At 38.8% G+C, this 72,089-nt stretch overlaps 5 protein-coding genes across 6 annotated transcripts in view; 2 read left to right on the top strand and 3 right to left on the bottom strand.

Annotated features, from left to right (window-relative positions):
- Positions 1 to 5,200, top strand: part of LOC122055619 (UDP-glucose:glycoprotein glucosyltransferase-like) — a 17,586-nt gene extending 12,386 nt beyond the window's left edge. Inside the window, exons 12-19 of the mRNA XM_042617141.1 lie at positions 403 to 467; positions 1,777 to 1,879; positions 2,000 to 2,158; positions 2,269 to 2,409; positions 2,528 to 2,571; positions 2,662 to 2,776; positions 4,503 to 4,655; positions 4,729 to 5,200. Coding sequence (XP_042473075.1) covers positions 403 to 467; positions 1,777 to 1,879; positions 2,000 to 2,158; positions 2,269 to 2,409; positions 2,528 to 2,571; positions 2,662 to 2,776; positions 4,503 to 4,655; positions 4,729 to 4,890 — 942 coding nt within the window. The 3' untranslated portion in view covers positions 4,891 to 5,200. The remainder of the gene's footprint in view (positions 1 to 402; positions 468 to 1,776; positions 1,880 to 1,999; positions 2,159 to 2,268; positions 2,410 to 2,527; positions 2,572 to 2,661; positions 2,777 to 4,502; positions 4,656 to 4,728) is intronic.
- Positions 5,201 to 12,996: 7,796 nt separating this feature from the next.
- LOC122055618 (tryptophan aminotransferase-related protein 1-like) lies at positions 12,997 to 16,683 on the top strand. 2 transcript variants are annotated; one of them, XM_042617138.1, is made up of 6 exons: positions 12,997 to 13,526; positions 14,045 to 14,348; positions 15,221 to 15,501; positions 15,576 to 15,877; positions 16,113 to 16,217; positions 16,425 to 16,683. In XM_042617138.1, exons 1-6 carry the CDS (start codon positions 13,060 to 13,062, stop codon positions 16,577 to 16,579), a joined length of 1,614 nt encoding a protein of 537 aa, XP_042473072.1. In that variant the 5' UTR covers positions 12,997 to 13,059; the 3' UTR covers positions 16,580 to 16,683. The 2 variants fall into 2 exon arrangements, with proteins under 2 accessions (XP_042473072.1, XP_042473074.1); XM_042617140.1 differs by lacking the exon at positions 16,425 to 16,683 and having other exon boundaries at positions 16,113 to 16,402.
- A 3,349-nt stretch (positions 16,684 to 20,032) lies between these two features.
- LOC121967978 (bZIP transcription factor 11-like) lies at positions 20,033 to 20,533 on the bottom strand. The gene has a single exon (XM_042518507.1). It carries the CDS (start codon positions 20,531 to 20,533, stop codon positions 20,033 to 20,035), a length of 501 nt encoding a protein of 166 aa, XP_042374441.1.
- A 4,464-nt stretch (positions 20,534 to 24,997) lies between these two features.
- On the bottom strand, positions 24,998 to 31,151 carry LOC122055617 (peroxisomal membrane protein PEX14-like). Its single transcript, XM_042617137.1, has 10 exons — positions 30,898 to 31,151; positions 30,047 to 30,270; positions 29,858 to 29,906; positions 29,135 to 29,325; positions 28,812 to 28,995; positions 28,573 to 28,731; positions 27,459 to 27,490; positions 27,254 to 27,296; positions 27,090 to 27,157; positions 24,998 to 25,719 (listed from the first exon to the last, which is right to left on the bottom strand). Exons 1-10 carry the CDS (start codon positions 30,974 to 30,976, stop codon positions 25,216 to 25,218), a joined length of 1,533 nt encoding a protein of 510 aa, XP_042473071.1. The 5' UTR covers positions 30,977 to 31,151; the 3' UTR covers positions 24,998 to 25,215.
- A 22,791-nt stretch (positions 31,152 to 53,942) lies between these two features.
- On the bottom strand, positions 53,943 to 54,473 carry LOC121967977 (pollen-specific leucine-rich repeat extensin-like protein 3). The gene has a single exon (XM_042518506.1). It carries the CDS (start codon positions 54,471 to 54,473, stop codon positions 53,943 to 53,945), a length of 531 nt encoding a protein of 176 aa, XP_042374440.1.
- Positions 54,474 to 72,089: the final 17,616 nt, after the last annotated feature.

Genomic DNA, 72,089 nt, shown 5'->3' with positions numbered 1-72,089 from the left:
CTTTTTTCTTTTTGAGCTTCACTGAGCTTCTTCAGTGAACCTGTTTGAGTTGCGCACTCATATAAAGAATTATGATTGAAGATAAAATGAAAACCTAGTCTCCTACTGCTAATCTTAAGAGTTTCCTCCAATGATGTCATTACTGGATAAATTTAACTTTTTGAATGAGTACCGACTAGTATCTTTGTTCAACCATCAATATAGACAATGCCCAACAATTTAAATCTGCAGAGATGATGCTTCATGATCACTGTTTCTCTAATTTTTTTGTTTTATGTATCTCCTCTACCTGATACTTTCTTATAAGCCTGTGGCTTTGTTGAGTTCACTGGTTTTAGTATAAATTCTATTTCCACCACCCAAGTAATAAGCAATAAGTTCATAACCCTTGAATTTTCTCAGGATCACAAGCATGGTGGAAGACAAGGAGAAACAATCAATATATTCTCAGTTGCTTCAGGACATCTGTGAGTAATGCCTCTGTTGTTCCATTATCGTTGAAAAGAAAAATGTTTTGTCAAACTGTGTCTTACTATTATGGTCTGTCAGTTGCTCTTGCAGATTTTAGCTACTCCTTAATGTTTCTGCTAGTTTATTTCTTTTCTAAAACACATCTTTTGATATCAGCTCTCTACTGGGTTTATGAGATATTGTTTCCATGCTTCCATGTAGATTGAGTTTATTATTAAAATAATTGATGCTGATCATGGAAGAAACTTTAAAAGACTGTCTTAATCATTATCTTTGTTCAAGTTTAATTGCCAAATTTAGTATTTAGTTTGATTGTTTTAATGAACTAAACTGAAATATTTGAAAACCACAAATCCGTGCATGCTAGTATTCTGTTAGATTCTCTATTTTTTCTATGTTATTGACATCTCATTAATAACTATGTTGAGGTATCATTTATTGTCGTTGACATGTCAAAAATTCAATCTTAATTATATCTAACTGGACTCAAAATCCACTGGTTGTCCATCAAGAATCATTAGCAAAGAATCTATTCAAAATGGAGCTTACGTTTAATTAGCTTCTGAATGTTTGACACACGTGCATGTGGTTTTGCCGCACGATAATTTATGCCTTTTCTGAAATAAATAGCTATGTATTAGAGGACTACTGGCATGCATGACATGATTATTGCCTTGTGGTTCTTCCTTGCAATTTGTCCTTAACATGCTCTACTTGAAACCCTTCTTTCTTGTGACTGCATCGGCACGATGAGTTCTTTGCCATTCTTGTGATAACTTCCTCCACACAATACTTTAAACCCTTCTTCGGCATGCAACTATTCTATCCAGATAAGCACTGAAACATTTGCCAAAATGGCACACAACTGTTTCGTCCAGCTGGGGACTGAAGCCTTGTCTCAGAATGAGATTTTTAAACCTTGGTTACTAGTATACTTCCTATTTGACTATTGCAATTTCTGTCCTTCCTAGTGCTTGTTCTACTTTCTTTTGTAACAACTAGATTGTGTGATTATTGAGTGCCATCCAAGAGCTTTAAGCAAATATTTCTTTCTGAAGTATACTGTCTCTTTGTCATTAGAAAATTCTTTCTGAATGTAAATGAGCTCTCTTTTTTTGTTACTTTCACTAAGCATCTAAAGACTTGTTTGTCAGTGGTTCATGCCAAGCTGCATAAGGTCGATAAAGATTAGCAATGTTACATTTCTTACCCTTTGGCAAATCCCTTCTATTTGGAAGAAGCTTTGCTAGTTACTTGAGATAAAAGAATCTATTATAGTAGCCTAAAAATATCACCTTTTTGTAGGTATGAGCGCTTCCTGAAGATTATGATATTGAGTGTTCTCAAGAACACTCAAAGACCAGTAAAATTTTGGTTTATTAAAAACTATCTTTCTCCTCAATTTAAGGTATGTTTGTACTGTTTTCTTTTTTTGTTTCTTTTTTTTCTAACTTCTACCCTTCTGACCTTATAGAGCCTTGCATAATTGAATCTTCTATACTGATAATTAATATCATTTCTTATACAGGATGTCATACCTCACATGGCTCAAGAGTATGGGTTCCAATATGAACTCATCACGTACAAGTGGCCAACATGGCTGCATAAACAGAAAGAGAAGCAACGGATTATCTGGGCCTACAAAATCTTATTTCTTGATGTTATTTTTCCACTTTCACTTAAAAAGGTACTTGTATAAGTCATGGTATCTACAATATTGACTCAAGTTGTGCTTATATTCGTAGGGAATAATCCCACTCTAAGTAAACTTCATCTTCCTATGGTATTTCCATCCAGGTAATTTTTGTGGATGCAGATCAAGTTGTAAGAGCAGATATGGGAGATCTCTATGACATGGATCTAAAAGGAAGACCTCTTGCATATACACCATTTTGTGACAATAACAAAGAGATGGATGGCTATCGCTTCTGGAGACAAGTTCGTTCTTTTATTTTATTTGCCTAGCTGTTTATATCTCAAACAGTGTTCTTGCTAGATTATTTTCTTAGGGATGCACAACATCTAACTTTTTATTTTTAAAAATTTTGTTGTTAAGGGTTTTTGGAGGGACCATTTACGTGGAAAACCTTATCATATTAGGTAAAGTAATTTTTTATGGCCTTTGCCAATGAATCCTGCTGTGAGAATCCTACTTATTCTATTTTTCTTTGATTAATGATGTTCCAACAGTGCTTTATATGTTGTTGATTTGATGAAATTGCGACAAACTGCTGCTGGAGATACCCTAAGGGTTTACTATGAAACTCTTAGCAAAGATCCAAACAGTCTTTCTAATCTTGACCAGGTAATCATTTATGTTATCTTTTCATTTATTAGATTTGAGCCTTGGTTTTATGTAAAATAGAAAGTTGTCATATTGGCATCAAATTTGTTTTGACCTGTCACTTTGTCCATTCTCCAATTCTTTTCTAAAGCATCTTAGTCTTTTCAGTAATGCATTGAGGAGGCTAAATTTTACAGTTCCTATTTATGTTTTTCGTGCCACTACAACATTAGATTTAGTCACCTCCAGTTTCCCTACTCATCTTCCGAGAACAGTGCTAGAGACCGACTGTCATTACATTAAAGTAGATAGAACAAAGAACATGGTAGATGTGTAAAATCATGGTAAATTTAACTCAATCATCCTAAGTTGTTTGGAAATATGACAACCAATTGGTTGGTAAAATTTAAGACTTTTATTGTAAAACCAAATTTTCATGATAATCAACAAGTTAGATCATTTATTCTGACTATTTGAACTTATCTGATTCCACCATTGGGTCTACTGGGGATGATACTAACAAATAAACTTGGCAAAGTGAACCTTTCAAACCCCACTTCATTTTCCTGATGATTTCTTCATATATCTTCCTCTATCTATCATTCCATCAGTAATTTAAACTTGTTTCATGATTCTGTTTTTGCTTGTGCATCTTTACTAGAATGACCTATACTTGCCTGGTGCTATATTTAAATTTCATTTTTTCGTAAATTTAGCATTTTCCTTCTTTCTCCATAACACCAATTGGACTTTGTTTCCCACCACACTTGCAATATAAAGAAATTATCCAAACCCTTGTTAAATTTCCAAATCAGGCCTTTTTCCCGGTATTACCATGTCAGACCCTTCCATTTTTGTTGGACCGAAATTCTCATCACTGTATATGGAATTGTTTTACTGAACAACTTGACTACTGCAATAATTCATTTTTAAAAATTAACATAAATATTTATTTAATTATTTGCTATTTTCCTTTTTAAAAGAAATAAATTGAAGCTGAATATTTACAATTTCATTCGATGAATCTGTTCTACCAAACATCTTGATAAAAGAAAATTAGCTAATTTTTATGTTCTAAAATTAAAATAAATTACCTATAAAATTAAATGGAAAATTTTCTCTTTTTTGTTATTTTGTTGTATTATTTCAGTTCATTAATTGTTTCTTCAAACAACTTGAGAGTGTCACTCTATTTGTCAAGTTGTAAGATAAAACAACTTATTTGGATGGAATACTCCAAGTTCAGTCCATCAAGCTATTTGACCAAATTGCTTGATGGAATGGAAATAGTTAACTTGCCTTTTTAAAGTTGAAAAAAACATACCTTTAAAATTATGACCGTTTGCCTTTTTTACATATGCTATTGTGAACTTCTTCAAGTTTTTTAGCGAAACAGTGGATGCCATTTTAAGTTTAAGAAATGGGAGGAACTTGATTTGGGCATTTCAGAATGGCTTGATTTATGCAATTCTCAACATTAGTGACTTGATTTGGGTAATTGCTCTACAATAGATATTAGCCTTGTGTCACTTTCTCAAGTGATTGGTTCGTAAATCATAGCCGTGCATTTTACTTTAGTATCCTCTTATTCAATTATGCATATTCTAGTTAGAAATTTATATTTCATAATTTTAGATCTGGAAAATCTGAATACGACATGTGCCACGAGTTTTATATTTTTCTTGTTTGTATGTTTGATGTCATAATAATTTAACTGCCAACTAAGCATCACTTACTGGCAATTCAGGATCTTCCAAACTATGCCCAGCACACTGTGCCTATATTTTCTCTTCCCCAAGAATGGCTTTGGTGTGAATCTTGGTGCGGAAATTCAACTAAGGCAAGAGCAAAGACCATCGACCTCTGTAATAATCCAATGACCAAAGAGCCAAAGCTACAGGTTAGAAATGTTCCGAACTTTAAACTTTTCAGGTCCAACTCATTTTTCATTTATAAATCTTCATCACCTACAGGGAGCTAAGAGGATTGTTCCCGAGTGGGTTGATTTGGATGCGGAGGCGAGACTTGTGACTGCAAGAATTTTAGGTGAAGAAGTTGAGTCAAGTGAAACCGTTACCCCGCCGTCGTCATTGCCTGATACTTCACAGAGCAATCATCAAAAAGATGAGTTGTAATTGGGTTGGTAATGCTCTGTGATTTGATAGGATAACCAGCAGGGGAACATGCCCATGAATGAAGCAATAGTATTGAGATCAACTAGAGTTGGAAACTGCAAGAACTAGTACTCGTCTCCTGCCATTGATTTACCACTCTGATATATCTCGTATTTAATTATTCTGTAGCTAATTAATCACATCAGAAACTGTCCATTAAGCCATCATAAAAATTTTGACATTGCCTTCAACCTCAAAGTCGAGGATATTGTAAAAGGTTGGTATTCAAATGAGATTATATATATATATATATATTTTGCATTTTCAACAATTGGTTGATAGATATCATGTGTGATTTTCAACAATTGGGATTCATTCGTATAAATTGGCCTCACATTCACAAACTTCTGGAGGAAGTTCATTATCGAAACTCACCATTTAAAAAGTAAATTGTGCTGTATATGAAACAATTTATAGTACTAAAATGAACACTAAACGATCATAGCAGTGATTATCCATGGATCAAAATTACTACTGGTATCACTAGACTGATGTCAATGAGCCTATCCCATCCATTTCGCTAATACAAAAGAACAGCAAATAATAGATCAGGATCTTGATCAAAGGCAAGGGAGCTATTGATACACAGAATGAAGAGAGAAGGTTCACCAAAGGTATGGTTTATGCAACAAGTTATCGTTTTGAAGATGTAAATTTTCACTTATTTTTGTTTTACATTACTTTCCTTTTCATGCTCGGTTATGCCTATATGTCGTTAAGAGCTCTATCGTCGAAGGTGAACCATAACCAACTTCCCAAAATGTCCTAAATTGATTCTAATTGCGTACGCTCCACCAGCCAACTTTATTCCATGTTTGGAGATCAGATCCTCTGGTGACTCCAAATTTCCAGAACTGTCAATGTTAGATGCTCCATTCACTAATTAAAACTATCACTGGTCACTTTGATTAAGTGCCTGCAGAATAACATTCTGAACGGGAATCCATTAATTCTTTGACCCCTTAAACTAGTTAATTATCTTCAACCTTTCGGCCCCATTAATTGCTACTCATCCCCGAATCACTTGGCTCAGAAGCCTCTCCATTACAAGAGAGGCCAAGTGATATTTAAAAGAAGATGATTCTTATTATCGAACAATATTTTACCTTAATGAAGCTTACCTTACAATCTAAATATTAAATTCATACAAGATTAGGTACGAGGGAACAAATTCATAGTGGAGTGTTTGGCTAAGAACAATGGCGATGGTGAAACCTGATTAGATTTTTTAAAATAATAATAATAATAATAATAATAATAATAATAATAATTATAATAATAATGAAGCGGGATTCAAGTAAACATGTTGCCAATTAGTGATGCGTGGAGCCTACGAGAAAGGTGAAATAAAACTGATTAATGTGTCTCCTCATTTCTGTTGCTTTTTGTGTTGCGCCGCAATTTCGGTACGACGGTAAACGAATCAAATGTCTAGAAGTTTGGTGTTTTAGTAAGAGCTTGACTATATTAAATTTAATAACTAATTAAATAAATTTAAAATTATAAAATTTTAAATAACCAAACTAATGGTATAACAGTTATTAAATATTTAAGAGTCAAATTATAATTGTGGTATATTGTAGAAATTTTTTCGGCAATTTATCAAAAGGCGCACTTAAAAATCTGAATTTATCAAAAGACGTACACTACTTTGGTATTTACCAAAGAGCACACTTTTTTAAAAGCATTTCCTATTTTACCCTCCTGATAATTTGACTTTTCCTATTGTTTTTCTTTTCTTCATTATATTTCTCTCACTTCTCTCTCCTCTGTCGGCAGAATATAGGAATAGCATTAGTCAATCTTTAATCACATTTTAATACATTTGAAAGCTGTGGACACATTTTAGAATCAGAATCGAATGGGGCATCGAGCTTTAGTCGATGGGTTTGGCCAAACCCACCGATGGACCCAGAGCCCGATTGCACCCATTTCAGTTCCTGTGGATTTCTAAAATTGCAAGGAGTCCAAATATGGTGTCCATTATTTTTTGACTTTTTTAGATGTTACAAGCAAAATCAAAGAATCGGCATAAAACCACGTTGGGCCCGATATGGAATCATATCAGCCCAACGTGGGCCTGATATCATTCCATATCAGCCCAACGTGGGTGTTATGATTCCATATCAGGCCCAATGTGGGTTTTGCCGATTCTTTGATTTTACTGTTAACATCTATAAAAGCCAAAATAAATAATCCTTGCAATTTTAGAAATCCATAGAAATTGAAATGGGTGCAATCGGAGAGCTCTAGGTCCATCAGTCGGTTTTGACCGAAACCCACTGATCGATATAGAAAGCTCCGATTGCACCCATTTTAGTTTCTATGAATTTCTAAAATTACAAGGAGTGAAAATATGGTGTCCATTATTATTTTTGGCACTCTAGTGGTGGACCAGAGGTTTTGAAAAACCCTAAATCTCTCTTTCTTTTTTTTTTCCTTTTTTTTTGTTTAGGCTTGATATGAAGAGATATCATGCCCACGTTGGGCCTGATATCTCTTCATATCAGGCCCAATGTGGGCCTGATATGGGAGATATCAGGCCTAGATACAACAAAAAATAAAAAAATAAAAAAAAAGAAATAAAGAGAGATTTAGGATTTTCAAAACCTCTGGTCCACCACTAAGAGTGCCAAAAATAATAATGGACACCATATTTTCACTCCTTGTAATTTTAGAAATTCATAGAAACTAAAATGAGTGCAATCGGAGCTCTCTAGGTCCATCAGTGGGTTTTGATCAAAACCCACTGATGGACCTAGAGAGCTCCGATTGCACCCATTTCAGTTCCTATGGATATATGATGTTGCAAGGAGTGAAAATATGGTGTTTATTATTTATTTTGACTTTTTATAGATGTTTATACATAAAATCAAAGAATCGACAAAAACAACCCATGTTGGGCCTGATATGGTCATATCAGGCCCACGTTGGGCCTGATATGACTCCATATCAGGCCCAACATGGGTTGTTTTTGCCGATTTTTTGATTTTATGTATAAACATCTATAAAAAGTCAAAATAAATAATGAACACCATATTTTCACTCCTTGTAATTTTAGAAATTCATAGAAACTGAAATGGGTGCAATCGGAGCTCTCTAGGTCCATCAGTGGGTTTTGGTCAAAACCCACTGATGGACCTAGAGAGCTCCGATTGCACCCATTTCAGTTCCTTTGGATTTCTGATGTTGCAAGGAGTTCAAATATGGTGTTCATTATGTATTTTGGCTTTTTATAGATGTTTATACATAAAATCAAAGAATCATCAAAAAAACTCATGTTGAACCTGATATGGAATTATTTTAATACATATGTTGCATTTCTTTGATTTGTATGTATCCTTGAATCAGTAATAGTTACATTCATAATACTGAATACATAAACTTATAGTAACTCCATTTGAGATAGTGATAATGAATGTTGTGCTGGACTGAAGGGAGATCAATTGGGATAGGGACACAGCTCCAAACCTGACCAATTGAACAAGTTATTCACAACCTCAGAGTCCAACCGAGCTTGATTTAGTCATGCAAAATTCCATTCATCATGCAGTTTTCACTACGAAGGAGCATTCCCATTCATCACCTACTGATCCATTTGTTGCAACTCAACATTCCGAATTAATACTTTTTGCAAGGAAACACACGAGAAATGGAATTGTGCAACCGAAATAGAGAGGAATAATTTATTGATCTAGGCATAGATTCAGGCAAAGAATGTATTAGAGAATCACTGAGAGTCCTGTTGGACCTGATATGCTTTCATATCAGGTCCAAGTTGGGCCTGATATGGAATCATATCAGGCCCAACATGGGTTGTTTTTGTCGATTCTTTGATTTTATGTATAAACATCTATAAAAAGTCAAAATAAATAATAAACACCATATTTTCACTCCTTGCAACATCATAAATCCATAGGAACTGAAATGGGTGCAATCGGGGCTTTCTAGGTCCATCAGCGGGTTTTGATCAAAACCCACTGATGGACCTAGAGAGCTCCGATGGCACCCATTTTAGTTTCTATGAATTTCTAAAATTACAAGGAGTGAAAATATGGTGTCCATTATTATTTTTGGCACTCTTAGTGGTGGACCAGAGGTTTTGAAAATCCTAAATCTCTCTTTATTTCTTTTTTTTTATTTTTTTATTTTTTGTTGTATCTAGGCCTGATATCTCCCATATCAGGCCCACATTGGGCCTGATATGGGGAGATATCAGGCCCACATTGGGCCTGATATGAAGAGATATCAGGCCCAACGTGGGCATGATATCTCTTCATATCAAGCCTAAACAAAAAAAAGGGAAAAAAAAGAAAGAGAGATTTAGGGTTTTTCAAAACCTCTGGTCCACCACTAGAGTGCCAAAAATAATTCCTTGTAATTTTAGAAATTCATAGAAACTAAAATGGGTGCAATCGGAGCTTTTTATATCGATCAGTGGGTTTCGGTCAAAACCGACTGATGGACCTAGAGATCTCCGATTGCACCCATTTCAATTTCTATGGATTTCTAAAATTGCAAGGAGTTCAAATATGGTGTCCATTATTTATTTTGGCTTTTTATAGATGTTAACAAGTAAAATCAAAGAATCGGCAAAAAACCCACATTGGGCCTGATATGGAATGATATCAGGCCCACGTTGGGCCTGATATGATTCCATATCAGGCCCAACGTGGGCTTTTATGCCGATTATTTGATTTTGCTTGTTAACATCTATAAAAAGCCAAAAAAAATATAATTTTAGAAATCCACAGGAACTGAAATGGGTGCAATCAGAGCTCTCTAGGTCCATCAGTAGGTTTTGACCGAAACCCACTGATCGACCTAGAAAGCTCCGATTGCACCCATTTCAGTTCCTGTGGATTTTTAAAATTGCAAGGAGTCCAAATATGGTGTCCAATATTTTTTTTGGCTTCTTCAAATTGTTAGAGTGTATACTAAAAGCCTAGCTTTTGGTATAAATATTTATCTAGAAATAAGAATCACATTGGTCAAATGTCTACATTTATGATAAATGTAGTTGTTCAATTAATTTATATTGTAGATAACATGGTGTGTGGTGTCACACACAGAGGATCATGTTATCAGTATCTTATAAATTATAAACAGTAGCTCACGACCATAATGGAAAGAAACAAACCATTGGAAGGTCGTAGTGTAATTAGGTATTAGTTTATCTTAACTATATAATTACACTAGTACACTTAGAGTGTATTGAGTAGGACCATTAGAGGTCGTTTTTTTTATACTGACTTTATAAAGAAACAAAGACCTCAGTTATTATGGAAGTGTGTGCACATATATTTGATATTTATTTCTTTAATTTATCAATGGGTGAGATTTAGTTCGATGAATCAATAAGCCCGATAAGTTGGGAAATGATATCACTTATAGTGTGTGTTGTTGATTATAGAAGGAAACTGTGTCCTAGTGATCTAGGTTGAGAATGTCCCCAAGAGGAGCTCATAAGGATTGTCATGTTAAACCCTGCAGGTGGACTTAGTCCGACATGACGATGAAGTTGAGTGGTACTACTCTTGGAGCTAGATATTAATTAAGTGAGTTGTCAGTAACTTACTTAATTAGTGGACATTTGTTATCTTAAACACAGGGAGACTAACACACTCATAATAAGAAGGAGCCCAAAATGTAATTTGGGATTGGTGCGGTAGTTCAATAATAGTTCTCTAGTGGAATGAATTATTATTGATAAAATTAAGTTGTGTGTTCGGGGCGAACACGGGATGCTTAATTTTATCGGGAGACCAAAATCAATTCCTCCTCTCGGTCTCTATCGTAGCCTCTAGTATATAGAGATTTATACCCACCGCATACCCACCTTCTTACCCATCAAAGGCTGCCAAGCTAGCTTGGAACCCAAGCTAGGGCCGGCCAAGACCAAGTGGATGAGCCATGAAGGTGGCCGGCCAAAGCTTGGGTCCCAAGCTTAGGTGGCCGGCCACTAGAATATTAAAAAGGATTTTTATTAAAATTATTTCTTATGTGGATATCATGATTTTAAAAGAGAGTTAAAAAATTAAAAATTTCCTTTTATAACTTTCTATAAAAGATTAAGAGAAGAGATTAATCTCTTTCCTTATTTGTAGTTTAAAAGGATGGCTTTAATTTTTGGTAAAAACTTTCCTTATTTGTAAATTATCTACATGATTAAAAGAGAGTTTAAAATTTGAAATCTTTCCTTATTTGTTGATTAAAGGAGGATTTTAAATTTTAAGAAAACTTTCCTTTTTAAACATGTTCATGATTTAAAAGAGAGTTTAAAAATTAAATATTCTCTTTTATAAGTTTCTACAAAAGATTAAGAAAAGATTTGATATCTTTCCTTATTTGTAGATTGAAAGAGATTTTAATTTTAAAGATAACTTTCTTTTATCCACATGTTTAAAAGAAAGATTTTAATTTATTAAATTTCCTTTTATAAACCAATCATGAAGGGATAAAATTATTGGAGAAATTTTATAAATTTCTGGAAACAAATTAGGAAGTTTTAATTCTTGTTTAATTAAAACTCTCCTTGATTTGAGGAAATAAGTGGCCGGCCATGTTTTAGTGAGAAGAAAAATTATTTTAATTAAAATAAATTTTTCCTTTTCATGGCAAAAGAATTAAGGAAGTTTTTTATTAAAATTTCCTTATTTGCCAAGACCAAGGATTATAAAAGAGGAGGTAGAGGAGCCTTCATGGGTGAACAACCTCTATTATTTTCTCCCTCTTTTCTTCCTTGGTGTGGCCGGCCTCCTTCCTTTCTCTTCTCTCCATCTTGTGGCCGGACCTCTCTTCCTCCTTGAAGATCAAGTGGTGGCCGGATTTTAGCTTGGAGAAGAAGGAGAGAAAGCTTACATCCCTTGGAGCTTGATTGATGGAAAAAGATCTTCATCTCTTGGAAGCATAGTGCTTGGCCGAAACTTGAAGAAAGGAGAAGAAGGTGCTTTGGTGGTTTCTCATCTCGGAAGATCGTTGCCCACACAACGTCCGAGGTTAGAAGAGGAATATGGTAGAAGATCAAGAGGTTTTTCTACAAGGTATAACTAGTAATTTTTCTTTCCGCATCATACTAGTTATTTATGGAAATAATACCAAATACAAGAGGCTTATGTTCTAGAATTTCGAATATGTTTTTCGATGTTGTGTTCTTTTGTTTTATTTTTCCTTGTGATTTGATTGTTCTTTTCGGTTAACCTAAAGTTATTTTAGGAAATTAAATGTTAGGTTTCTATAAAAGGTTTTGTCTAGTCGGTGGTGGTTGCTCCCATATCCAAGAAGGCCGTGTGCCTCGCCACGTCAGTACTGGGAACCAATTATGGAAATTAATATTTAATGGAATTAATAACTTAAGGTGATTTGGGTCGAACGTGTAAAGTTCCGCAGGAGATCCAAGTCAAAACCTAAAAGAACAAATAGATTAAGTTTTGGATCAAACGTGTTAAGTTCCGCAGGCGATCCAAAATTTAATTTAAAAGAACACATGGTAGCTAGGAAAAGGTTCAGACCTTTGTACAAAATTTTTGTACAGTGGAACCTCTAGGTTTTCCGAGTAGCAACCAACACAAATGTATTAAAATGTGATTAAAGATTGACTAATGTTATTCCTATATTCTGCCGACAGAGGAGAGAGAGAAGTGAGAGAAATATAATGAAGAAAAGAAAAACAATAGGAAAAGTCAAATTATCAGGAGGGTAAAATAGGAAATGCTTTTAAAAAAGTACGCTCTTTGGTAAATACTAAAGTAGTGTATGCCTTTTGATAAATTCAGATTTTTAAGTGCACCTTTTGTTAAATTACCGAAATTTTTTCAATGAAATAATTTATTCTATCTATGTACTTCCTTGTTAAGATTTATCTTCTCCGTTTGATTTTTTTTAATCATTATGATTTATCTTTTTCATCATTATGATTCGGGGACGGATTGATAACGGCCTGACAACAAATCGCTTTTTTTGTTTTTTTTTTTGCCACTTAGATAAATCGGCAGAAAAAAAAGTGAAGGGCGGTTACTGAAAAGTGAAGTGGATGACAGTGAGTTATACGTTTATATACAGCGCTTGGCAAGGAGTTTGTGGCATAGCGTGTGCATCTCTTCCGCGGTTTTACCAAATCGGAGACGTATAATGGACTCGCCCTCTCCGGACGCCGCCGCCGCCGGCCGCCGGCATTACTTCGCCTTCCTCCCTTCCCTACCTCTCCGCCTCAGGAAGGCCGACGAACCCCTTTCCGCGGCCGTAACTCCTCGCTCCAACCACCGCCTACAGGCTCCGGTGGCCAAGGCTTCCGAAAAGGTACCGACGCGAAGCAAGCCGTCGCGCCGAGGGAGTTTGATCGGCTTCGCGGGCCTCTCTTGGGAGCTCCTCATTGTCGGATCCCTCGCATTGAATCTGGTAGCCATCTCTTTGTTCGCCTCGCCCTCGCTGGACGAGGACGGCGCGCCTCCTCTGGATTTCGACGCCGAAGCCTCCGTGGCGGCTTCTGCGGCCCTCGTCGGGTCGCCGCATTCAGAGGGCCGGGACGAGGAGATCAGCGTGTCTTCCACCTCCGGCTCCCGCCCCACCTCCAAGGATGCCGTGATTAATCTTGACCAGTGAGTGTTCTCATCGCCGCTCCTACTTTTCTCGATCAATTATTCGAATCCAATCGCCCGATGAAAGATAAGAAATGCTGCCGATCTTTCCCCCTTTGCTCCTTTCCGTTCCATCAAAATCTCTCTAGCACGAATTGTTTTGCCGTACATGAATCTAAATGATTACAAATCTAAACGATAAAAAACGATAAAAGCAATAAAAGATTATGAATCAAGATTCATCGTCATCTTCTGATCACAGTCGCTGGAAGAGCATGACTCGAAGTTCAAAAAGAAGAAGCGCAGCGGGACTTGACTTCCGCGAAATTAGAACGATGGTGGTCGTATTGAATCGTACAGAGATGACAGCAATATTTCAATCAGTCGCTTTTCCGACCCATCCGATGCTATGATTAGATAGATAAACTAACTAACTCCTTATTTCCTTGTACATAATCTTAACTTCAAATAGCTGTAAAAATCTTCACTTTTCTTCTGCTATATTTACTCTGCTGTTTTACTGAGGAATGATTCCTCAGCGGAGATCCAACCATGTACAAATCTTTCTGGAAGAGGATGGGCCACCGGGGGGACATCACCATCGCTGGGTGGCAGGGCATCAGCTATTTCTCAGACGTTACCAACTTGTGCTGGTTCCTCGAACCAGAGTTTGATCATGAGATTCGTCGCCTCCATCGCCTCGTAGGCAACGCTGTTGCTGATGGCCACTTCGTAGTCGTTGGGACAGGTTCAACGCAGCTCTTTCAAGCTGCCCTGTATGCTTTATCTCCTCCTGATACTCCACATCCACTTAGTGTTGTTTCTGCAGCTCCATACTACTCAGTAAGTTCCATTACATGCAATGCATCAAGCCAATTCTCAAGCTTTCTAGACCCTGTTTGAAAATAACTTAAGTCATGGAATTGAATTGAATTCCATTATGAATTGAATTCCATAAGGAATTGAATTCAATTCTCATGTTTGGAATGAATTGCAACTTAAGTTATGGAATTCTTATGTTTTACCATTTTATCCTTCTCTCTTTTTTCTTTTCTTTTTTTACAAAGAAGAGAGAATGAGGGCACAATGAATATAATATGGAGAATTGAATTCCCTATCTAAATCACACATAAAGAGGTGTGATTTACTTTTGCCTTGTTTGATGGAATTAGAATTGAATTCCATATCAATTCTTCGCTAAAAAATCATTCCAAAGCATGGAATTCAATTCCAATTTTAAAAGGAATTGAATTCCATATCATTCCAAACAGGCTGAATGGGTCAATGTCTCCATCAATTAATTCCTTGGTATTGACTAATTAGATAGTGGTCCCTTAGAAGCAGACATCTTTAATTATTGATTGCATGTGATGTTTAGTGTTGTAGACTATTCATGCATCTGTTGCAACTCTGTTTTCAGTTGGTGCCCCATGTTGTCTCATATCTCTTCGATTATGTATCTGTCAGATTTTATCTCTCTTGAAGGTGACCAACTTTTATAGTGCATATTGGACTTTTATGCTTCACATAGTTAAGTTTTATTTGGGATTGTAATCAAATTGACATATTGCCACTGAATCTACATAGTAAGACCTCTGTCAATTTATTCAATACATATACATTATGAGTTATCTTCAGTTGTTTCAGTTATTCTACTAATTTTAAGGAGCATTGATTGGCTCCGGATATGTTGTAAGCGACGATGATAATTGCAGTCGTATCCAGCCGTCACGGACTACCTTAGGTCAGGGCTTTATCGGTGGGCTGGTGATGCATCAGCATTCAAAGGCAATAATATTTACATAGAGTTAGTATGCTCCCCTAACAACCCTGATGGCTCCATTAGAGAAGCAGTTCTGAAGTCTGAGAATGGAACGATAATTCATGACTTGGCATACTATTGGCCACAGTACACCCCCATAACTCATGCAGAAGACCATGATATCATGCTATTTACTGTCTCAAAAACAACAGGCCATGCTGGAAGTCGACTTGGGTAAACTTCTTTCCTTCAGCTTGTCTCTCTTACACTATAAGTTGATTAATAAAGGTTTGAGCAATGATTGTCAGGTGGGCTTTAGTGAAAGACAAGGATGTTGCTAAGAGAATGATCAAGTTTGTTGAGCTGAATAGCATTGGAGTTTCAAAGGATTCACAATTTCGGGCAGCTAAGATACTCAAGGCCATCTCAGATGGTTATGAACTTCCAAATCCAAAGAACAAGTACAAACTCTTCGATTTTGGTCATCTACTTATGTCCGTGAGATGGAAGAGGTTGCGAGAAGCTGTGAAGGTCTCAGGCATCTTTAGTTTACCTGAGTTCCAGTCATCCTATTGTACTTTCACAGGGAAGAGGGCTGAAACATATCCAGGTAATCCTAGTGCTAAACATGATTATTTCTAGAGATTTTTACACATGAGCCATAGGGATGGATATCTGTCCACTTAGAGTGTTTGAGTTCTAGTACGAAGGAGTTAGCTGAAGAGGTCAACTTTCAGAGAGCTGAAGTAGGATTCCTGCTTAATATACTGACTTGTTAACTATTTATATCTTAATCATACTTTTTCATTCATTTCATGTTATTGAAATTCACCTCATTGTTGTAGCTTTTGCCTGGCTCAAATGTGAAAAGGAAGGAGTAGAAGACTGTGAGAGCTTCTTAAGGAGTCACAAAATCCTGTCTCGGAACGGCAAGCATTTTGGTGCAGCCCGTAAGTATGTTAGGATTAGCATGTTGGATCGTGATGAAACATTTGAACTCTTCATAGAACGGCTTTCTTCTCTCACTTAAGGGATCATTTCATATAAATAAGATTTCTGCTCTTTTTCCAACTTTGCTTTTTGATTGATGAAAAAAAAACTTCCTTTATATTCAGTAGTTGAATTTATTGTAATCTTACACTACTGGTGACCCACAGTTGACCTAAGAACAAAGATTCCCCAAACTTGCTGTCATCCAAGTGCTCCAATTTGTGGGATCCTGATCAAAGATTCTGTCATTCTAACATTCAAGTCAATCATTCACAATGATCAATCATCCACTTCTGCACTGGTCTATGATCATCCCATTTAGTTGTCCATTTCAGTAATGATTAAAGAGGGTAGCAACAAGAGGATATGGACGCTGGAAGGTATGGGCATTAGCAAATGGCTGCTATGGCTGGTTGAGGACCACCCTAACTTTCTCAAGATTGTAAGATTGAACGATCCTATAATCTGGAAACATAAATTGATCTTAGATAGTACAAAATTGATTTTTATAGTAGAATCAGAGTAGAATCGATAGGATTAATAAGATGGAAATAGAATAAGTAGGAGATCCGTGGAAATTTTAAGAGATCATAACTTTTAACTCGGGTTGAACTATGAGACTTATAATATATCAAATCGAAGCTCGTTAAAAAAGATTGATAATTAATTACAAGGTTTACCCTTAATTGTTCAGTTTCATGCCTAAAAATAACTTTTTAAAAAAGATAGATTCTCTACCTTAGCGGTCCCCTAATGTTGGTCCCACGGATATGGACTAAAACAACTTTTAAAAAGAGACTCAAAAGATTTTTAATCTTTTTTTATTATCTTTTTTCATCCCTTGGAGGAGAGGAGATCCTCTGGATGCTCCCTTACCATGCATTGGTGGGGATGCATGGTCCCCACCTATTTTACATATGGGGACCATACATCCCCACCAATACATGGTAAGGGAGCATCCTCTGGACCACAAAAGTGGTCCAGAGGATCCGGCCTGCCCTTGGAGAGTTAGGGTTAGAATTTTGAGACTATTTAAACATTTGTTTAGTTATTTTTAGTTAGTTTTTAATCAATAATATTTTATTGTTTCTTGTCTAAGGATGGCAACGGGTAAGATTTGGGTAGGATTTTACATCCTTTGTACTCATACTCATTTATTATATCTATCCTCATACCTATTGGATATTTAACTTTCATACTCATTCCCATACCCGTCGGAGGTTCGGGTATCTATATCCTACCCATCATCCTATTACTCCCTACCATTTTCATTTTTTTAAAAAAAAAATTATTTCAATGTACTTATCTGCTCTTCCTCATCTCGCGCTCCTTCTATCGGGTGAACATTTCTCGTGGAAAAGAAGATGAAATACGTATTAACGACGGGATAAAGAGGCAAACTAAGTCTTTGTTTCCGAGACTGAAAGTGGGCTAAAGTTTTTTTATATCCCAATTCAATATATATATAATTGGGTATCGGGTAGGGTATTGGGTAGGATTTTACGACATCCACCTCCATATCCATACCTGAATATCCATTTACTATAATCAGTTATAAAAATTCCCTCAATATCCTCTTCTATTCGGATCAGATGTCGGATTACCCATCAGATTCGGGTGAAATTTCCATCCTGATTTTTCCCCTCAAAATAATGAGTTTTTGGATGTCTATTGTATAGTATTATGCAAAAACAATGGATATTTATAAAATTATTTTCGATATTCATGTTCAAATCAAGAGAATCAATAACTTTTGCTATGTTAACTATTTTGTCGGGCCTTTAAATTCTATTATCTCATAAGCCAATTATTATTATTATTATTATTATTATTATTTTTTGTTGTTGGTGTGTTGATAGAAATTTCATATTTTTTTATTTTATGATATAAAAATATAAATATATTGGATGATAGAAGAATAGTAATTATATTACTAATTAATTTAATTTTGTATATGTAATAATGTCATGTATTGATTGTGAGTTTCATGCATATGTTAAATTATTATATAAAATTATTAATCTAGTCCTATGGAAATGAGATTTTTTTTTAAAAAAAAAATCCTAATTATTAATGTTGTATCGTAACTTTTTAAGAGTTTTTAGTAGTATCATATAACTTTGCTATTCAATTATAATCTATTTGATTCTAATTCTAAATTATTCTAACTCTAAATTAATTATGCGTGGGATCTAGATTCTATGAGTGAAAGTATTAAAATACCTTTGTAATCTCATCACCAAGTGCAGAGGCATGGATGGTCATTAAATGGTCTCCTCGGATGAGTCTAGTGACTAGCGCATGATGTGTTATCATAATGAGGTCTTAGGTTTGAATCTCGGCAAAGTCGACGTAAATACCTCTTTTATGTGCTAGTCATTATTCCAAAGGCTAGTAGCCATCCGTAATTTTTCTTCTCCGTATTGATCTTGGGACGGATTGACGGGACGATGAATGATCATTAAATGCATGTTTGCAAGTTCAGCAGCATCCATGCATGTCCAACAAACCTCTTTTCTAGTTAAATATTCAAATGCCTCACCTCGTTTCCATATCAAGCACACTTTGTTCCTAATCCACATACATTGGCACATGCATTAAGACAGACTGTTTGTTTGATCAAAAATAATTTATTTATACAAAATATTTCTTAAAAAATAGGAAAACTAGAGTATTTTATGTTGTATACTAAAAAAAAAATTAAAGAAACTTTTGGGCCAATGAATTTGACTCACTCAACTTGATTGTCCCTTGTGATTCGATCAACCAACACCACGTAGTCAGTCCTTCTAGCTTGACTAGATTGCTCAACAAACCTTCTCAACCACTTGTTCGACTTGCTCAATTGTTTGCTCAGTCCATTCGGTCGTCTGTTGGGCTCATTCATTCCAATAAAGATTCTCTAGTCAAATTACAGATCAGGGGATGGTCCATTGATGAGGACTTTTGATTTGGATAAATCTCATCTTTAAATAAATGGGGTTCATTCAAATCAAAGGTCCTTATGTAGTGGATCATCCTCTAGTCCGTAATTTACGTACCAGAGGATCTGCTCTCCATTCATTCGGTCCAACAAGCCCTTTCGGACGGACCAATCATGTTCGGCCAATAAGTTTAGCCAAGTTTTAGTTTCTATGAGAAGAGCTTCGCGTCGAGAAAAGAGCTAGAGACTACGGTGTTTATAACATGTTGTCGATGTACTTTGAGGTCTTAATCTGGACTCTTTTCAATAATTCGAGAAATAAAAGAGAAAAAGGAGCAATGGTAATCTGTAATGTTAGCAATGATGTGTGATTGGTGTTGCTATTTTTAAAAATTAGTCCGTTCCAAGAATTGAATATTCGATGTCAACTAAAAATTAAAAAATGATGTGTGATTGGTTTTGAGTTGTCTCATAGCTAATTCCTCTAGCCGTCCGACTATAGGGAATTTGAAACATTTGTTAAATTTGCATTAATCATTTTTTCATAAAACAAAATAATGTTTTAACTTTTGAACAACTGTTCTTCGTGTCGTTCACTAATCTGAAAAGTTTAGGAAACAGATGGCCTTTTGCTTGCAGATTGCTTTTTTGCGAGAAGAATTTGATAGGTCACAACACAAAAAATTAAGTTTTGCTTTTCGTTTTAATTTTGTTTTCTTATTAAAAACTCTACGAGATTGCACTTAGAGCAGAGATTACACTTTGCCGACACTAATCATAATCCAGAACACATTTCCAACAAAACTAAATTGCACCACAAATAAGCTTCTTATAAATGTCGATTAGTCGTCTTCATTGTGGCTTCAAGTAGTAATTAAGCATGTCAGGGGAGGACATAACCATGCGCGCCGCCGCCGCCGCCTCTTCCTCGGTCGCTGCTAGCTGGTGATTCGCCGTCGTGACGAACGCACCGTTGTAGTAGTTCCCGAAGCAACCGGGAAGAGGAATGGAGCAGTCGACGACGCTGATGCCGGTGCATGCGGTTCCCGCCACGTTGAGCAGGATCTGCTCCAACGCCTCCAGCGCCTCTGTCAGCTCCGCGACCTGCGCCCGGAGGACGGCGTTGTCGGCCTCCATCGCCGCGCAGCGCTGCACGGTGACGCAGAGGACGGCCACAAGCTGCCTCTTGTCTCGCCGCAGCCAGCTCACCTCCGTCGTCAACTTCTCCAGCTGCATCTGCTTCCGCATCCGCGACCGCCGCGCCGACTCCCGGTTCGACTCCATTCTCTTCTGCCGTCTGTGCCTCACCATCAGCTCTTCCTCCGACGCTGCCTCCGGCGGCGCCGTCGCCATGTGATTGCTTCAAAGCTCGAAACTTTCTTCTAAGTGCAATGCAAAGATCAAATCTTTCTCATAAATGTAAAATAAAGATGGAAATGCTGCACTCGATGTCAAATGGAGTTCATGAGAAAACGTAAAACCAATAGAGAAACACGACGGAGAAGGATTGAACCAAGTTCATGAACCCCGAGAGAAGGATCTCATTCAGGAAAACAGATGACATGGACGAGAAACATCAAGAGGGGCGATCCTATCGCGAATGCGAGAGTGAAGAAGTCGAAAGATCGGATTTTGACACTACATTTCTCAGAAAAATTGGATTTTGATACTGGTGATGGCGATCGGAAATCCAGGCCAAAAGTTCAGAAGAGCGAGAATTGGAGGACCAGAGCACAGTTTCAGACAGGGAAAATAGGGGAAGAAGATGGAATAAAATTAGCTGCGATTTATATAAACAATGTTTGAGATATTACAGGATTGAGAAAATAGTCTGAAAAGTGCAACAAGTTGCAAAGGCGGGTCCCGCCGCCCAGCGGCCCCCTCACCCCTGCCCCACGAGTATGAGAGGGAGTAAATCACGGTGATGAAGGGCAACTTCTATGTCACCCCGCCCGTGGGGGCGTCTGAAAAGTGCAACAAGAAAGGTAAAGAGAGAGAGAGAGAGGGAGAAGCTCTTTAATTTGGAATCTACTGAGAAGGTTGTTGGGGGGAAGGTGATGAGACATGTGAAGAAGAAATGAGGTCTTTCACAAGAATCCAATTTCAGCTGGTGAACAGAGGTCAGAGAAAGAAAGCTTCCATCCCTGTTGCATTTGTATTGCCAATTCCTTTTATATATTTTTATTTAAAGAAAAAATGTAGAATAATATTGTGAGAACTTCATAAATAATCTTGCTCAGTGTGTGCCATAGATGTTTCTCATTTATAAATTTCTAATTCAACATTTTTTTTTTCTTATTTAATAAGTTTTAGGTTTTTGTTGTGGGAATAAGGATGTAGCTGAAGGCTCGTGAAGAGCATGAGGATGGGAGTGCATCCTGGGGCCCCTAATGCCCTTTTGTTTTGTCTTCCATCTTTTAGTTTTCTATGAAATGTAAAATGTTGTTTTATTGTTATTTTTTGTTTTTTTCCTCAGCTAGAAACTTAGTCCAATAAAAAAACATAATTCTATTCATGGCCTAGTATTATTCACCAATCCGTCCGTTTAAGTTTTTTTATCCTATTTTGTTGAGGTTGTTGTTTATTTAGTTATTGCAATTTTGTTTGTTTTCATTTGAAGGTAATTAAACTTCATTAGTGGCTATGATCAATTCTTCTAAATTCATATAGATCTAAAGAAATTTATATTCTTCATTGTATATTTAACCATTTCTTTTGGTTTCTTGATTCAATACATTATAATTTAGAGATAATTAATTACAAATTCACACTTATAAAAATTTTAGGAAGATGATATATCTCCAAAATCAATCAATCAAAAGAAGCCTTGACACTAGATTTTTTTTTTAGAAAAAAAAGAAAGAAAACTCTATGTATTTTAATCATTTGTCCTAATAGCAAATTCAACTTTATCTTCAGTCCCTACATCAAGAAAAAAATTTATTTCCACTCCCTTCGGATAAATTTTTCTTTACTTCAACTCTCTTCCAACTTCTTAATACATACTGATTTACCTAATTACTTTTTTTAAAAAAAAAATCCAAAATGAAATATAATTATTTCTAAATATAACACATTTAATCTAAAATTTAGTATATTTTCTATCAAATTGAATACGACTCTTTTTTCGTTTAATCAATCGATTGAAGTATTTAATTCTAGTTAAATGATGTTAAATTTAGAAGAAATTATATCATTATTTTTACTTAAATTCAACATTATTTAACTAAAATCAAGTATATAAATTGATTGGTTAGGCGAAAAAATAATAATCAATTGGATAGAAAATATACTATATTTTAATTTAAATGTGTTAAATTTAGAGGAATTATACTTTATTTTAGACTTTTGTTTACTTAAAAAATGAGGATAATTAGGTAAATCGGTGTGCATTAGGGAATTGGAAGGGAGTTGAAGCAAAGAAAAGTTTACATGAAGGGTATGAGAATAAAATTTTTTTACTAGTAACTGAGCACAAAGTTGAGTTTGCACGTAGGGAATTTAGGGCAATTTACCCTTTAATCATAGTGCTATATAATCAAGAAGTCGTTCCCCGGGCTATGGTGTCATGGTAGGACATTCAAATTGTCACCTAGATACTCGTGGTTCGATCCCCAACTATAGCATATATATAGGAAATTTTCCTCCAAATGAAGAGTGTAACCAAAGGATGTTGGACTTCTGGGCTGGCCGTCGTGCGCGCTTCCTGATTTACCCTGGTGGCTGATGGGAATCTTCCATGGTGTTGGGCGCTTCCTGATTTACCTTGGTGGTCGATGAGAATCTTCCATGATGTCGGGCCGATTACTCCAGGAATAGTCAATGAAACTAACTAGATTTATTATTTTTTTTATATAATCAAGAAGTCGGGTTGATAGGGTTACTAGGGCAAGCGAATCACCTTCTGCCATATATATAATCAAGAAGTCTAATGATCGATGGAAAAATTTTATAGAGCCAAGCTAGTCATCCATGACTAGCTGGGTTTAGTTTTTATTTTTTTTATACAACCAAAAAGCTTTGTTTAATTTTATTATTTTCAAGTATAAAAATTTCAACTTGGTTATAGTCGCATGGGAAATGAAGACCCACTCCGGCCTCACTGCCGACGAGTTCCTACGGGGCTCCACCCGGAGGCCCAGCCCAACCGGTGCGGGAGGAAGCTCCTGTATTAGCCAACAGATAAAGAGCAGACCTTTATCGATGTGCCACTGCTCATAGTTCACGTCGGCACAGGATTTTTATGTATTAGTCACTATTTTAAAGACTAATAGTCATCCGTGATTTATTTTCTCCGTATTGATCCTGAGATGAATTGATGGGGACGTTGGGACGAACGTATTCATTTTTTACCATCAGGTCGGCACAGGGTTGACTCGGATTTCGTGCTCTGAATTTGTCAGTGGCGATGACATTTGATCCTGTCCGAGCGCTGAGTCGATAGACGCTGGGGACGTGGCACGCTCCGCTGTCTCCGACTGGCGATGTAGCTCTCCGACGATCCTGCAAAGAAGCCGAGCCGGGAGGGGTTTCCCGGCGACGGCCCTCCGACGCTCAAGTCAGGCAACGAACGAGGCAGAATAACGTGGCTACCGTAAATAGTTGCGCATACCTTCGTCGACGTCTGGGGTCTTTACATAGGACCCCGGGGAAGTGCGGGCACGTTCCTCGACGCATGCACACTTCCCCAAACATACCTTAACAAGCCTGTGTCAGAAAAGTACCTCTGGCGTCATTCCGCAATTGTCCGAGTATATCCCGGATGTGACGGCGGAAGCTTCCACCGTACGATTCTGTGTACGGCTCGACCGCCAACTCTGCTGCTTGTCGGCGGCAGGTGTCTCGAGGATGATGTTATCCCCTGTCTCCTTTGTCCTCTTGCACTCCTTGTCGGTTCCAGGGCCGAGCGGATCGGCCGCTCGGCAAGTATATTACCCTTGCATCGGTTATATGCCTGGCCGAGACTGTTCCTGCTTGTGTTGCCTAGTGCACCGGTCGAACGGTTCGCCCGCTCGACCATTGAAACCTCTGTGCCTTGAGCATCGGAAACCTGACCCCTAGTCAGGTTGTCTCCCATTCAGTTCGGAGAATTCCCAGCCGGTCGGCCTGTAGGGCCCTATCGGTAGGCCTGCTCCGTCCGGTTGGCTGATCTCCGGGCTGACTATCTTGACCTTTGACCTCCACGTACCGTTGACCTTCCACTGATGAGGATCCCCGTCCTTATCACCGGATCAGCATTGATAACATTTCTGCAAAGATTCTGTTTTACATCTGAATTGTGCATCGGGTGACGCATTTGAGCTGTGGCGGCATGATACTCTGCACGGCGATCGACCACTGCCTCTACGACGCCATCAGCACGGCGCAATTGTTTCATGCATGGCCACGGCGCTGCTCACCGCCAAACTCAACGCCGTCCTACCTGTCGCCTCCTTCCACGATCGCAGCCCGCCAGCCTGCCGAGGCCTCGAGCGCCGCCGCAATTCTTGCATGCATGGGCGCAGTGCTGGCGTAGCACCTGCTGCGCGCGTGGGTCAAAGCATTACATCCGCCGGCGGCGCTCCGGGTGAATCTCCTCTACAGGGTCAACGCTCCGCGGCGGTTGAGGTCCCTTTTTATTTTTTCAAAATCTTAAATTTTATTAAATAATTAAATGCATTCTCTAAAATTTAAAAAAACTAAAAAAAATCAATCTTCTCCAGAAAAACAAAAACACAACCTTGACTTTGTTCAAAAATACTTTGTAGTCTAATTACGAAGAAATGAGGACATACTGACTCGCCTAAAAAAAACAGTGCCACTACATCAGTCCAGCAATTATCAAGTAAATATGAAAGCTGTACTCTATGTTTATTAAGCACATTAAATAAACAATTCCAGTCACATTGGGGACTTAAAGGGATAGATCTATAACTTTCATAGAACTTTGTTTCTTATTTTTAATGTATTGTCGGGTGTATCCTCAAGAGCAGTAGTAGCTGATGGATATGGAACGAGGATACGAAGCGCTATAATGGCCGGAGTTCACTGATCTCTCAGATAACTTCAAGAGCAGTTGCGCTTTCTTCTTGTATTCCACTCTGACTGGAGGAACCAGCAGGAATGGTATTATTTAAGTCTGCCTCAGTGACAGAGTCTGGAACTCTCGTTTCTCCTTCCTTCCCGTCATCTGAACTTGCAACCGACTGTGCATCTCCGGTAGGCTGCTTTTGAGGAAGTGGTTTTGGGCGGCGAATGGCATCTGCAGCTCCTGGCATCACAATGGCTGGTGGTTGAGGCGGAACCCATCCCCGCGGCTTCAGTCTTTCGTTTGATTCAACACCATAATGCAACTGCTTTTGCTGCTCTTCGGTTTCCATTTCAGTGATTCTCACATTCTTCTTTGACCACCAGGGCTCTGAGGTATCATAGCCATTCACATTCCTGTCAGGTGGAGGTCCATAACCATCGTCTATTCTCGAACCCAAGCGTTCTTCACTAGTTTCGTGCTGCAGGGAATAGCTAGGTCTCTGCTGAGCTGAACGAGCAACCTCCCATGGCTGTTAACATACTTCAATTAGCGTAAAGACCAAAAATGCAGCAAGGAAAATTACACAGGTCCAACTCGATGATAAAGCTCAAAATGTGAAATATTTGAAACACAACATAATCTTGAAACAATATGATTTCTAAAAGCAAGCTGTCATTAAATGACCATTGCAAACATTGATAAATGAGAGAAAAAGTTGCTCACATTTTCACAGCCAATCCTAGTTGATGAATGCCATTAAACTGTGTTAGTTCACAATATTCAGGATGGATTGGTGTTTGGAATCTTACTCCGCTGAACTTGATGCAAGGCCATAGCACTAATAACATACAAATCCCTTAAACCAATTTTTATTCTTTTACTAGAGTTTTCTTTGTCATTCTTCTACCTCTAGCATCCTCAATTCCAGTAATCCAACTCATCTAACTCTGAATTCTTTTCAACATTTTCATAGCATCTTAAAATATTCTCTCATTTCATGATGTATAGGAACATCTATCTATGCCGCACTGACTTATCTATGACCAAGCAACACACATGATTTACAAAATATGACAAATCAAATATGGTTAGCAGCCCACCGTCTAACATTTTGAATGTGGTTTAACCTGCAACAAGCCTAAATTCTGGATATATCCTACTGCAACCAAACTAAATCTCACCCACAATTTGGCAACATAGTAGTATGCTCTTTTATCCTTGTCACACCATTTTGTAAAACGTGTTGTAGATTTACAATGTAAGCTTGAACCAACTTGTCTCTCATTAATCTAAGCCAACTTAAGCTTAGCAAATGTGAAGACAGATTTCCTTGCATTTCTAAAAGATGCCAGTTCAGATTACCTAGGTTTGGGAATAGAATGATAGTTTTTGGTTGCACAGCACCTATAATCAAAATAACAAAACTGATTTTGCACAATTTTCTAAAGTGACAAACGTTGTTTCTATTGAACATTATTAGGTTCATAATAAAGTCCTTCAAATTTCAAAAACATTAAATTCTCTGCATGATGCTTCAACAACAACAACAACATCAACAACAACAACCAAGTCTTATCCTACTAGGTGGGGCTATATGAATCCTTTTATGCCATTAAACTCTATCTCCTACTATCTCATCATCTAGACTTAAATCCTCTGCATGATGCTTAAAGAGGGAAAATTCACAACAAATGTGAAGAGGCATGACAGTGGGTTTATATTGCTATTACCTATATATTTGATTTTTAATAAATCAAGAACATTTTATGCAGAGCACCTGCAATCAAGACCTAATAAAACACCCAGCTAAATCAAAAGTTTAAGCAACTAACTTAAGGACACCCTTAAACAATGAAGTTTGGTACTACATGAATATGCAATCATAGTGAAGCTGCATACCTCGGTGTATGAGTTCCTGTTGGCTGCAGTTAAAGATTCCCTTAACATAGGCGGTGGTGAAGACCTCACTGACAGTGATCACAGTATAAGAGAAAATGGCATTTAAAAATATTCAATAAAAACTGCAATAAAAAATTTATGCAAATTTATAGATAATAAATAACCTTCTCCATAGCTGGTAATTGGTGGGCTGTTAACTTTAACACGCTGAAAAGGTTTTAAAAAAAATGGATGAATGAGATTTTTGTGGATAATACGATCATAGGCACTCTGATGTGAACAGAGTTTGAAATCGTATAGAAAAGTGGAGTGGCAAAGATAACTTTCTGTTCAAAAATAATAATAATAACTTGCATATGAGTGTTTGACCTGAGAAGTTCTCCATGTGTTGTTAGCTGTACCTGAAGGTCATCCCAAAATGAGAATCATTGAGATTGCATTTGATGCATTTAAAAATAAAACAGTTTAATCAATCATTTACTTGTTATAGTTGTTAGCCAAGATGAAATGTGAATAGTAAATGACAAGATTAGTGATACATCATTGCTTTCCATATTGGGGTCTTGAGATTCTAGTGCAAGCAGATACGTGTGCAGACTTGTGTATGTACAGTTATATACAGAATTGAGGATAAGGAGAAAAATATATATATATATACTTAGCACCCACCCATATATTTAGACAAACAATGAGTATATACATTTATATAGAGAATTGATGGTACGGGCAATACTTAGCAACCACCCACACAGATACGTGTGTGGACATCTAATATCTATATCCATTGACATACATACTTGAGGGTATGGGAAATTCATATTATTAGGGATCATTTCACATAAAATATTTTCTTAGAAATTATCTTCGTTGATTTCCAGTGTTTGATACAATGTAAATTCTGGTCAATGGAGAATATTCAATTGGTCAACTGAAAATGTTGGCTTCTTTGGGGAAAATGACTTCGACTTGAAATGAGGGGAATTCATTTTCCCATGTGAGCCCATCCACTCTCTCTCCCACATGAGGCGTTTCCGCCTCCATGTGAGTCCCCTTTGGCAGTTGAAGGTCACAGTGAGTGTATGGTAAGGAGGCACTGGAAACATTTTCAGTATCACAACCATATAGCACAATGTAATATACTTTTCATTGAAATTTTTCTTAAAATATTTTACAGACATAAACTATTTGCTAAGCAAATAAATAGATCCTTGGTGAGCTAGATATGATGTATGAAACTGTCAAAACCAAGGAATGATCGTTCAGTTTAGTTCTGTGCAAATCAACTATCCTCAATAACTCAATACTATGAGTAACTTGCGTATTATGCGTGAGATGAATCACTAACAATCGATAATTCAATTAAAGATTCCATATAAGAAATTCAAGATCCTCAATAACTTACAACTACTGGACATGAATCATTTGAGAGAAATCAGTCAGAACCAAGACTGCAGGGATGATTTTTTTTTTTTTTTCAACTCACCATTCCCAGTTGTATGCATGATATTCTCATATATAGGCTTATCTTCAGAGAATCTGTCATCCCTTGTGCTTTCCAATCTACGAATAGCATCACCCATGGATTTCATTTCCTTAACTTGAACATCTAGTGCTGCCATGAAACCCTCAAAGTACTTTCTCTCTAATTGCAGAAAAGACTCAAAATGGGTTACAAGAAACAACAACTGAAAAATATTTAAAAAACAGAATAAACTAGTACACCTTCACTTTTGGAGCTTAGCAATTCTTGACTTGCTTTAGCAACAACAGCAGCAGATGCAGCAGCTGCTTTTGCAGCTTCTGCTGCTTCTTCAGCTAGTTTAGTGCTCAAACTACCCTCCTCAGATTCTTTTTCTTCAGCCACAACTTTCTTGATCCATGCTTTCAACCGAGGAATGAACACATTCTACAAAAGAGTTATGCAGAAGAAGATCAAAAGTATAGAAGCAAATTTCTAACAAATAATGAACAAAGAAACCAAACAGAGAAATTCTATATTCTATTTTATATTCAAATGGCATAAAGATATGAGCCAACAAGAGTACCTTGACAAGAACAGCACTCCCAAAACCTGAAGCAGCAACCACCCCAGCTGCAACAAGTGCATGAGACAAGTGAAACCTTCTTGGCTGTTGGCTTGGAGATGCTGAAGCCACAGTGATGGGAGGACCTGCTGGTTGAGGAGTTTGTACTGGATCTTGGGGTTGCAAGGTGTTAAGCGATTTTGGCTGTGAAGCTGTAATAATTAATGTATATTTAATACTTGAAAGCTCTTTGGCATACAAGGTAATTAGTAAAGATTAATTACAAATTACTGATAAGCTTTACAGCAGAAAGAAAAATCATATTAAAGAATCTAATCTTCTGGATCATGCACTATTTGGTATTATTGAAATGTATGCTAAAAAGTAAAAACAACAATTATATTTGTAAACATAAGTGGTGGAATTAATTTATTGAAATCTGCAATGAAAAAGGTTGTATTGTAAGCATACAAATTTAAGTAACAATGCAGTCACTTGGCTAGTAAAAGTTCAATTTCCATAAGAAAATTAACAAATACAAATATAACTGATGATTATGTTTTAGTGCATCTCATCCAGCACTTTAATATGATTTGCATCTTTCAATTTTAAATTGCATATATTCTGAAACTTTTGGTGTATATAGTTAACGACAATACTAAAAGTATTAGGGAAGCTTTGTTATTTTTCATTGCTATGAACAATCCTTCATCTGAAGCACTAGCCACCACTGCAAAAAATTACCAGTGTTTGTAGTGTAAACTTGTCCATTTGTGGCATTGGATGATGGATCCTGTAAGAAATGAAACATCCAATTTCACATCAAGAACAACATAATGTATTATCAAAGTCATTAAAGAAGAGGCGTACATAAAAGGACAACAAATTTGTGGGTCCCCAATTCATTAAACATAAACAGGTTATCAAACTTACAGGCACACGCCGGAAGGCTTCATCTATTTCCTCCTTGGTTAAGCCTTTCTTTTCTAGAAAAGAACGCCTATGAACAACTGGGGAACTTCTTACTTTTGGGTGCGACAGAAAGTTAATAGCATTTTGAACTTGGTCTTCTCTCAATACTGGTGCTTCAGAAGTTTCATTGGCAGCATCAATCTTGGCATTCGTACCCCCATTGATTGGTATTTTTGTTTCAGATCCTGCAGAAATAATATAAGATTAAAGCCATGAATTCCATGTGTATCAAGTTTTCCAAAGTCATGTAGAAAGAGTTGGAGCATAGGTAAGAGTATCGGTATTAGTATTGAAAGTTCAAAACACATATTAGCCGTTTCTAACGATAAAAAAGAATGAATGTGAAGCCCAGTAATAACCAGTGCTTACAAAAGCCAATTGAACTAAATATCTTCTTTCACCAGTGCATATACAAGAAGTTGTACGGAGTTGAAGTTTAGAGAGCTCGCTATCGAAGGAAACTGAACTAAATATACCCTTTCAATCAACTTGGTGATACAGAACTACCTCTCCTAACTCCGGCGAACTTCAAATCCGCTACTCCATGGAAACATGCTGAGACGATAGATCAACTCCCAGGTTCCAAGTTCCCATTTTTAACCACAGACTATGGGAAATCAATCCACAAAGACAAGAACAAAACCCTAATCATAAAATACAGTCGCGAGTTGACCACCAAACCAATCGGTCAAACAAAATTACGACAACGCAAACTAGCAGAGTAACCTGAACAGAAATCTGAGACGATCGGAGACCGACCGACAATCGGGAATCATAGTATATCGATGGGAGAAGAGACGCCGAAGCATCACCTGGAGTAGGGGGATTCTGGGGGGGAGATTGGGACTGCGGCGCCATGGGCGACGCGGAGGTTTGATCTGGCCGGTCCATGTGCGATCTCCTTTCCTCTCTCCTCCTCTGCGATGTATGGAAGTACAACCGGAGAAGGGACGACTCCTCGACGGTCAAACGGGATAAGGTAGATCGATCAGATTTAGCACGCACACAATAATTCGAGGGATTCGAATGGAAACGGAGTCTGGATATTCGTATGCCCTTTTCTGATCCTCCAATATATATCTGACATTATCTTTATATTAAAGATTCCTTTTTTAAATAAAAAAATGCACTAATGCTCTATTTATCTTTTATTATATAATTTAATAATCATCAAAATAGAGCTAATCATCTTTAATATGTTCGATATTTCATTATATATTGTCCGGATTTAATTGAGTTAGTAAGTGACAGATTAATTGTTACGTCAAGTTTTAAGATCGAATTTTAAGATTGACGGAGCGTAAATTCTTATAATCGGTGTAAATTCACTTCAGTTGTTATTTATCTTCTTAGTTATCATGATTTACCTCCTTTGTATTGGAATTGATTGACACATAAGGTATTAGGATTGAATTTTGAAGTTGACGGGACATAAATCCCTATAACTTGTGTAAACTCATCCTACATGTCACTTGTCTTATCAGTTAACATGATTTTTATGTCTTTCATATTAATTTTGAAACGGATTAATAAAGACATTGGGACGAACATATGCACCTTTTTGTCATATATTTCATTCTATATTAATTACCGACACTTGATATTTGTATGAATAATTATTCTAATAAATTTTAAAATTAATTTTTAAACGTGTAAAAATATTTTATCGAATGTCTCATCGTCTTGTACAGGACAAATATTCTAATGAACTATGTGCATTCCAGTGATTATCATTTTAAACCTCATGTTTTTATTGGCTAAAATTTAGTGTTTTCCCCCTTTTTTTTTAGAGGAAAAATGTTATAAGAAAAGCAAATACTCATGTTTGGATAAATATAAAATTTAAACTTATAATTTAGATAATATTTTTCAAAAACCTTACTAATTGAGCTAGTAGTGACATCCTCAAATTGATAATTAAATAATAGATTATAACTAAATTAAATTAAATGTTCCTTGACCTTATAATTAGTGTCTTGCAATTATAAATTAATAACTATTTGGCCCATTTATTCTCTCTTTCAAATTCAAAAATAAATTTGCTATTAAATCTCACTTGACTTTATATAATCTATACCTTTTTAGTTTTAATCATGAGGCATCCTCTAGTTCGAGATGAAAGCAATAAGGAGCTGGATTAAAAATAATAAGAAGTTAAACTCCTTTCAACAATATTAATATGCATATTTAAATTTTAAATCTTGAATTAGAAGTATTTAAAATTTAACTCATGTGAAGCCAGAAATTGTAATCCACTGGACTGATCTCGAGCTAATCGGAAAAAAAAAAAAACCTCAGGCTCAACGGGAGTCCGGAATTTTTAATTTATAGACCCTGGGCCCTCATACATACATGTTCTTATCAGATGTTCTTTTTTTTTTAAAGAGGTGTAAATAAATCGTGCCAGTTCACTATGTTTTTTAAATTGACTTAAAAAGTATTCGATTCGTATTCAAAATGATTGAATTCGGACTGAACTTGAACATATTCAAATATTTTTTTTTAAGTTAAATTCGAATCTAAACTATTTTGTTCAATTATTCATGACTCATGAGCCACTTATAAGTTGAACTCGAATCGAATTTTAATTATTTTTATATATTTTTAACTTATTTAAATTAAAGTTTGAATAATTCAAACCGAATTCAAATTTAATACATTTCGAATAATTCAAATATACTTGAATCAAGGTTTTTGAACAATTTGAATCGAACTCGAGCTCGAATTTTATTTTTAATCGAGTTCGAGCTAAAATTATTTGTATATTCGAGCTTCGAATGTCATATATATTTTTGAGCTTGAATTCAAATAACAATATTTTCATATTATTCAACTTGATTCAAATCGTTTGCACCCAAGCTTCAAATCATTTGTACCCTAGTTCCTTCCTTTCTCTCACACATCCTAATTATAAATCTCAACTGTAGCTCTTCCTCAACGTCGTCGACTCCCTTGGTAAAGCATGGGTAAGCCAAAACATGGCTCTGCCCTTGCTTGGGATGATTAAGTGTTTATAGCCTCCATTGTTAGATACAAACAATCTGTTGCCAGAGATATATAGGATATTAGCTGAATTTAAACTGCTATGAATTATATTCAATTTACAGTTGGGATAACCTGAGCGGATAATCTCAGGGCGCCAGCAGGAGGGTTTCTGCTACGAGCCGAAGAATTGCCGAGCAAGAAGATCGGTTGAGCCGCTAGTCTGTGTTGCCGAGCGGCGGATCGACCGAGAGGGCAGGTTGACCAAGCGGAGGGTGGGTCGGCCGAGAGGGCGGATCGGCCAAGAGGGCGGGTTGGCCGAGCGGAGGGCGGATCGACCGAGTGAGCAGGTCGACAGAGAGGGCAGGTCGGCCAAGCACAGGGTGGGCTGACCGAGGCCTGCGAGAGTCGCAGTTTCCTTGAAACAGATTTGCCCCCACCTCCGGCTGTGCTTCAAGGCTTACTCGGGTCATCTGTTTCTCAGGATATAATGGTATGACCGTGAACCCCACCAAACACTGGTGGTCACGGCGAACTGAGTGACACCCGATCACTATCACGGGCACTCTGCCAAGCAGAAGTTGCACGACAGAGGAGGGGAATGAGGTGGAGAGCTTCTACTTGCTTCGTTGGTGTCTATCTTCTGCTTGTGATCGCATCCTTCTTATATAGGAGCTCAGATCAACGGCAGTGTTAATGGTCGATTAATGACCATTACTAACCGAGCAGTGAAATGTCTACTGTTTCACTCATTTTACGTGGCAAAACGTTGGTTGTTCCACTTGATGAATTTTGCCCCGACCGATCCGGCATTCGGTGCGCGCAGGTCGTGCTTGTACACGAGTCAACATTATTCAGTGCAATCCGGGCCCTGGATTTACACCCCTCCTGCGCACCCATGCGTGAGAGAGAGTCTCTCCCCATGCATTTGTTTACATCCTCAATGCATGTGAATCAATATAAACCAACAAGCCTTGAAGCTCCCAATGTGGGACTAAAGTCTCATCCACAATGGAGTTTCTCTCTTCTTCCACCTCTTCTCCATTCACATATTTAACAATCCCCCACATGAATGGAGATAGGGTATGTGATAGCATTTAGTAGTTGAGTCAAGTATAGAATAGGTAGGTTTTACCCTTTGAACCTTTCCTTGTGAAGATTTGGTTGCTTACTAGCTGATTGTAGACACGAAGTCCTTGAATTATACTGTCGTCTATGTAAGTAGTGACAAATCTCACCCAAGACTCCCTGATACAACTCAGTTCTCATGAGTGTGTTCGTTCTTGGCCATGAACATGCCTGGTTCTGTGAGAAGCTCTAAGAATTGTGCCTCCAATTCTTTTCGAAGCGGACTCACTTCTTTCTCACATAGGTGATCCCTCAAAAGCTGTCATCTACTCTTCTTGATCATTAAAAGCCTATCAGCTTACCCGGGTCTAATCACTGTTTTATTGGGTTATTCCCCATAGTGTGTCTAGTTAGTGCAGATTAGTTGTCCCTTTGAACCTAGTTATTGGGATCTCCAGTTAGCATAGGTTGGGTGTCCTCTGCACCGATCGCTGACAACGATATCAAGCTCATTCCTCGTGAGGAGCTTGCAACTAACTCTCGATTTAACCCTTTGGTTAACAAATCCGCTAGGTTATCTTTTGACTTCACATAGTCAACAGTGATAACTCCCGTTGAGAGTAGTTGTCTAATAGTATTATGTCTACAACGTATATGTCTAGACTTACCATTATACAGATGCCTCTATGCCCGACCGATTGTTGATTGACTATCGCAATGTATGCAAATCACCGACACAGGTTTCAGCCATCGTGGAATATCTTTTAAGAATTGTCATAGCCATTCAGCCTGTTCACCACATTTGTCAAGAGCTACAAACTCAGATTCCATCATAAATCTGGTTATTACTGTTTGCTTAGAAGATTTCTTGGATATGACTGCACCTACTATAGTGAAGACATATCCACTCGTAGACTTAGTCTTTTATGTCAGATATCCAACTTGCATCGTTGTATCCTTCGATCACAGCAGGATATCTTGTATAGTGTAGTCCATATTCATGAGTATACCTCAAGTACCTCAGTACTCTTGTTATCCCTTTCCAGTGCTCAACACCGGGATTACTCGTGTATCTACTCAGTTTGCTTACTACGTAGGCCAAGTCTGGTCGTGTACAACTTATCAAGTACATCAGACTTCCAATCACTCGAGAGTACTCTATCCGAGAGATACTTTCACCTTAATTTTTCGATAGATGTTGACTCGTATCTATCGGCGTTCGTGCCAACGCAGTATCACCCTTGGTGAATTTCTCAAGAATTTTACCCACGTAATGGGACTGACTAAGAACAAGTCCTTTTGTTGTTTTAAGAATTTTGATTCCTAGAATCACATCAGCTAAATGAAAACTAGAAAGTCTCTTTACAGCAATATAAGCACAAAAAATTAGAAACTAAATGAAAACTAGAACGTGTACAAGTGTTGTTGCAAGAATGTTTGTTGTACTTAGCTTCTTGAACCAAGACTATATTTATAGCCTTGGTCAGGGTGCCTGGAAGGATTCCAGGCACCTGGAATGGGATAGAAATTTATCCCCGACGTAATAGTCAACGACCACATCAATGCTGATAATATTTGGGTTTCGAGCGCCCGAAATAGGTCTGAGCGCCTGAGCCCTCAAAGTCAACCCTGTTGACTTTTTCGATTTGGGTACTCTGCTCCGGTGTTGCTCGCCTTGGTCCGGGTCTTCCGCTTCGGCTCTGCTCGTTTGGGTGATTTCGGTCAACCAAAATAAGGTTCACCCGAACCCAATTTCGGCATTCCTTTGAGCAGGCTTCCGCTCCAGCTTCTCATCCCTTGAATGTCGTGCACGTTCTTCTCGTCCACTGATGTACTCTTCTGCGGTGCCTCGTCTTTCAAACGCACTGAGCCCATCGGTTCTCTCCTGTGTCATCCTTCTCGCTAACCGCATCTTCCGCTCGACTTCCTATACTCCTATACACTTAGACACATGGATACAAAATCACAGGACCCAACTTAACTTGTTTGATCACATCAAAATAACCTTGGGATTCCAACAAATCTTACCAAAAGGTGCATCAAGGGAATCTGGATGAGACTCAGCCTAAAGGTGTACAACACACTATCCCGCAGCAAGGAAGGGAGTTGGAGCTGCATCCCGACCAGTTTCTTTGAAGCAGTGAAGCAATCAAGCTTGTGCTGATGGTCTCTTAACTCAGAAGGAGGAGGAAGACCTGAGTGCCACTCAGTGGGCCAAGCCACAGGGACTTTCAACCTTTATTTGAAGAAGGCACGCCTGTAAAGAACTTACACCCAACTTGAGATTGTACCATAAAAATGCCAGACTCTGATCATTTGAAGGAATAGAAATGGTGAAAAAGTTGAGGAGTCAAAGGAAGGTCATATAGACGGCATAGAATTACCATCCCACACATAGAACATAAGGCATTGAGAGCAAACTGGGATAAGGGGATACAAAAGTACTACTTAACTTTTAAAAGAAAGAGGGGATAAGGAAACGAATACCACCAAAAAACTGATCCCTGAAGAAGGTCACACAACCAGGAGGAGGATGACATGGATGATCATCAGGCCCAAGAATGTGGAAGGTGTAGTCGTCAGAAAGTTTCAGGCTAGCCTGCACCAACTTAAGATCGCTCCTTGGTGTTAGCCTTTTTGCATGTCATGTGGCACCCCAAATTGATAAAGATTGGAACTCACATAAACTAAATGAAACACGTATAGTAAGGAGTCCCAAGTCGTATTTTTCCAAGGATTAAATAGTAAATGTGTGTAAATTCTAGAATTGGTTCCAATCAAAATCTAATTCCATTTGAATACATCTTATTTCCAAAAGTGCACAGGAACAATCAATAATAAAATGTAAGAAGGTTCATTCTCATCTAAACATGATTAAGCTTCATCTCATCAAGTAAACAACAATTAAATCAGATTCTTATGTAACATGGTATCAAATGCATCAACTAAACTGTCTTTTATTTAAGTTCACAAAAAATAAAGCTTTCAAGCATTCCTCCTTCACATTCTCAATAGCCATGACTAACACTCAAGTTCTCATTGAAATTACAAGAACCGAAAATAACCTTTCATTCACCATCACAATCAATTTCAACATTCAACTTATCAACCAAGACTTAAATTCAGAACCTCAATCAAGAGTATTAATAGAGGTAAGCAATGAGAAGGGTAAATGATTCATTCATCAATCAAGCACATTTACAGCCACATCAAAATTCATTTAATCAAACAAGAGTTTTCTAAATTCATGAATTGAAACTAACTTGTTCTTGTTGAAATAGAAACATAAAATTCTAAACTAGAAATGGATTACAAACTAAGTTAGTAGCTAATCATGGATGGAATTGCAGAAATCTTAAGGCAAACAAATAAAATTCGGATTGCAAGAAATCTAAAGGAATTTGAATTGCAAGAAAGAAACCAGTAATAGAATTACAAAAAAGTAAATCAGATCTAAGGATCTGAGCAATGTGAGACAATTCAAAGACAACTAATGAAGAAAACTAAAACCCTAAACGTTCCACAAACCAAATCCTTGCGGCAGCTTCTTCACCCTGCTGTCACTACAGGACCACCGTAGAGAACGCCCATCTGATGATCAGCTTTGAATCTTGAGCTATCAACTAATCCACCGGATGATCACAGCCTCAGAGAACGCCCATACAACTCACATCCGAGTGGAATCCACATTGCACGAAGAAACAGAGCTGGAATCTGGAACTTTCCCACGCCAATCGATTGATCAGATCGATTCCAGCGTTGCGGATGGAATGGAGAACGCGAGTATGATCGGAGCCTTAGAGAACGCCCATCCAGCTCCGGTGATGATGGAAATTGCGGATCGGAGAACGCCCCTGCATCCGGATGGCGGAAATGGACAGAAACACAACATCGCGGACTGGAGAACGCCCCTGCCGCTTCTGTGCCCTCGGATGATGATCGTCGGAGCTCAGGAATCGCCGCCGATGAAGAACACTGCTCTCAGATCTGGTTTTGGTGAACGGGAGCTGCGGATCGCGCGAAGAAGGCAACACTGTAGACGAAAATCGCGACCGAGCCCAAGGAACTGTAGCTTCTCACGCGCCTTTTAAATCCTACTCAAATCTGATCCAACGGTCCAGAACTCTCTGAGCTTGATCAACGGTGTAAAATGGCCTAAAATATGATCCAACAGTACTGATCTTCATCTACGGTCCAGATCTACTCCCCATTAGGTCGGATGGATCAGATGCTTAACGGATGGCTCAGATCTCTCCAATCTTCAATGGATGGTCCAAAACACTCCAAGGCTTGATCGCTTTGTTTAGCCCTAGATTTGAGCTCAAATGTGGCATGATCTGATCGGGTCCATGACCCTTTTGATGCCTAAAAAATAATAAACAAATATTAGCATCAAATACCATGGAAATAGGTTAATTTGCAATTAGGTCCAAAATCATATGCAATTATGAAATACAATGTAAAATGTAAGATAAGGCTATGAAAAGACCAATAAAAATATGCATTATGATTCAAAATAATATAACAAAATCATGGTTATCAAATCCCCCACACTTAATCTTGGACGTCCCGTTCAAGTAAAGAAACCCTAAACATCATCTCCATAATAATTCCATAGCAATACCTAAAAGATAGTAAGAAGTAATTAACTAAGGTCATCTTAAAGATCACAAACAATCATGAATACAATTCAAACAATAATCAGTAGGTATGATAGTTTCAATCCAATTGACAAATTAAGCAAGTTGCAATCTCACAATGGATTTACCTATTCTAACTCTCACCCTCAAGCATGCATAAAAGTGGAGCTCACTCAATGTCACTCACAACATTTCACTACCATAAGCTTGCTTATTTTCTAATTCTCCACCACTATAAAATTGCATACATGAATCAAAAAGATTTTATCATCAAGAATTGAAATGGAATCAAGAAGAACAATTAAAGTGAATGAAATGGCAAAAGAAAAGAATTCAATGAAAAATTGAGAAGATGAGAGTATTGGAGGAATATACTTGATGAGTTGATCATTTTAATGTGAAAAGAGATGAATACCATTTGTTATTACTACTTCAAAGTATCAAGCTAACCTCTCCTTCAATTTGAATGCAAACATAGAATCTTGATACTCTATCTCCAACTTTGATACTCTCTTGAATGTGTAATTTCATTCTTCACTATCATTGTTTTTTTTTCTTTTCACTATTTTTGCACTTCAATTCAGCATTTTGAAACTAAAATAATAAACTCAAATCATGAAGAAGATGTCCCTCCACCACACTTAAAGTATTGACCGTCTCGGGCAATAGAACAACACATGCCATTCAAAAGCTTGATACACTTTTACCACTGTTTTCTTGTCTTTATTATGCCGTTTTTATTTTCTTTCCGCGTCTGTTTCTTTTTCTGTGGTGTTTCTAGTACAGAGCAACACTAAGATTGGACACAAACTTACTTTATTTGTTTTTCTTCATCCTTGCCACTATTTTTTCCATTTACCACATTGATTCGTGAGTTCCATGTATAATCATTTTAGTTTCAATTCCCTCTGAACTAGCTTACAATTTTAATCCTTGTTGTAGAGTTTCAATAGAGAACAGAATTGCAGTTCAGTGTCACCATGTTTTAGAATTAAATTCCAAAACTGTGGACTAAAATTTCAGCTCAATGCAACACCATATCTGAAATAATAAGAGCCTGATTTTAGTACATTTCTGATTAGAAAAACAGCTTACAACCCTCTTCATATTTGTTTCTGTCTAGAAAGTTCATAAGAAAAGTAGGCACAAATTAAGTTCAATGAATAAAGAATGATTGCAATACATCTTGTTATATTCGTGTTGCATATACTATGAAGACTAACAACTCAATTCCCTTAGCAAATTTCCTGGATTTCCAATTTATCACTCCCCTTCTTGACATAGCTTGTATATTGTATCCTTGCTGTCAAATGCCAAATTCTAAAGTTCAAACAGTTGCTTAAAATTCTGCTTACAACAGTCTCTAATTTCCAGCAATGCAGTGAAGCTATGCAGATTCAGCAACTTCTGAAATCAGCACATCAATTTTGATACAATAACTTGAATTCTCTTTCAAGATTAAAGTTCATGGATCACTCAACACCAATCTTCAATCCAATATACTGATTACTAATTGAAGTTTCCAGCAAATCCAGAATCATAGCAATAAACTCTCAATGGTCCACATCAGTTTCAACGAACCTGAATTCTGGATTCTGGAATTCAGCTAACATCAGTAAACAGGATCCCAGTTAAACCCAGTGAATCAAATCTTCACAAGTTTCAGAAATCTGGATAAGGTAATCATATTCAAAGTATTTCAGAGAGTTAGCTCAAGCTTTGAATCTGGACATAGTTTTTTTTACTGATAATGATTAACAAGTTTTTACTGATCAGAAGTTGGTGTCAAAAACTTGGCTCAACATCATTAACTTTGATCCCCTACCCACAATTTCTTTTCACAAAAACCTTGCTGTATTTTCTGATTTTAAACTCAATCAGATATTTTGTTTCATTTTAGAATTTTCCAACTTTAGATCCACTTTTGTATTTTAGAATTCTAACTTGTAGAACACTTGGATAAGGAAGAATAACATGTGTCAATGAGAAAACAAAAAGTTTACTAGAGTTCATCAATAACCAGGAAGTCATACAAAGAGTTTGGCACATAACTAACCCAAATTGATACACAACTGCTACTCTGCAACCAATCACTTGACAGTATAAGAATCTCAACAAATAACTTCCAAAGGTGAAGATGCCAATTAGCAATGACATGACAGGAGCTTCATTTCCAAAATTTACATTTAATCCTTGATAACCAAAGTTTACTGTTTTTCAACATTCATAACATTCTACATCAGACACACAATGAATTGCCAAGGAATTCATATCCCAGATTCTTCAGAAACCAAGTCCAGAAGCAATGTTAAATAATTTCTGCAGAATTTAACACAGCAACATTTCTTTGCACCATCCTCAGTAACCTACACTAACCAATCTTCTTGTTCAACTCTCCTATTTAGTTGAAGATTACTAATAACCACATTCTCCAAAGGCCATAGCAAAGCTCCTCTTCTTCTTTTGAACATTTCAAACAGTTTCTTGAATTTAGAATTTAGGGACAGCAAATGAATTGAAGTTTTCCAATTCTAAGAATCAAGTTCTGATCTGATGAAAAATTCCTGCATCTCAGAATTCAACTAATCTCCCCAAGGTTTAAGTTGTGCTATACAAATTATATTAAGAACTGAATCTTAATTATTGTTGTCCAGAATCAACAAATTGTATTGGCTTAAAATTGAAATTTCCATTTCATCATTCAAAATCAGATTCAAGATTTCAGATGTGCCATTTATATTCTGTATTTCAGAAATTCAAAATCAAGGAATCCTCATTTCTGAAAATCTGCATTCAAACATTTCCTTTCTACTTCTTAATTCTTGTAATTTCCTGGCTTCTGCTCTCTTTCAATTCTGCAGCTTCAACCATTTCTGACATCAGATTCTGTATCTGAGTTTCAGCAATTAAATTCAATGTAATCATTCCAAGTTGTCTTCAAAATTTGCTCTTATCACTGAAATGAAACACTAAGAACTTCCTCATCATCAGCTCATCCACTATCAGACATACAACTCCTGATTTCAGCATTTCATTTGTTTGCTTTAAAGTATTCCATTTAATGAGAGCTTGAGAATTCTGATACTCAAAATCACGTCAAAGCATAAAATTCAGAACTTGCAACTCATCAAATTCAAATCTCATTTCTGCAGATTTCACAAAACTGCAGCCAAATCAGCAATCTACAGCTACCAGCTGGCACTTTTAGAAATCCAAAACCTAGTCTTTAGTTTCGTAATTGTGATTCCAAGGCAGCTCCAGTTTAAATCATACAAAATTAGCTTGGAAAAGGAATCATTTGGCACTGGGATTGTTGGCACAAAATAGGGCTAAAATACTGATTCCAGAATTTAGAATCTGGAAATTTCAGCTTCTTGTCAAATTTAATTCCTCTTTTGAATTACTTCTTAAACTCGTGGTTAAATCTTCAGTGATTTCAGATCAAGAATTTAGTTAGCAAATCATCTCAGATTCATTCCTTTGAACAGTTCCCAGCTTTCAATCTATTGATTCTGAAACAGGGACCCTTAAGATTGCTGATACTAATTCTGTTTCAATATATTTCAGCCAAATTCCCCTAGCTAGCAAGCCTTTGAAGATAGCATATTTAATAATGAATCAAAATAGCTCAAATTAAATTCCATCCAGATTCGAATAGCAAGAGAATACACAGACTAGAATTGGCAAACACAGTTTGCAAATCCAATTCACAGCTTAATCTTGACATCCTCTTAAGTTTCTATTTTGCATTACTGCATTTTTTTCCTGCATTTCCATATCAACCTCACTGCCATGCTTCCACAGCAACAGATTTTCAGCATTTCGAATAAATCTTCTGTACAGATTTAGCTGCCACTCAAGTCCCAATTCATGGATTTCAAAATAGTTGTATAAAATAGCAATGCCCAGAAAAAACTTCCAACTCTAACTCTGAATTATTGCAACAATATCAGAAAAAACTTCCATCAACACAGCTTCAAAACCTCCAATTCCAATCTATTTCTGCAATACAGTAAAACAGATTCAGCATATTAGTTTCCTGGATTTCCATTCATTAGCTCTCCAACAATCTCTATCATTCATTCATGAAGATAATCTGGTTGAACTTGTTTTGTTTCTCAAATGGTTCAACAATCAGAAATTGTTCTTAAACTTCCTGCTGATAAGGAACTTGGATCCACAATCGGCACACCACAGTTCTGGAATTCCTTGGCTGAATTGTAGTCACTGTTTTTTTTTGCAAAACTTTCTTTGTCTTTCTTCTTCTGCATATTTGAATTCATCATAACAAAAGCAGATTAGTAACTCTGCTACTTCCAGCTTTTCTTCTGCTCTGTCTCTGTTTCTGTAGTTTTCATTCAGTTTCAGGTTTCCAACAGAAAAGTTCAAGGTTTAAGTGATTTGTACTAATTGTTTGAAGCAAAACTGCACTAACAGGACAAGCAAAAATAACATAATAAATTCAGAAATTGGATCCTACAATGATCTTTATTTAATTCAGATTTTGGTACTTCAAGATTCTGAATTCCAGAAATCATCTGTCAATGTGAAAATAAGAAATTTACTTTGGTTTCATTATGTTCAGAAATCTGCCAACTGCTATTTTCTTGACTCCAAGCTCACTGTCAAGTCCATTAACCAAATTCAATTCAAATACTAACTTCTATGGCCACAATTTCAGTCACCTCAAATATTAAGCTTCCAAATGCTAATAGAGCTCCACAAATATTAAATGTCTACCTCAGATTCATTACATGAATTCATTGAATGCTCTAATTCCATTTATATGCACATGTTGCAACATCCTTTTAATTTCTGCACACAACTATTTGACAACATACATCATTTTCAAGCAGATTCATCTCTAACACTTTTTTAGTTCAGAAATCACAAATCAGTTCCCTTCAAATTGTAGAAGACATGTAAGTAAATAAACCCAATATGTTACTGTGAATGCAAGAGCTCCTCTATTTTTCCTCACTAGTTTGAGAATTGGTGATAAAAGATTGATACACATTTGATACAACACCTAAATCTGAATTCCTATTCTGCCTCACTGCATTTCTGACTCCCAATTACAGCCTCTAAAACTTGTTTCTTCATTGCATTTAAAAACTCTTGAATACTTAGCCGGATCATGAAATTAATCTTGGAAGCAAACATCACACAAACAGGTTCCTGTTCTATAAATCTGCAATCTTCCAGCACTTTACAGTTTGTTCATCAAATTTAAGGAATTTAGGTTCAGAATGCTCTAAGTTTTGGCAGATTTGAAAAGATTGAGAGCTTGAATGAACTCATAACTGATTTAAAGGTCACAACAATAACAAATTCTGTGAATTGGATTTAGACACTGCTTGTGCCAATTTCAATTTGTAGAATGCCCAATTCTTTGTGTAGCTTCCTGAATAAAGTTTCAGAATTCTAAAATTCAGAAATAGTTCTTGATACTTCTAGTTTTGATCTGAATTTAACTCTTGAATTGCAATACTACTGTGATACAATGTGATCAGCTTCTGATTCCACACAGTAGCAATGTGCAGTCCAATTCCCACAGCCTTTCTTTTGTGTTACAGATTCAATTCCTTGCTCCAGATCAGAGAAAATTTTTCACCATTACATACCTGCACTTCATCACTTCTAATTGTTAACGAAAGGGCAAAGCTTCCTTTAAAAGAAAACCACACTTTGTCACTGAAATGATAGAGGTTAAACTTCATGTTGCTGCTAGTTGAAAAGAGCATGTATCTTTAGCACAACATTGACACTAAGCACTTCTTTTACATATTACTGCAGCCTCAATTTCCTGCGAGTTGAACTTCAAGTCTCTGCAACTTAGTCTCATAGATTTTTGCATCCTGCAATTAAGCTTTTGAGACAACCTTTCAGAAACTTGGGTGTTGAAATGCTGAAATTGATATCAACAAAAGGATTCTGAGCATTGTAAGAAACATTTCTGAATTTTCAACCAGACCTAAGGTCAATTCTCATGAAGCCATCCAAAACCTTCAACATCTTCAAATGTATACCAATCCTCCCCCACACTTAAACCTTTATCCATCTTGCAACTCTAACTCATCAATTATTCAACCAAAACTCTCAATTAAAGAATGACAAACAAAGATTGTCAAGAATTAAAATGCTAGATAAGAATATATAAAGAAAATTGTGAGGAAAGGAATTAGAAAGTATGAAGGGGAACAAAATTGACAAAATCCTCAATTTCCATGCACACAAATGCTATTGTGACTTTGAAAAGAAACTAAGCAAGTTCTAGAGTTTCAATTGCTATGAATGCATGCCACACAAGAGAGAATAATAGTGTATAGGCTTGAAGTGGTCCTCACTAGGTAATTTTTTTATTACAAACAAGCTCAATCAATCAAATTGAAATTCACCACCATTTTAACCAATATCATGCAAGAAAAGCATCCAATCATGTAAAATGACCTAAAGTTGATGATCAAATTTAAGAAGCTTTTACCATCTTAAAAATATTACATAGAAAATTCTCATGGAGACTTTTATTCAAATGACATGCTATATACTAAACAAAATACAAAATATGAAAGCAAAGTGTGGAAATAAAATGCAATTGCTAAGTATGGAACTAAAGACACGTATGAAGCAAGAATTTATTAACAAAGCATGAATTAAAATGCAAAAGAAAGTGAAATTAGAACTAACTCCCCTTTAATTCCGGCGGTCGAAGAAGATTTAGCAACAAAATCCACACCGGAAATGGAGTATCTTTGTTTGCGATTAACTTCTTTTTATTGGCCCTTTTTCCATTGCAAATTCTCTCTGGAGGTCTAAGGCGATTCAGTGTAAGCATCCACTCCGGAAGCTTATGTTCTCCTACAACATCAATCAAAGAAAACGTCTCCCACACGCATGTGGGGTAAAAAGAAGATAGGAGAATATTAATGTGGGTAAAATATGTATCAAGAAATGAATCACATCTAATAAAGTCAACAATTGGTACCTCAATGAAATTTTCTGATAAATCACAAGAAAAACTCACCTTTTCATGTTGAAAGGTACCTAGAGTGGTGATTGTTGATAGGGCCTTTACTATTGGCTAGAGGGGAGGTGAATAGTCTTTCTCCGATTTTTCCTACAATCTTGTTAGCGGAAGCAAATAGAAATAAAGAAAACACAAGAAAACAAGAGAACAATGCTAACTCCTTGGTTTACTTGGTCTCCACCTCCTTGAGGTGACTAATCTAAGGCACACGCCCACACAATCAAGCTCCACTATAAACTTCTCCTTCTCGAATCACAATCGGAGGTGAAGAAACCCTTGCACAATTTCCTCTTCCACTTTACAAAAATGGAGAGTAGAATCAGGAGGAAGAAAGTGAATATCTGTGGACTTTAAGATCACTTGATGATCACTTTTTCAGGTTTTTGAACAGTTGTTCATCTTCAAGATCTGACAGTAGCTTTTATAGTTTTCCCAACATCAGTTGACTAGTATACATATCAGTCGACTGATGGGTTTCAACGGCACTAAAGATTTGATGAGATTTTGAGCCGCCATCTCGTAACGGTCGTCTACCAGTCGACTGGTACTACCATCAGTCGACTGATGCTTGGCTCCAATCTGTCTGCCGACCTTCTGTCCCTTCTGTATTTTTGTATCAGTCGACTGGTACCCACACCAGTCGACTGATACCTTTTGTCTTTGAAGTTTACAGCAAACATTCATTTCAAGATGTACATTATTTTACACACTTGAAATACTTCCTTAGCTTAGACTTCATGCCTCCAAGCACCTTCCCTCAGCCTTGCGCCCTTAGGATGCTTCCGTCTCCATGACTCCTCATCCTTGCGCTTGCCTTCAAGGGCTACCGTTGGCTTTGTCATGCTAAGTCTCTATTTTGCCAATAGATCGTACCTCCGGAATTTTCCTTGCCAAGTCTTCATACTTGGTCTTCTCTTCATATCTGCTTACTCAATACTTATGTTAGATCACAATTAATGCCTAACTTAAACTCATTTAATCAAACATCAACAATGAGTAATGTCTTGAGCAAGATTGCTCCAACAATTGTTACCTCCTCTTCATCATGTAAATGCTCAAGCTCTGGTTCTGTTGAATGTTCATCCTCATGTAGTGATTCTTGGGTACTTGGCTCCATAGCACAAGTCCCTACACTCTCTTCATCATCATTAGGTAATTCTTAAGGTAATGCTTCCAGTAAGCATTCCCCTACACTTAGATCATCTTCAAAAACATATTCAGAACCTGAATCACTAACAACATCTTCAACAACAAAATCATTAGGATCAGAAATTTGTATAATTACATAATCATCACAAAAAATACTAGAAAAATTATGTGAAGTAATGGGAGTAAGGTCAGACCTGACAGAATCACTACTTCCTATCTCTTCACTGGAATTCTGTGCTTGCAGCTGATTGATGGATGATGCAATCTGATCTAACTGATTCTGTATGTTCTGTATCCTTGAGAATTGCTGCTCTTGATGCTCATTCATTTGTTGCATGATCTCTCTGAGTTTCCATGTTGTCTCATTCATCTGAGGGTCATTTTGTTGAAAAGGTTGTGGAATAAAATTTGTTGAAACTTCTTGAAACCCATATGAACTCTGGTAAGCTGGATATGACTCAAAAAATGGTCCTTGTGCACTTTCATACCTGAAACATGAATTATCTACCCAATTAACATTAAATCCATTTGAAAATGATTCATACCTATTTTATTGATCCATATTTGGGTAAATTTGATACTCAGGCTGAAAATGATAACTCTCCATTCCACCTCCATAATTCTGAAAATATGGATCTATGCTAAAAAAATCTCATGTTCTTCACTACAACACTAAAATTCAAGATTAGAAGATTCAAGAGCATAAAGTTTCAATCACATGAAAACATGAACAGTAAAAACACTTAAAAATTTAAGAATAAACCAACATGAAAATATAAAAAGAATAAGCAATCAAATCAATCAACATGCTAACAAATAAAATCACTCAATCTAAAATAAACACACACTACTAGTTAGTTGCTCCCTGGCAACGACGCTAAAATTTGGTGTTAGCCTCTTTGCATGTCATGTGGCACCCCAAATTGATAAATATTGGAACTCACATGAACTAAATGAAACACGTATAGTAAGGAGTCCCAAGTCATATTTTTCCAAGGATTAACTAGTAAATGTGTGTAAATTCTAGAATTGGTTCCAATCAAAATCTAATTCCATTTGAATACATCTTATTTCCAAAAGTGCACAGGAACAATCAATAATAAAATGTAAGAAGGTTTATTCTCATCTAAACATGATTAAGCTCCATCTCATCAAGTAAACAACAATTAAATCAGATTCTTATGTAACATGGTATCAAATGCATCAACCAAACTGTCTTTCATTTAAGTTCACAAAAAATAAAGCTTTCAAGCATTCCTCCTTCACATTCTCAATAGCCATGACTAACACTCAAGTTCTCATTGAAATTACAAGAACCGAAAATAACCTTTCATTCACCATCACAATCAATTTCAACATTCAACTTATCAACTAAGACTTAAATTCAGAACCTCAATCAAGAGTATTAATAGAGGTAAACAATGAGAAGGGTAAATGATTCATTCATCAATCAAGCACATTTACAGCCACATCAAAATTCATTTAATCAAACAAGAGTTTTCTAAATTCATGAATTGAAACTAACTTGTTCTTGTTGAAATAGAAACATAAAATTCTAAACTAGAAATGGATTACAAACTAAGTTAGTAGCTAATCATGGATGGAATTGCAGAAATCTTAAGGCAAACAAATAAGATTCGGATTGCAAGAAATCTAAAGGAATTTGAATTGCAAGAAAGAAACCAGTAATGGAATTACAGAAAAGTAAATCAGATCTAAGGATCTGAGCAATGTGAGACAATTCAAAGACAACTAATGAAGAAAACTAAAATCCTAAACGTTCCACAAACCAAATCCTTGCGGCAGCTTCTTCACCCTGCTGTCACTACAGGACCACCGTAGAGAACGCCCATCTGATGATCAGCTTTGAATCTTGAGCTATCAACTAATCCATCGGATGATCACAGCCTCAGAGAACGCCCATACAACTCACATCCGAGTGGAATCCACATTGCACGAAGAAACAGAGCTGGAATCTGGAACTTGCCCACGCCAATCGATTGATCAGATCGATTCCAGCGTTGCGGATGGAATGGAGAACGCGAGTATGATCGGAGCCTTAGAGAACGCCCATCCAGCTCCGGTGATGATGGAAATTGCGGATCGGAGAACGCCCCTGCATCCGGATGGCGGAAATGGACAGAAACACAACATCGCGGACGGGAGAACGCCCCTGCCGCTTCTGTGCCCTCGGATGATGATCGTCGGAGCTCAGGAATCGCCGCCGATGAAGAACACTGCTCTCAGATCTGGTTTTGGTGAACGGGAGCTGCGGATCGCACGAAGAAGACGACACTGTAGACGAAAATCGTGACCGAGCCCAAGGAACTGTAGCTTCTCACACGCCTTTTAAATCCTACTCAAATCTGATCCAACGGTCCAGAACTCTCCGAGCTTGATCAACGGTGTAAAATGGCCTAAAATTCGATCCAACAGTACTGATCTTCATCTACGGTCCAGATCTACTCCCCATTAGGTCGGATGGACCAGATGCTTGACGGATGGCTCAGATCTCTCCAATCTTCAATGGATGGTCCAAAACACTCCAAGGCTTGATCGCTTTGTTTAGCCCTAGATTTGAGCTCAAATGTGGCCTGATCTGATCGGGTCCATGACCCTTTTGATGCCTACAAAATAATAAACAAATATTAGCATCAAATACCATGGAAATAGGCTAATTTGCAATTAGGTCCAAAATCATATGTAATTATGAAATATAATGTAAAATGTGAGATAAGGCTATGAAAAGACCAATAAAAATATGCATTATGATTCAAAATAATATAACAAAATCATGGTTATCACTCCTATCAAAATCGGAGTGGAAGAAGGCATACCAGGGAACTAAAGTTTCTCCGGCCATAATCTGAAAAACGCAGAAGCAAGAGAAAAGGAAATGGAACACTTACGAAAGAGATGCATGAACGCTAAGGTAAGCAAGCAGGGAAGAAGAAGTATCGATGAATATCTACTTGATGCCTTTAGGGATTTTAAACTAAAACCATTAAGGGGCATAGGGATGGGGGCCGGATAATCAAAACGACGCTGTGAAGGATAACCATCAGATCGACAGAAGGGAGGCGCTATCGAGTCCTGTGCGAAAAGTGTGTGTTAGCCATTGTATCAAAGGAAATCAGTCAGATACGTGCCATCTTCATATGAAATGACATTTATGATGAAAAAGACATGGAAATCATAAGGCTGATTTGGTGAAACTGGCGCCATGCCTCGAAGGCCAAGAATTCCATGCGATAGAGGGCAGTAGGAAACGTTGATCAGAATTTAGCGTTTTGCCCGAACCTCGAAATCAAAGTAAGATTCAAATTTGGCCAAGGCTTGATAACCGAGTGGAGCTATGACTGCAGGTTGGCCACAGAAGATAAGTTCACGAGCAACCAACGACCTCTCGGTCGGCGTTCTAGACTCTCTTCCTAGCACGAGTTATAAGTGGGCATGCTCTCATGACCAACGGCCTCTCGGCCGGCGTTCCAGACTCTCGCCCCATCACGGGTTATAAGTGAGCATGCTCCCACGACCAATGACCTCTCGGTTGGCTTTCCACTCTCGCTCCAACGCGAGTTATAAGTGACATACTCTCACAACCAATGACCTCTCGACCGATATTCTAAACTTTCACCCCAGCGCGAGTTATAAGTGAGCATACTCTCACGACCAATGACCTCTCGATCGACGTTCCAGACTCTTGCCCCAACACAAGTTATAAGTGAGCATGCTCTCACGACCAACGATCTCTCGATCGATGTTCCAGACTCTCATCCCAGCGCGAGTTATAAATGAGCATGCTCTCACGACCAATGACTTCTTGGCCGACGTTCTAAACTCTCGTCCCAACCCGAGTTATAAGTGAGTATGCTATCACAACCAACAACCTCTCGACAGGTGCTCCAGACTCTCGCCCTAGCGCGAGTTATAAGTGAGCATGCTCTCACGACCAACGATCTCTCGGTTAGCGTTCCAGACTCTCACCCCAGTGCGAATTATAAGTGAGCATTCTCTCACGACCAACGACCTCTCGACCGGCTTTGCAGACTCTCACCTCAGCACGAGTTATAAGTGAGCATGTTCTCACGACCAACAGCCTCTCAGTCGACTTTCCTGACTCTCGCCCCAACGCAAGTTATAAGTGAGCATCCTCTCACGACCAACGGCCTCTCAGCAGGCGTTCCAGATTCTTGCCCTAGTGTGAGTTATAAGTGAGCATGCTCTCACGACCAACGACCTCTTGGTCAGTGTTCCAGACTCTCGCCCCAGCGCGAATTATAAGTGAGCATGCTCTCACGACCAACAACCTCTCAGTCGGCGTTCCAAATTCTCATCCCAACGCTAGTTATAAGTGAGCATGCTCTCACGACCAATGACCTCTCGATCGGCGTTCCAGACTCTCGCCCCAGCGCGAGTTATAAGTGAGTATGCTCTCACAACCAACGACCTCTCGATTGGTGTTCCAGACTCTCGCCCCAGCGTGAGTTATAAGTGAGCATGCTCTCACGACCAACGGCCTCTCGGTCGGGGTTCAGACTCTCACCCTAGCGCGAGTTATAAGTGAGCATGCTATCACAACCAACGACCTCTCGGTCAACATTCCAGACTCTCTTCCCAACGCGAGTTATAAGTGAGCATGCTCTCACAACTAACGGCCTCTCAGTCGGCATTCCAAACTCTCGCCCCAGCTTTATAAGTGAGCATGCTCTCATAACCAATGACCTCTCGGTCGGCTTTCCAGACTCTTGTCTCAGCGCGAATTATAAGCGATCATGTTCTCGCAACCAACGATCTCTCGGTCGAGCTACTGACTCCCACCCTAGCACAAGGTATGAGCCAGCACTGCTCTTGCGAACGCTTGTCAGCAACCTGGGCATTGGAGCGTCTGCATCTGTTCCAACATCGCTGGGCCAATGGCAATACTATAGCTGACCACCTTCACTGGGCCGATAGCAGCACTGTGACAAGGATACAAGTTTCAGTTTTTGCAAAGATAATCAGCTACATGCCAGTCCCTTGTATGCAGGTGGAATCACGGGCGTGCTAGGGTCTAATCAATCGGACTTGAGTCTCCTTCGACTATACTTGGAGGGGAGGCTTGTGATATGTCGCATAAAGGCAGGGCCCGATAAGGCCAGGTAGTCAAAAGTCAAGGGAATGTGGCAGTCAAAAGTCAAGAGGACGTGACAGTCAACAACTAGGAGAAAGAGGGAGTTAGACCATCTCACGTTATCAGCCGCATAATTCCTGGTTGAGCACAGGCAGGGCAGGCCCCCCAGATCTGATACATAAGATGGAGTTCGTATTAGTTCCTGACCTACCCTCGGCTGATCGTACTTCCCCAGCTCGGGCCGTGTAGCCAGACCTGGTACTTTCACTAAGACAACTCCCAATCGGACCTTTAGCGATCAAGGCCTGAAAGATGGGTTCCTCGCAACAACTCGTCCTCATCAAGACTCAAGTCGAGTGGTACATCTGAACGATCATCCAGAGCTGTCTGTAGCTAACCTGGGCGGGATGGAAAGACTAAGCGACAATAATGTCAAGGAATCGTAACCCTCCTGTTAGAGAATAGCTGTCATACATCAGGGAATATTCCAGTGGTCTGCTATCACCTGTGAATGGAACTTTCCTTCCACCAATAGGAGATCACCGTACATCCTCTCTCACCCGACAGACCCTGCCACCCAACATTCTCTGGCAACATGCATACTCTGAAGGTACGCAGCGTCATATCAAAAGGGAGGTCCTCTTCCTTAGCTAGACACGCGCACATATGCACTCGTCTTCAACAGTTCTTTTTCCATCATACACTGTTCTTCTGGGAAAAAGAACCTGACTTCAGCGCCGAAGGGACTGCGCCAGAGACTTTTTCTCTGATTTCTAGTTTCTAACGTTCTGGGTGTTTGTCTGAGTGGGTGTAGAGTTCGCTTACCACCAGTTCTCGTACTAAAGATCAGGGAGTTCCACGTGGGGGTGAGTTTTTCGGATGTGTATACACAAGATGTATCAAAGTCGTCTTTCCGTCAATACTAACGTCATCTCCGCCGATCTCCATCTGACTCAGATTCTAGACAGGATCAATTATCATTCTTCAAGTGAATCCAAAAGGAACCACCAATTTGATTAGGTCAACTCAAGTCCACTTACAATGGATCGATGCAAATTCGACTTTAAAAAGTTGTAATTGGGCAAAAACAAGATGGCAATAAAACACAAAGCCAAAATGTTAAAACTAGGGGCTGCGTTGTTCTCGTGCTTCTAATCAGTTGGCTTCACATGCTCAAAGCTACAAAATGAACTAACAAAAGTACGTATAAATAGATACATAGAATATACATATACATGTATAAGAATGGAAGATTCCTCACGTCACATTCATTTGTACTCGAGGAGAGACATGTTAAAGACACAATAAAAAAAAAAAAGAGGCATCTCTATTTTGTAAGATTTTTTTTCTTTATTTCGAGGGGAAAATGTCATCCATATATCCCAATCTCAATTTTTTTAAAAATTAATGTTGTATTTATTCAAAAATAAATAAATAATTTTCATAATCAACATTCCACTGTATTATGATTATGATTATTATGATTATTATTATTACTATTATATATAAATTAACTAAGCTAAAAAAATTTAAATTGTTCAAAAGAACCCTTATGCTGTTTATTTTTGAAGAATTTAAATAATAATAATAATAATAATTTCCCTCGAAAGTATCTTTTGTTGTTGATATATTACTAAACTTGTGTTTGAGTTTGTAAATCTCGAAATTCAAACCTCAATCTTCGAAAATAAAATAATATTTTTGGCGGCGAACAAAAAAAAATGCACATTTTGGGAGAAATAAGGTAAAGAGTTTTGAAAATTTTTGTTAATTTATTTCGACGAAGAAGAAGGAGAGAGAGATATATAACATTTGAGAGAGGGAGTTACAATGGAATGAAAGTAAAGGAAGCAGACGCATAACAAACTGTCGAATCCTCTAAACCGTCACCATCAGCATCAGCAATCCACCGGCCGCCGCGGCCTCCGCCCACCTCCTGCCGCCGTGGCTCCGGCCAGCGGCCGACTCCAGGTAATCCTCTTCTTCGCCGTCGGGGTACATGTTCTCTGGCGTCTGGCAGTATAAGCAAGAGGGCGGCAGAGGCGGCGGCAGCTTGTAGCAGTAGTCGCACGGCGACGGGGGCGGCGGATAGAACGGCAGCAACGGCGGCCGCGAGGAGGAAGGTGGCGGGGGACAGAGCGGCGGCGACGGCGGCGGCGGGTAGAGCGGCGGCAACGGCGGCGGCGGGTAGAGAGGCGGCAACGGCGGCGGCGAGTAGAGCGGCGGAAACGGCGGCGGGGGGTAGAGCGGCGGCAACGGCGGCGGCAGGGAGGGAGGCGGTGGCGCGATGCATGACGGCTCGCACTTCAGGTCTTGTCCTTTGACGGCGACCCGGCTGTGGATGAACGCCGCGAACGCGAGGAGGCAGAGCAGCGTCGATTTCAGGGACTGTGCTCGTCGATTCGCCATCGCCCGGAACTCGATCACTTGGATTCTAATTCAACTCTCTTCTTCCTCCCTCTCTTCTCTGTTTTATAAGGATCACGATGAAGATAAGAGAGGGGTGGTATTGATGAATCTCTTCTTTCTTTTATTATTTGTGTTTTTTGTAATCCTTCTTTTGTTTCTGAAAACGATCGCCGTGTGAATTGCTCTGTTAGGAGTCGAGCAGAATTAGTGACTGATTAATGCTCGATTAGCTGCTAGCTTAGCTTTGTTAAGTGGAATCGACTTTGAGCATTGGCTTGCGCGGTCAAATTGTTTCAACGTTAGCAATTTGAAAATTTCACAACTTCACATAATCAAGCGGCTTATTTGAAATACCTTCTAAAGATGTGCAAACATAACGTATTAGCTCATTACAAAGCATTCAAAATTTCAATTTAGTTGAATAAGAGCTCGACTAAGTAACTAAATTAAGAGAATCTGAAATTGTAAGCTAATATGGAATTGTCGAGGTTACCATTTCAACCTTTTTTTTTTTACAACAACAAAAAAAAATGCTTCGAACTATTGGTTATGCTCTCTCTTTCAGTGAAGGTGATTGAATGGATGCTTCGAACTATTGGTTATGCGCTCACTCTTTCAGTGAAGGTGATTGAATGGGCAGTGCAGTATTATTGATGATCGTTATGTGTGGCCGACTCATCGAAATTTCAGTCCTTTCGATTCCAAGAAGGCTGGCTCCACGGCTTACATTTTTTTTTTTCCAGAAAATACAAAAAAAAAAATCCTAACTTGATGTTTGACTGATTTTGGAAATCAATTTCTAAGAAATTATAAATTCATATTTATTTATAAAAAAGAATTTGAATACTTATTTTAATGAAATTATTGTTCGCATTTATTTCCTCATGCTTATGTTAATATATATATATATATATATATTCTAAACATTAAATATTATACCTAAACTCTAAATTTAAATTTTTAAAAATATATATAGAGAGAGCAATGTTACTTTACATACCTTATGCCGCACACCTCCGCCTCTCGCGTACCATAACTGGGAGTTTTAAAAAATAAATTAAAAAAATAAAAAACCTCCACCTCTCATGAACGAGTCAGTAACACAATGTCTGCTGGTTAACATTAGACTATATGAGCAATGTTATCCTATATACCTTATGTTGTACACCTCATGCACATCTCAAAAATATTTTCAATTTGAAAAGATTTTTATATTTAATACTATGACTCAGTCACTAAATTCTAAAATGAAAGTTTAATTAGTATAATTGGAAGCGTAGCAAAAAAAAAAAAAAAAAACTTACGCCTCTAGCGTCACGGATGAATCTTCTATGAACCTTAACATTAGGTTATATGAGTTGAAACAGAGTAGAGTCGGTGAGTTGTTTGGCCTGGTTGAGTAGCCCAACCGAAGGGGGTGACTCAGGCCAAGCAGATAGGAGAATTTAAGGACTTTAGACTAGACAAGTCAAGATGATCGACTGCCTGGACAAGCTGGTAGCTTTGTAGGGTTCAGAGACAAGAAAGGAATACATCTCAATGATACAGGATGATTAACGAAGGTCACGTGGCTAAAAAGGTCAACAGTCTTATCAGGGTGGCAGACAAAAGTCAACGAAGTTATGCTCTCAACTCCTGACTCTCAGCTCTCGGCTCCCGGCTCTCGACTCTCGACTTTTGGCTCTCAGCTCTCGATTCTTGACTCCCGGCTCCTGGCTCTTGGCTCCCGGACTTTAGGCTCTAGACTCCTAACCCTTGACTCGATTTTCGGACTCCCTCTAATTAAACTGAAAAGATCTCAGTTATCAAGAGTTAAAGTGACGAACTGTTATTCATGGGGGGTGTGGATAACACAACCATTATATATCCTGAGAATGATAGAAAACATAACTATTTACTCCGAAATAAATGTACTGTAATTGTCATTTATCTCTGGGAACATGGTAACAATCATGAGAAACGAGGAAAACATGGCAAATTGTTCGACCCTATAAAAGGTAGCCGACCCTCATGAGAAGAGGTATGCATACATCATTGTCACATACCCTAATAGTATTCATCTTCTTCTTCACTCCATCGAAACCCTAACTTGAGCGTCAGAGTGACAACGTTGGGGAACTCCCTAGCTATTCCTTTAACCTCTCACCCTTGGTCTTCTCTCCTACACAAGCATCGACGGATCTCCTTGCGGTTTTCTTATAGTTTGACAATTGACGATTAAGTCAACATTGATGTCAACTCATCAGTAAGTCACGAGTCAATGTTCCTAGTATTAGATATGACACTTAAATAGTAATAAAATAATCATTAATAAATAATCATATAGAATTTTTTGAGATTTTTTAAAAAAAATTTAGGATTTAAACCGAATTCGTATGAAATGTTTAAGAAGATAAATTTATTAGGCTTGGAGGTGGCTTGGAGGAAACTTGTTTGGAATATCACTTAAGAAAGAGTTGATTAATTTAATTAACCTAAAGGTAGAATTAATTAACCTAAAGTATAGATATAAAACCTAAGTTCCTATTCATTCCTGATTCCATTTCTCTCACATGCCCTACTTCTCACCGCCACCTCTTACTCTCGATTGACATATAAAAGACGGTAGATTTACTTGGTTCGGAGCCTTCGACGACTCCTACTCTAAGACCCAGGTTTTTTGAACTTTTTTGATGAGTAATTCACTAATATTTGCAAAAATAATTACAATATAAGGATAGTGTAATAACCTTATACTTCCTAAAGTAATAACTGAAATAACAGAAATATGTTACCCAACACTTGAAGATGAAGATCTGGATTGAACTTGGGTGTTGGAGCTGATCTGGCTATAGTAGTCAGGTGTAGTAGCATCATAGCATAGTTGTAGCATGAAGATGGTGCAATAGGATGATCATGGAAGCTCATAGAGAAGTTATATATGAAGTGATGGCTAAATACCCTTTTTTAAACACCATTGGAGGTGCCACTAATGGTTGAAGGCGCCTCTGATGGCCCTTATCCTATCCATAATCTCTGGTCTTTATCCACGCGAGAGTGCCTCCATTAGCTTCAAGGTGCCTCTAATGCACTTTGAGGTGCCTTCGGTCTGCTCCAAGGTGCATCCTCGCAGCGAAACTCTATCTTCAATTTCTATCCATGCGAAGGCACCTCCACCCTATTCGGGGCACCTTCATTCAACTCCGAGGTGCCTTCTGGCAGCTCCAAGGCACCTTGAGCACTATTCATCCAAGGATCATTTTTACATTTTACCTCCTGCAAAACATATTACTCCAAATAACAAAAATACCCTATAAAACAGAGTTAGCACATGAATTTATTATTAGATCCTATCTCACCAAGATTACGGTCTAGTCTTGATCTCAACTTAAACTTCCAAAATGAATTTAGGTTGGACCAGCGCTTATAGCTGCACTGAGCTCGTCCTCACTAGATCACTCTACTTCAGTGCTTACCTCACTTACCATTTATTGACTTACTCGACTCTTGACCCACTAGGTCTTCCTATCAGATGTTCCATTTGGACTTCAGTCAGTTGTCAAGTCTCACAGACCCAACTAGACTTCCTGTTATATATCAACCTATTTAGTCTTCCTATGCTAGTGATCAGGTTCTCTAGACCTAATTAGACTTCAATCTAATGTCAAGTCCTATCAAGTCTTTCAGTTCTAGACACTTGGTAAATAGGCTAGAAAATATAACATCTAACTTTAAACCATTTGACATTTATCAAATTCCAAGTTTGACTTATTGGAGCTAACTGCACCAACATCCTTGATAGTGATATCTCACTGATTGAACATACTCTCATATGCCGACTTATATGATAAAACAAATGAAACTTTTCGCCCGAACAAAATCAAATGATTCAAGCGGAGATTAAGAAACTAAAGGAGGCAGGGCACATTTAGGAAGTCCAATTCCCGATTTGGTTGGCCAATGTCATGATGGTGTCCAAACCAAGGACAAATGGAGGGTCTACATCGACTTTCGGGATCTCAACAAAGCTTATCCAAAAGATTGTTACCCTGCTCTGCATCGACCAGTTAGTGAACTCAACCATCGGATGTGAGTTCACAAGTATGTTGGACGCCTACCAAAGGTTGTATTTATAAGATCGTAAAGTCGCTAGAGGGGGGAGGGTGAATAGCGATCATCAAAAATTGTGAATTAAAATGAGTTATGTAGTGGAATAAAGAATACGGAGAAAGAAAAACCAAGCTCTAACACAAGTAACTTTTTACTTAGTTCGAAGCCTTTGACGACCAGTACTCCAAGACCCGCACTCGTCAAGTGATTTTGTTGGGCAATCCACTAATAATTTGAATGATTACAAAATTTAAGTACAAGAACTAGAAGAAAATGTTACCGACAATAGAGAAAATAAATAGATCTTGATCGCTATTTTCAGAGGAGCTTTACAGCATCGTAGGAGTTTTTTTTGAAGCACCGTGCATGAATGAAAGTCGTAACAGATGATGTTCTGAAGTAGCTGGTCGAAGGCCCTTATATAAGTTCATTCTAGACCGTTACTGATGTGGTGATCTCTCATTGAAACTTCGTGAGTAAAATTTATCCACTTCCGGGCGCCTGGACCCCTTCTAGGCGCTTGGACCGTTGACTTGAGTTCTATCAGTAGTCGCGCATCAACTCAGCTTCGACATAACTTTTCTAATTCGAGCGCCTGGACCAACTCCGGGCATCCGGGCACTCAGACTCCCTTTTTTTAGCCTTTAAATTTCTACAAAAAGGAGTTAGTCCAACAAATAAAAATATATTTATCATATAAAACAGAGTTAGCACAATATTAATAAAATAGAAGTAGTAATTAGATCTCGTCTCTCTGAGATCAAGATCTAGTCAAGGTCTCAACTTAGGTTACCCAAATAGACCTAAGTTGGACTGACGCCTACAGTTCCCTCAACTGGGAATGCGTCCTCATTAAATCTTTCCTTTAGTTGCTTACCTCTTACTTACTAACTGTAGTCGCTTGACTTGCCTTTGATCCACCAAGTCTTCCCGCCAGTTGTTAGATCCCGTGGACCCAACTAGACATCGGTCGGTTGTCAACTTCTGCGGATCCAATCGTACTTTTCGCCAGATATCGGGTCCCGTGGACCTAACTGGACTTCAACCTGGTGTTAGGTCCTTCAGACGCGTGAACTCCTGCACACTTGATAAGATAATTAGATCATAAAATACTCTAACTTTAATCCCTTTGTCATTCATCAAAATATAAGTTAGATCATTAGTATAAATTGCACCAATATCATCAAATCCCTTTGGCTATAGAGGATCAAGAAAAGATTAGCTTAATCAACTCCATCAGTACTTTTTGTTATACAGTTATATTGTTTGGACTAAAAAATATAGGAGCTAGTTATCAATAACTCATGGATAGAGTATTTGAACATCAAATCAAGAGGAACATTGAAGTATACATAGATGACATCCTGATCAAAACTACCCAGACTGGGAGGTTGATTGCAGACATTGAAGAAATGTGTGACCCTATTAGGGTATATGGGCTCAAACTCAACTCGAGTAAATGTCTATTCAGGGCCAAGAGTGGAAAGTTCCTTGGGTACCTAGTGATTGAGAGAAGAATCAAAGTTAATCTTGAGAAGATCCAAGCCCTCCAAAGCATGCTGCCTCCTCGCAACCTCAAGGAAGTACAAAGTTTAGTGGGTCACATTACGACGTTGTCCAGGTTCATTTCCTGCTTTGCCGATCAAAGTTTGCCCTCTTGGTGCAATTTCTCCTAGGTCAAGATTGACCAGGTTGACTGAGCTTGAGTTGGCTCAAGCTTGAATCTTGATATTTGAGTTTCAATGTTTGATAATATATGGATATTGCAGGTGCAATTGTCCATATGGGAGATGGTCAAAGATTGACCAGAAGAGTCAAGTAAGTCAAGGTTAACCAGATACTTGACTTGGAAGTCCTAACTGGAGGTTAGACAAAGATAAGTCCAATGGGAATGTTGGCAGAAGAGGTAGACTAATGTTGACCAGACACTTGGTGGGAAAAGTCCTGACGAGTGAAGACAGGTGAAAACCCCTAATGAGTGAAGCTAGGCAATGAAAAAGTCTTGGTGAGTGAAACTAAGCAGTTGAGAAGTCCTAGTGAGTGAAGCTAGGTAGATGAAAATCCTGGTGAGTGAAGCTAGGTAGATGAAAATCCTGGTGAGTGAAGCTAGGTGGGAAAGTCCTAGTGAGTGAAGCTATAAGGTTGGGAAGTCCTAATGAGTGAAGCTAGGTAGATGGAAATATGGTGAGGAAAGCCAGGTGGAAAAGTCTTAGTGAATGAAGCTAGGCAGTGAGGAAGTCCTAGTGAGTGAAGTTAGGCAGTAGAAATCTAGGTGGGTCAAGGTTGACCAGACATCTGGTGAGTAGAAGTCCAAGTGGATTATGGATGACCAAACACTTGACATGAGACAGTAAGTCCAAGTGGGTTAAGCTTGATCGGACACTTGGTACGAGGAGAAAAGTCCAAGTGGGTTAAATGATTGACTGGACACTTGGTGACGAAGTCCCAGTAGGTTAAGGTTGACCAGATGTTAGGTAATGAGTAGTCTTGATAGGTCACGGTTGACCAGATGTTGGGTTTGGGAATCCTAGACTTGAGTTAAGCAAGTTAGGGTTGGTCAATCGATCAGGTGATCGATTGAACCAGAGCTCAATCGATCAGTTGATCAATCAGAGTCCCGTGAGCAATGGCAATCAATTGATCGATGACAGCCGTTCGTGAGAGCACAATGTACTCCCCAATCGATTAGCCGATTAATTAAGCTACTCCAATTGATTAGTTGATCAATTAGAGAGGAGCTTTTGCGAAGCACAACACATACTATGATGGATCGATTGGGAAGGAGTTCAATTGATCCGAGGTCTTATGTGAGAGCACAAAAGCCATCTAGCTCGATCAGTTGATCGATCCAGCTACCTCAATCGATTAGCCGATCGATTGAGATATGACTGTTGTGTAGGTTGTGAGCATTGGATGACTGAGATTGATTGGATCTGATGTGACAATTGATTGGGAGCAGACCAAATCGATTGGAAGCCCTAGATCGTAACAAAATAAAGCTATTAGTGAGATTCAAACACGAAACCCTTCACCAAACACACACTATTATTCTCCGACACTCACCGCCAGTTCTTGGAAGCTTAGGGTTGAAGTGTTACTGCACTTCCAAACTTACAAGAGGCATTCACAAGAAACAAGAGATCAAGCAAAAAGAGGTTTTGAGTTGTATTCTTACATTTACTTTTGGTTTAGAGCTATATTCTTGTTCTTATGTTGTACGAGGTTTCTCCACCTTCGAATTGTTCCAAGAAGAAGTATTTTTGATAGTGGAGTGTGTGCTCTTATGTGGATCCTTGGATTAGTCACATTATCTTGAGATGAATACTAAGTAAATCCTTTGTGCTAGTATTGGGAGCTTGCTTTGAGTTTATCATTGCAAAATCAATATTGACAAAACAAGCGAGTGAGCAAAACGAGCTATTCATGCCCCTCTCTCTAGCTCAAAAGTGTCCCAATAAGCCCTTCTTCATAGTATTGAGAAAGGCTTCCAAATTTGAGTAGGATGAAAAGTGTGACAATGCCTTCAAGGAATTGAAGAATTATTTGGCCCGCCTGCCACTTTTGGCTAAATTGATAACCGGGGAAAAGCTATGGGTAGATATGTTGGCCAAAGGAGGAGTCATCACCATGGTATAACTGCAACATGCAGACAACATCCATCACCTGATTTACTTCTTTAGTTATCTGTTAAAAGAAGCAGAAAGTAGAAACACTAACTTAGAGAAATTAACATTCATGCCAACTTTCACAACCCGTCGACTAAGACCATACTTCTTGGCCTACCCCATCATGGTTCTCACCAACAGTAGTTTGGGTCGTGTATTAACAAACCCTGAGATCTCCAGTAGATTGATCAAGTAGACCACTGAGCTAAGTAAATATAACATTCAATATCAGCCACGAATGACTATCAAAGCTCAGGCTTTGACTGATTTCCTTGTTGAAGTTCCCGACTAGGAGAGCAAAGGAGTTTGGAAAATATACGTACATGTATCATCCACTTAGCAACGCAGTGGAGTCGGGTGTAAGTGTTGGAGCAATTTAGGTGCCCTAGATTTTAATGTTTGGGCAAAAATTTAAGTTAGGTTTATTATTGTATTTGATATGCATTGTGAGTGTGCAGGATACATGTACAATAAGAAAAGTTCAAGTGTGATCTTAGCAAAGGAGGAAAGTCCAAGTGTGAATCTTGGTGGTGTAAGTCCAAGCATATAGTCTTGAAAACATAAGTCCAAGTGTGACTTGACAATGGATAAAGTCCCAGAGGCACGACCTCTTGGCGATGAAGACCTGACGACGATGACAAGGCCAAAGGAAGCTCCAGAAGGCAAGGCGTGAAGGATGGGGAGACATCCGAGGGATGCGAGGCTGATGGAGGAGACTAGAAGGCTAGGTCTAGGTTGGTCGGACGAGGATGAGTGTTGAGTGAATGTACTCGAGGGTCAAATCTTAGGGTTAGGGTTTGACCAATTGACTGGGGAAGGGCACAAAATATTTCTATACCAAACGGTTGCGAAAATAGTCGAGTAGCACTGCAGCAGTCAACCGGATACTATAACAGTTACTGTAGCAATCAATTGGTACACTGTAGTAGTCGACTGGTGCACTATAGCAGTCGACTGGTGCACTGTAGCAGTCGACTGATATCGAGCCGTTGGCCTATAATGGTCGAATTTCACTTAGGACCAGTCGATTGGTGTATACACCAGTCGAACGGTGGCTTGGCTATGATTGATGAAATGGACTTGGTTAAAGTCTATTAGAAGTCTCCTAAGTGCTCCAAGCTTCTCTTGTGATCTAAGGGTATTTGGATCAAGGTTGTGGTGAGATTTCTCCACCGACAAGAAGGTTTGAGCTAGCCAAAGTTTCTGGGGAGTCATCCACCGACGGATCGGAATCATCCACCTTACGAACAGCTGTGGTGTAGGAGCTTTATCTCCGAACCACGTAAATGAGCGTGTCTTTGTGGTTTGCTTGTCTTCATTCTTCCAGTTTTAGTTTAGCTTTCTATTTGTTAGTTTGTTTTATATTTCGTTGTGTACTAACATTATAGGAAGCGAACGATTTGGATGAAATGCTATTTACCCCCCTTTAACGGCATCAAGGTTACAACAAGTGGTATTAGAGCGGGTCGCTCTTCTACGGACTAATCGCCGAGGGAGCAAAGCGCTAAAGGAAGATGTTGTCCGAAAGACTCTAGGATGGGATATCTGAATCCCACCTTTATACGATCGAGATGATTTCGAGTATTCGAGGAGATGGTTGGAGACTTGGTTTCAAATGAATTGGGACTATTGGACCGCATTCGAAGTTCCATTCGAAGCTCCGACGAACAAGAAGAGGAAGCGTCTCCAACCTCGGTATTGGACTAAGGAGCAAAGGGAGCAAGCGGAGATGGATAAGGAGGTAACTAGAATTGTATTGAATTTATTGCCTCCTAATATTGTGTCACATGTAGGTGAGTACAAGTGTGCTCATGAGTTATGGAGCAAAGTAATCACACTTCATGAGAACCCTACACAAACACAAGAAGTGGAGGAGCCCAAGGAGAATGACTTGTTGGTCCAAGAGGAGAAGGATTAATGGGATGTGTTAACATCCAAAGAGAAGGAAGATGAGGAAGTGTCATCCACATCTTCAAGAGAAAAGGAAGTGAAACCATCCACATCTTCAAGTGAAGAGGAAGAGGAGTCATCCAAGGAAGAAGAGATCTTGGAAGCTCAATCCTCCACCTCATCCACCAAGAAGAGCGGGAAGAGCCACATCAAATGCTCTAAGTGCGGTAAGATGGAGCACTACAATAGTAGGTGTTCATCACTCCAAAAGGTAAGGGAGGTAAACCCTAAAATCACAGAGGTTGATTTAACTAATGTGAATTGGAAAAAGAAGGAGAAGAAGCATATTAGATGCTTCATGTGTGGTGAGTATGGTCACTATCACATTAAGTGCCCAAGGAGAGGAGAGCTCAAGAAATTGGCACATTTGAAAAAATAGGAAAAGAAGAGGTGCTCAATTCAAGGAGGAGCTTAGAAGGTAAAAGGGAAGGTAATCCCTATTTTAAAGTTTAATCCAATATCTAATTCCTATATGCTTGTTAGAAATAATATAGATTATTTACCCAAGCATAATCATGAATTTAGGGGGCGCTTGGTTCGGGTAAGGGAATGGGAAAGGATATGGGAATGATTGTAAATATTATTGAAATGGGAATAATACCCATACCTCTCATATTAGTGGGGAATGACCCATTCCTTTATTTAGAGGAATGAATCCGTGGGTCCCACTTTCATTTTCCCAAACCAAGCACAAGTTTAGTTTCATTCCCATTCCAAACCCCCCAAACAAGCAGCCCCTTAGATATAATGATAGGAATAGGGTTAATGTAGGTGCTAACCGTAGGAGACCTATTCATGCTAAATCTAATAAGGGTGGACCTAATAAAACCCAAACCATTTTGCCTAAGAAAAGAAAAGTGGGTGAAAACCTAGGCCTAGGAAGGTGGGTAGGTCTAAGAATGTCCAAGGTGGGCATGTTGACTCTAGGGTTAGAACACTAGAGTTAGAAAATCAAGCCTTGAAAGTAACACTTGAGGAAATGGAGAAAGTCTTAGATAGATTCATTATTGGACCTAAAAGACTTGATATGTGTTTGGATAGTTAAAAACCCAAAAATGTCAATTTGGATCCCTCTAAAATCAAAAGGAGGTCAAGTGCTAGGGTGACATATAACATTGGTAAGGGAGGAGTGACTAAGGATAAGGGAGTGTCATCCGAAGCCAATGAGAAGAAATATGCTAGGGTTGTATATGTTTATGGCAAGGATGAGGTGGCCAAGGTTAAGGCCAAGAAGAAATTAACTAAAGACAAGGTATCTAAGATTAAGAATGATCCTGTCCGAACCAAGAGTCAACGGACACTGGGCACGTGGCGCTCCCTGCTGGATCCTCGAGTGCTCCGGCGAACCTGCAGCAAAACCGAGCCGGGAGGGGTGCCCCGGCGACGACCCTCCGACGCTCAAGTTAGGCGAGGAATAACAAAAAGGTGGCCTCAGGATGAAGACTTGTGTACCTCTGGTGAAGAAATGGAGCCCTTATATAGACCTCTCGCAGGAGCCTGGGCGCGCCAATCAAAGCAATCACCTGCTTTCGACCATGCCCAGGTATGGGTCTGTCAGAAAGATGTCCATAAGGCCATACCGCTACTGTATCAACCTCTCCATGATGTGACGGCGAGATCCTCCATCGTGCACTTTTGTGTACGGCGTAATCATCAGACATGCCTTTGCTGACATCCCATTGTTGGTGCAACCTTAGGTCAATGTTGACCTGGTTGACCTGACTCGAGTTGACCTGACTCGAGTTGTATTTTGATGTTTGACTTAGGAAGATTGTCGGTGCAACCTTAGGTCAAGGTTGACCTAGTTGAGTTGCATGTTGATGTTTGACACTCGTGGAAGAGTTGTATTCTTGATATGGGACAAGAATAGATGTTTGGGAGATTATTGGGGCAACCGTAGGTCAAGGTTGACCTGGTTGACCTGATTCGGGAAAAAGTCCAAGTATGGAGACTTGACAACGGAAAAGTCCAAGCAGGGAGCTTGGCACTAGAAAAGTCCAAGTATGGAGACTTGGCACTGGAAAAGTCCAAGCAGGGAGCTTGTCACGCGAAAAGTCCAAGTATGGAGACTTGGCACAGGGAAAGTCCAAGTATGGAGACTTGGCACTGAAAAAGTCCAAGTATGGAGACTTGGCACAGGAAAAGTCCAAGTATGGAGACTTGGCATGGAAAAGTCCTAACTGGGATGTTAGGCAGTGTGGAAAGTCCTGGTGAGTGAAGCCAGGCAGTGGGAAAGTCCTAACTGGGATGTTAGGCAGTTGGAAAGTCCTGGTGAGTGAAGCCAGGCAGTGGGAAAGTCCTAACTGGGATGTTAGGCAGTTGGAAAGTCCTGGTGAGTGAAGCCAGGCAGTGGGAAAGTCCTAACTGGGATGTTAGGCAGTTGGAAAGTCCTGGTGAGTGAAGCCAGGCAGTGAGAAAGTCCTAACTGGGATGTTAGGCAGTGTAAAAACCCTAGTGAGTGAAGCTAGGTGAAAGTCCTGGTGAGTGAAGCCGGGCAAAGGAAAATTCAGATGGATCAAGGGTGATCAGACATCTGGTGATGGGAAGTCCAAGTAGGTCATAGGAGTGACCGGATACTTGGCACGAAGAGGAAAGTCCAAGTGGGTCAAAGGGATTGACCGGACACTTGGTGGGGAGTCTTAGCAGGTCAAGGGAGTGACCGGATGCTAAGCATGATGTACCAATAGGTCAAGGTTGACCGGATATTGGTTTAAAGGTTTGGGACTTGGTTTGGGCAAAAACCAAGCTCTGGATCGGTCTGCAGACCGATCCAGCGATACGGTTGTGTATCTGATTGATCTGGTGACCGATCAGATAACAAACAGAAGGTAAAGCGCAGTTCTGTGAGCTTACTGATCGGTCTGGGGACCGATCAGCATGAAGCCTGATCGGTCTCTCACAGAGAGGTGGGATCGGTCTGTGGACCGATCCAGCTGTGGCCTGATCGGTCCACAGACCGATCAAGAAACGAACAGAAAGTTGGGCACTTTCTGTGGAGCAGTCTGATCGGTCTAGGGACCGATCAGATCAGGGCCTGATCGGTCCCCAGACCGATTAGAAGGGTTCTGGACCGATCAGGGTGGAGCCTGATCGGTCCATGATTCGACCGTTGAGTCACAACGGGTCGCTCCGTCTTCTCCGCTGGCTTCTATCTTCGCTGTGCAGGTTCGCAGGTTATAAAAGGAGATCAAGGCTTTGGTGCATTTTCTTCCTTCCTTCTTTCTACTCTTCTGCTGAAGATTTGTGGGCTGCGATAAGAGCTCTGTTGAGTTCCTCCCGAAAGCTTCGCGTGAGCTTCCCCGACTGGAACAGCTGCTGCTGTTAGGGTTTTTGAAGCTGCTGCTTCATCCGGACTCCAGTCGACGAGAAAGCAAGATTAGTAGAGTGCTTGTGTATTCTTATTGTATTCCTTGCTTATTCTTTGTACTTGTACTCCTGTTTGCTGTTGCAAACAAGTGTGGCGAGGTTTCTCCACCCAGAAGGAGTTTTTATTAGCCGGTTTTCCGGGGACTCATCCACCGACGGATTGATTGGGTTCGTCCACCTTACGGACACGCCGAGGAGTAGGAGCATCATCTCCGAACCTCGTACATCGCTGTGTTAAGGTTTGATATTCTTCCTTTCGTTTCTAGTTTATTTTTCCGCTGCGCTAATGAATTGTAGGAAGAAACGAGTGATTTGGGGCGGCTATTCACACCCCCCCCTCTCTAGCCGCGTACGAAGAGATCCTAACAAGTGGTATCAGAGCGAGGCCGCTCTTCGACGGATCAACACCCGGGGGAGCACGGGCTAGCGATGGATCTCTATGGAGAAGATGTCACGATTCAACCCTTCTACGAGTCTCACGACAACTTCACATATTGGAAGGTAAGGATGATGTATTTTCTTAGAACTAATATGTTACATTGGTTTTGTGTACAAGAAGGGTTTTCCCCTCCAATGGATGAGGAAGGAAAACCTATCAAGAAGAAGGAGTGGACGAAAGAGCAAATCCGACAATCCGAAATCAATGACGAGGTAACAAAAATTATTGAATTTGCTTTGCCTAATAATGTTTTGTGCAAGATAGATAGGTACAACAACGCCAAGGAATTGTGGAACAATTTGGCAAAATTCCATGAAAAGGAGCCTAGTGAGCCAAGTAGCTCACATCATGGAGGAAGCGAATTGGAAGTTGAGGGCTACTCAACATCCAAGGAAGAAGAGGAGGAGAGCTCTTGTTCAAGATTGGAGCAAGAAGAGGCATCTACCTCCGGAAGGGATGAAGAAGAAAGCTCATCTCCATCCACAAACCTAGGTAACTCAAACACTTTAATTTCGAGCAAATTACATATATTATGCTTTGAGTGTAGGGAGTATGAACATTACAAGAGCAAATGTCCAAAGAGAGTTAGGAAGACTCCACCGGCACCTAAGGTCAAGGAAGCCGGAGGCCCGATACGCAAAGGCAAGGAGCACGTGGTGTGCTTCCAATGCAAGCGAAGGGGACACTATAGGAGCCAATGTCCGAGGGGGAGGCAACCTCACAAGGACAAGAAACCAAGCACATCAATAGGGGGCTAAGGCAAACCCTAAGGTAATCTCTAAGGTTCATTATTGCAATTCTAATAAAACTCATGCTAGTAGTTTTGTTGCAATTGTTAATAATGATAAGCATGTTAACTTTAGGAACCAATACATGTGCTTAGGAGCTAAACATGTTAGCCTAGGTAAGGATAACACTAGAAATACCAACCCTAGGATTAACGCTTCTAAAGTTAAGGAAAACCTAGGTAGAAATCCCAAGAAGACTAGACACATGCCTAGGAATATCTCAAGAGAAAATGACAAATTAACACTTGAGGTATTAGAGAGGGAAAATCAAGTCTTGAGGTCAAGACTTGATAATTTAGAAAAGGCTCTTAAAAACATGGAGAAGTCATCTCTAGGGTTTAAGAGTCAAAAACCCAAGTCCAAGGACAAGAAAGGTTTAGGTCACAAACCTAAGTCCCAAGTGGTCAAGCCCACTTATCATAGTGTTCCATTCGATTATGGAACAAAACCTAGGGCTAGGAAGACCACCACCAAGGTCACAAGGGGAGTCACCCCTAGAGTTGATCTTGATGAGTCCCAAATGACCAAGGCTTCAAAGCCTAAGAGGGTCATTAGGAGGGTTGCTAGGAAGTCATCCTAGTGAATATTTAGTGAACCCAATGAGCTCTAATAGGTATTGGGTTCCTAGGAGCATCTTCTCTATCCCATAGATGGGTTAGAGAGTGTCAACTCCAATTAGAAGGGTAGTTAACCCAACTTTGAGGAAATTGACACTCAAGGAGCATTTTCAAGGTTTTGATAACCTTTGAAAATGAAAAAGAATTATTATTTACTCCTTGAAGAGTAAATTGTGCCATATTTGAAAAATATCAATTTTAATCTTATTTGGCACAATTTAAGAAAACCTAGAGAAATACCATAATTGGGATTTTGGTTTTCTCTTAAGGATATATGGGCAATCTAGGGTTAGATTTTAAGTTAGCTAAGGCTAAGGATACTTAGATAGGGAATTTAGGTATTTTATTTGTGCTAACTTGCCATGATTGGTTGCCATATGTCATGCCATGACATCATATTTAGTTTATTATCATTTGAAATGTCATGATAATGCTTAGGCTAGTTTATATGTCATGCTTTATTTAAGTTTTCAAACTTTATGCCATGACATCATGACATTGGCACATATTTTTACTTATGATATCATTATATGTCATGTCATCATCTCTTGCATTATAATCAATGAAATTGATTTAAGGACAAACATATAATTTGATATTGAGATCAAATTGGTGTTTAGAAAATGCACGAGAACTTAGCCTAAGTTGACCTTAACCCATATCTCACATCAAATTGACTTGAATGTGGTTTGATACACCTTAGATGTGTGTGAGATGTTAGGATCATGAGTTAGGATCAAGGTGCATTGTCCTTGTACCTAGATGACCCTAATTCAAGAAATTAAGGATCATAGGGAAAGCTTGTGTACAAGTCATGTACATCTAGCCCTAAGATTATGGTCCTAAATTCAAATGGTGTTAAAAGCATTTTAAAATTGATTTGAAAAACCTTGATGAAGCTTTCCTAGTGATAGCATTCATCATTGAACATTGTGATACAAAGTTGAGTTAAACTTGAACTATTTCAAAGTTTTTGAACTTTGTATCAAGATTGAAAAAATGGAAGTTATTTTCATAGAAAACTATTTTTCCTTGATAGTGTATGTTATGAGGAATGTATCCTCAAAATTTTATAATTTTTGAAATTTTCTGTGATTTTCTAGAGGTTTCTGAATTTCGGGAGAAGAAATCAGAAATCTGATATTAGACTTATGGACCGATCAGGAGGAATCCCTGATCGGTCCAGGGGGTGCTGGATCGGTCACTGTGACCGATCCAGGGAATCCCTGATCGGTCTGGTGACCGATCAGGGCGTGCCAAATGCTGATTTTTCGACTGTTTTGTCTGAAATTTCAGCTGGGAGTTGGTGTTTTGGATTTCTAAAGGTTTGAAACTCACCAAGACATTGTTGGTGCAATGGTCAAGGGGGAGTTAACCTTTAGGGGGAGTTTTACCTATTAGTCAAGGGGGAGTTGACTTTTAGGGGGAGTTTTTACTCCTAAAAGACTTGAGTGATATGAGATTATCACTAAGTTAATTATTAACTCTAGTGTCAAGGGGGAAATTAAGAGTTTCAATGAAAGGTATGGGACTTTCATTAGGAAGAAACTTTTGACCTTGATACCCTCCTTTTTCTTTTTGATGTGTGTCAAAAAGGGGAGAGTGTTCATTGGAGAATTATTGGAGAACCCAAGTTAGGTTATCGGGTTAACCTAAGCTAGGGGAAGAATGTCAAGGAATGTTCGAGGAAGAACATTGGCATTCTTTTTGATGTGTGTCAAAAAGGGGGAGAATTATTGGAGAACCCAAGTTAGGTTATCGGGTTAACCTAAGGGGAGAATGTTCAGAGAATGTTCAAAGAAAGAACATTGGAACATTGGACATTAGAAGATGGTTGGAAAACCTAAGTTAGGTTATCGGGTTAACCTAACTTGATTATGGGTTTTGTCAAACATCAAAAAGGGGGAGATTGTTGGTGCAATCTTAGGTCAAGGTTGACCTGGTTGACCTGACTCGAGTTGACCTGACTCGAGTTGTATTTTGATGTTTGACTTAGGAAGATTGGCGGTGCAACCTTAGGTCAAGGTTGACCTAGTTGAGTTGCATGTTGATGTTTGACACTCGTGGAAGAGTTGTATTCTTGATATGGGACAAGAATAGATGTTTGGGAGATTATTGGGACAACCGTAGGTCAAGGTTGACTTGGTTGACCTGATTCGGGAAAAAGTCCAAGTATGGAGACTTGGCAACGGAAAAGTCCAAGCAGGGAGCTTGGCACTAGAAAAGTCCAAGTATGGAGACTTGGCACTGGAAAAGTCCAAGCAGGGAGCTTGGCACGCGAAAAGTCCAAGTATGGAAACTTGGCACAGGGAAAGTCCAAGTATGGAGACTTGGCACTGGAAAAGTCCAAGTATGGAGACTTGGCACAGGAAAAGTCCAAGTATGGAGACTTGGCACGGAAAAGTCCTAACTGGGATGTTAGGCAGTGTGGAAAGTCCTGGTGAGTGAAGCCAGGCAGTGGGAAAGTCCTAACTGGGATGTTAGGCAGTTGGAAAGTCCTGGTGAGTGAAGCCAGGCAGTGAGAAAGTCCTAACTGGGATGTTAGGCAGTGTAAAAACCCTAGTGAGTGAAGCTAGGTGAAAGTCTTGGTGAGTGAAGCCGGGCAAGGGAAAATCCAGATGGATCAAGGGTGATCAGACATCTGGTGATGGGAAGTCCAAGTAGGTCATAGGAGTGACCGGATACTTGGCACGAAGAGGAAA

This window comes from Zingiber officinale, chromosome 3B, assembly GCF_018446385.1.
Source record: "Zingiber officinale cultivar Zhangliang chromosome 3B, Zo_v1.1, whole genome shotgun sequence".
In the NCBI taxonomy this organism is placed as follows: domain Eukaryota; kingdom Viridiplantae; phylum Streptophyta; class Magnoliopsida; order Zingiberales; family Zingiberaceae; genus Zingiber; species Zingiber officinale.
This window is presented reverse-complemented; position numbering and strand designations above follow the sequence as displayed.

Excerpts from the sequence above, each read along its gene's own strand:
- LOC122055617 (XM_042617137.1), bottom strand. The coding sequence starts at position 30,976 with ATGGACCGGCCAGATCAAACCTCCGCGTCGCCCATGGCGCCGCAGTCC. Across the intron at positions 29,326-29,857 it reads AGTTTACACTACAAACACTG|CTTCACAGCCAAAATCGCTT; the intron begins GTAATTTTTTGC and ends TAATTATTACAG. Across the intron at positions 28,732-28,811 it reads GCTAAGCTCCAAAAGTGAAG|AGAGAAAGTACTTTGAGGGT; the intron begins GTGTACTAGTTT and ends TTCTGCAATTAG.
- LOC122055618 (XM_042617138.1), top strand. The coding sequence starts at position 13,060 with ATGGACTCGCCCTCTCCGGACGCCGCCGCCGCCGGCCGCCGGCATTAC. Across the intron at positions 13,527-14,044 it reads GCCGTGATTAATCTTGACCA|CGGAGATCCAACCATGTACA; the intron begins GTGAGTGTTCTC and ends ATGATTCCTCAG. Across the intron at positions 14,349-15,220 it reads CTGCAGCTCCATACTACTCA|TCGTATCCAGCCGTCACGGA; the intron begins GTAAGTTCCATT and ends TGATAATTGCAG.
- LOC121967977 (XM_042518506.1), bottom strand. The coding sequence starts at position 54,473 with ATGGCGAATCGACGAGCACAGTCCCTGAAATCGACGCTGCTCTGCCTC.
- LOC121967978 (XM_042518507.1), bottom strand. The coding sequence starts at position 20,533 with ATGGCGACGGCGCCGCCGGAGGCAGCGTCGGAGGAAGAGCTGATGGTG.